Raw genomic sequence first — 69795 nt, 5'->3', positions numbered from 1 at the left:
CGGTCTGTTGATTAACTCGGGAACAAACAATTTTATAACAAATATATCAAAAGCTTGAAACTTATTTAACTATGTGTGTATTTGTTGGCGTGAATTACTTTTTGAAATAGATAAACGAAAAAAATAAGTAATACATTTATAATTATTAAATTAATTTGCATTGAATTTATATTTCTGTAAGAAACATAACAAGACATTTGTAATATAAACATGGCGTTGCACCTGCCTCTTGCCTCGGCCTCTGCTCTTACAACTAACTTGTAACAAGTTGCAACTTTTCATTCTTCGAGTCGGTTTCGGCGTCGAAATAAAACTTGCACAACTTGTAGAAAAGGTTTCCGAGGACTGGGCTTGGAAGTTTGATTGTTAACCAACTCATTTATTCCACATTTTGCTTCACGATAATAATACTTACTTGCTTGTAAATACGTACTATGTATATATATGTAGTGTATATATAGTACTATGTTTTATTTATGTATGTATCTGTACTTGAATAGAAACCATAACTGCACAATTACGTTTTTAAAGTGATGCCAAGTACCTCGAGAAATCTCCTTGCTTCTACTGATTATTGAAAAATTGTATATCGCTTAATTTTGTCATATCATAACATTTATGTAATATTGTTTTTAAATATAAGGGGAAAAACTTGAATGGGTTTCATTTGTTGAACTACAATTTATTAAAATTTTAAATCAAAAATTTTACTTCGTAGCTTGATGGATTTATTGTTTGTAGGCAGATATTCATAATCCTATCCATTATACACGTTGACAAATGTTTATTGTTAAAATAAAATGTTTTTGAGAACTGTAGAAGTATAAAGCTCCGCTTGATTTAAAGAAGGCAATGAATGCTGTCACTGTTTTCCCTCTGTATCGTCTTTGTGAGGTCGCGTCGGGCCGCGGCGACGTTCACTTCGTTAGAATTTAACGACTACCGCTTCCTGTAGTCGTAACTAGTCACTTTGTAGATTATAAACCGATAACGATCCAATAACAAGTCACTTATGTTTAATTGTAGAGTACGGCAATGCTGCAGAAATTCATTAGACAACAGTTTTGTCAAAAAGGAAGAGGTTCTCAGTTCGATTATTCATTTCTTAATATCAACAGTATATAAAAAAGTATGAATGTACTTGAACGTACGGTAGAATTGGGAGCTTTCACGTCAAATTGACTCGCGCTGCTCGTCGCGACACGCTGCGTCACGTCGTCGATGAAGGCGTGTCACGTCGAGCGAATATGTGACATTAAAATCTGCACGACTTTAACACTCGTACGTACGGCGGCCGCGCGTCATTTTGTGTTCAACACAAAGTATTACAAAGTATTGAAGCCTAATAAAGTTGTGGGCATTTTCTGTTCTTCGTTTTTTTTTACAATAAATGTCCGTGCACTAAAATGTTCGTGTGTTCAAGTCAAATTGCAACTAAAAATGAATTTGAATTAAGTAAGACGAGAAAGGGTTTTGGTGCACATTGCAACCCGCGCTCCTCGCACCCCTCGCACCCCGCATGAACCCCGCAGTGAACACACACGCTTTTAATTGGAATCCTATGCTCCGTTGCCTTGTTTTATTAACCGTTTACAAATTTACCTGCCTATCGTTTTGTTACCGCAGCCAATCCCATATTGCATGTCTACATACATACATCACTTAATGACAGCGTGACGTATAGCCCAATTGCGTCGTTCACCAGTTTTAGGAGTATTCTATGCAGTTTCTATTTCTTTACTCTGAACTGTTCTTAAGTGCTTTTATTTAAATGGGTATATCTATTACTTAATATAATCTATTAATTATACCTTCGTGTTATCCTACGGAATTTCCGTTCAGTTTCGGTACATGTTATAACGTGTAGATATAAGAGCACAAGTTGGCACACGGGGAGCACGGGGTTGCAAATACGTACAAACAACTTGCAAAGCCCATAATCGGCTTTGTACAACAAGTCATTTAGGTCGTACCCGTTTCGTCCCCGTCTCCCGCCCCTCGCACCCCGCCGCTCCCCGCCGCTCCCCGCCGCTCCTCGCAGCCGCTCCCACCGCGGCTGTACTAGAATTACATTAACAGCCTGATATGAGTTCTGATGTTAAATTAACAACTAGCCTAAGTACTTTCTAGTGTATTATACTATACTATGTTATTAGAGCTTCGAATTGGAAGAATAAATATTTTGGAAACTTATATACTTAGCCGAAATTTGACACAGAAAAACAGATGTAGGCATGGGCCTGGACCAGGGCATGAGACTGATTACAATTTCTTTTACGATTTGTTTGTCATTTGCAGATGAGTTTGTTTTACTTAATTATTTCACATAACTCTTTAAAGATCTCTTTAATAGTTTCAATTCAGTGACTACAAGTGACGTCGTTGTTGTATCGTCACGATGCGCTACTAATAATTGTGTCTCCTTCACCAGAAGGTGCTCTTTAATTATGTTTGTCTGTTTTTCAGCTTCCTCGTCTACTTCGCACGAAAAAAATATAATAGTCTTGTATTTATGACGCGACCGTGGTTTTAGCAAATCTTAAAATAAAATCTTCATAATAAACACAAACAATAGAACCAAATTACTAATATGAACAGCGTGTTAGCGGATATCTTGTAGCGCCGGATGAATATTCATTTTCAGAGATGGTTATTATTGCACAAAGTGTACGCTGCCGCAGACTCTGCCGCCGCCACTCTGATGCAAGACTTTAGCCGTATTTCATTTTGAAACTACTCATCGAACTAATATATTATAAACGTTAGTCTATAAAACGAAAACTACTACCAACATTAATGGTTCCATCTTGACGACGTGCTGTAAAGGCGAGCAGGTCTTTGCGTATCCATTACACTAAGAAAATAGCTCCGATGCTAACACCACAGCACCCACACCCTCCGCACCCCTCACAACAATCTCGCTCCACCTAAGCCGCATAAGCAAACGACTTAATGAGCTACACCTTTGCTATTTCCTCGCTACAAGCAACACGACACACAAAGCGAGTGGTTCTGTTGATAATGAATATATTCACTCGTTGCTTTCACTCCTACTGCTTCTGAGCTGAAGCGAAATTTACACAATTCTTATTTTGTTCGTTAGTACTTTCGGATCTCAGTCCTCCCCAAGTCTAAATTAAAAATTGGGCACTCGTCGCCTCGCAGCCTTTCTTTATCGCAACAATGTGCAAATTACAGAGCTCAAGCTTCGGTCTACACAAACAGGCTTTGTGCCTCGTCCTGTCCTATGTCCCTCACGGCCTTTATTAAACTCACCCCAGTCGGCGCCCGTCGGCAGCTCACTTCGCAACCGGCACAATGCCGGAGAGGTGCGGCGGCGGCTTTCGCTCCTGTTATTTACTGCATACGTGTATCATTTCCTTATTAATAAAGCATTTAAAAATAAAAGGCCCTTTTAAATGGAGTATTTATTACCGTACACTCTTTTTGTACTTAAACGAAAATGTATTTGTAAAATAATTTCAACTTTCATTTAGAACTCGGCGAAATGAGAAAAGAATTAAAATTTATTAGACTCGATGTAGAAGTGAAGTGAGTTCGCAAGATGAATGGTAATAGCGCTAATGGAGCGTTAAGTTGCCGGGTCAGTGGGCGCTGGGCGCTGGGCGCTGGGCCCCGTGCCAGACGAGCACAATGGCGAATGTAGGCTACGGAAAAGTTTGGACACACTATTTGTAGTGAAATGAAATATCGGCCATTGACGTCAACCTAAAACTTTATTGAGTTTACTCGCAAACATTTTGTTAATGGATAACGTTCTTGAAATTGCACACAAGATATTATTTTATTGGTGACTTTATTTGTTTTTTAATAAAACTTTATGCCAAAAATATATATCACCACACTTTTTTTAAGTATAAACACTTCTTTATTTATAAGTCAAGATCGCATATCGCAAGTCTACACATAATAATGTTTCAATAGCCATGATTTTGGAAAAATCCCCGTCGAGAGCTAGAGTCACGGTATAAAAGGTAGACACATGTTTAAACTAAAATGTCTTTGAAACATTGTTTAATTTTTTATGGTTAAGCCCCTAGTACTTAAATTATTGTGTATAATAATGATCATAAAATAGATTACGATGCATAGAAGTATCCTACGTTAGTATTTAAATGTAAACATGTACATTCATATCCATACATAAATGTGGGTCTCGTACAAAGAGTGAGGTTTTGTAATAATATATTCAAATCACTGGAACGTAAAAAAAAAATTCACGAGGTAAAATGAAACAACGTAAAAGCTTGATAGATTTGGACGCACACCACGAGGAGGGGCGAGGGCTCAGGGATTGCAGTATGTCTGGGTCCCGGCGAACGCTCCCCCCCGCCCTGCGCTATGCTGAGGAGCTCACGTGAAATTGTTGTGAAATTACGTCGGCTTCGTGTCTGCCCTGTTCTGTAGGATTAGTGCAATGGATACGCGGACTCAGCGGTGCAGGTCTAATGCAACATGAAGCTCGGAAATTGACGTCGATTACCGATTAAATTGTACGGAAAGAAATCTTCAATGATTACGGAACTAGAAGATTTTGTTGTTAGCATTTCATACTTATAATATACGGAACATAATATATATACTATTGGATACGATAAGATAATACTAATAAAAAGTTTAAAGTAATATGTGAGTAGCACAAGATGAATTGTTTTGAAGTTGTGCACAAATCTGAGTTCTTCTAGTGAGCTCAGTATGTCAGTTGCTATGACAACGACCCGCTTGACACCACTAATACAATTCATTTGTTACATTACCTACACGAGCAGATGTCGCGCTCTCCTCACTTCACAATATACTGACAAATACAAAAATATGTAACTCTTTTTTACATCTTACCCGGTTACATGTTACGACTTGACTAACATTTTATTTTGTCATAATACCTGCAGACAAATGAAAAGCAAGAAAATTTAAAGATACAGCTTTTACCACTTTCTGGTTTCTCGTAAGATGTCATGTATGTTGAGTGATTTTAGTAAATATGGTAAAACATTTTGTGCAGGTCCTCGTATCCTCTGTCCTCTGCAGGCGTGCTAATGATGACGTCTTGTTACCGGTTCACGTGAGGCGGGCGGCGGGCTCGGGGCGTCTCCGAGCGCCTTAGTGTCGGCTTTGCAAAACAAATTGCACGTGTACTGCCGCTGCCGACTAATGCCCACTAATGAAGCGGATACGACTTTTGTTTCAGTATACAACGCTCACCGCACTAAGGACATAGTAACAACTTTATTTTAACGGTAAAAACAGACCTAAGTTTTAAATGAACAGATATTTTCTCTCAAAATGTACAAGAGAGAGATGGCAAAGTATCTTCCGATTGATTATTATTCTTGCTATTATTTCTCTCTTTCATCTTGAATACTTCTCAGCACTTTGCGGCGGCGGACAATAATAAAAAATTGTCAGATTTGAACTCAATCCATCATCCACTTCTTGCAATGTAAAGTCTCCGCCAATGGAAGTTGCCGCATTTATCAAAGCCTCGCCTGCAATTTATCAAAGTTTCGTGAAAACTATTAATATTCTTTTGTGTCGGCGACGTCTTATAGCAACAACTGGCGCCTTCACTATTATACATTAATTCTCACAAAACAAATAAAAGTAACACAACACTAATTAATCTGACTCTCAAAAAAAAATTGATATATTCGGAGAGAAAAACAACAAAATGCGGAGGACGAAGTGTGGTCATCAGTCATTATTATCAATAAATATTAAAATGAAGGAACTAACGAACGAAACGAAAAATCGTCATCAGAAGTAACTTCAGTATTTACTTGACTTAGATTGTTTATTAATTGACAATTATAAAAAGGGAATGAAACCGCTCAAATTAACACTTGAAAGGTACATAGAATGATTATTATAGAGGTCTATGCAAATTATTATTGTTTCTTACATTACTTTCGCTTAATGTGACTGAGCTATATTTTGAGATTTAAAATTGTATATTTTTTATAAAATAAGAAGGCAAAGGAGCATGGGGATCGCCGAGGTATTCATCGATAATTCATACTTTATATTTTTTTTTATTAAACGTGTTTTCACCTTTATCACCTTTGTTCGCAAAATGTCCCTGCTTTTTATAAACGCCACGCATTCCACTACAAAGCTGTTACACTAAAGTTTTAAGCGCTTTGTCAATAAACGCACGGGGCGCGCGTGGTGAACTAAAGAATGTGTAATTAAACCTTATGGACGACAAAGTTTTTACACAGCGCTGCGGTCGCTTTGTGACTGAGCGTCATTTGACGTCACAGTAACAATGTGTTTTAGACAGGTTTCTCGGCAGTGGAAACCCAAAGCAACAGTTGTCATTCAGCTAATCGTAATGAAAGTCTCCAACAATGCCATAGAATAAGAAAACATTTACTAAAGCTATATAAAGCCTATAGAAATATAACGCAAAGAAAATTTTAAATGAAAATTGAAAATTTTGTCATTTTATCGAAAGTAGATATTAGAAAAGCTGAAGACAATGAATTCTAAGTGAAAACAAAAACACATCACAATAGAACATTCGAGAGTCTCCTCAGCTCGTAATCAGAATAATGAATTGATAGCAAGTGATTGTGTCAAACGAGCACCGACTCAACAGTTCTCGGGCAATTTTACAAATGGAAATGTTAATGATGAATTTGAATTAATGAAATCGTTTCTGTGTGTATCCGGAGCAAACAACGTTATTCACTGCCGCTATGCCTTATTAAAATCTTTTGTAGAAACAATGCTACGGTTCATAAATTTGATTTCTATATTACTTATTGTTTTTATGTTAAAGCCAGTAAGCGAAGATGATTTGAGATTGGTATGATGATGGCATACGTTACAGATGGCAACATCTTTAGTACCCAAGATATGGCGCACAGTAATAGATTATTTCTATCTCTGCCTACACCGAGGGGTTAAAGCAACGGAGATTGTTTACAAATAGAAAAAAATACTAAGAGAGATTTTTTTATTCAAAATGTAACACAGCGACACGACGGTGTGCAACGCGCACTTTTCATTAAAATGGCACGCGTCAGCGAGCGCGCGGAGCTGAGGGGCCGTGCGTCCTCAGTGCGCCCCCGCAAGCCGGTCAGCACAGCGCAGTCGCTTTTGACATCCCTTACAACCTTTAGTACTGGTTTTTTTATGTTTACACTAAGATAAAACATTACATGATCTCACTTTACATCCTCACACTCGTGTATGAAAACAGAAATGTTACATCATTAACACAACGGAATGATAATTACATTAAAAGTACTTAAAAATGCGGACCTGATATTTAATTCCTAAGCTTAATCATCTGCCTTGATATCGTCAGCTTTTAATATTATTAATTGTTTAATTTGTTTTCTACGTTTACATTATTAAATGAGAGTTTTGTTCAAATTTTTTTTTGTAATTTGGAAACGCACGTACCATTGTTTAAATTAGCACAAAGGTCGCGAACGCCGACTCGTACGAGTATGTACGAGTATGTATCGCTGTGTAATTAGAACAGGAACATCGGGAGCGATGCGGTACGTGATTCTATTTAAATATTAATTGCTCACATACAAAATCTCTACAATGTTTCATGTATCTACTGTGTTATCTATGTTATAATATATGTAGCGTACTCTGTGTAACAATTGAATCAATATATGTATACATAACATAACAGGTGCATCTCTGATGTTGCAATCCTATGTGTCCGGACCAAAATGTATGTGTGTATGTGTAATCCGATGTAGACAACATTCACAAAAGTTTAAAACAAAACACAAACGTGTTAAATTTGCGTTTTATCCGAGAAATAATTTCATACTTGTACTAGAGATAATAATTTAATGTGGCAGACAATCTGCAAGCGATTCCGCATTTAGTTAGCTGTCACGAGGCGTTCGCAGGCGGTGCGACGGTGACAGGCGACAGGAGACAGGCGACACAGGTAATGCTAGTGATATAGGGGGCATTATCTTGTCGCCGACAAATTAGTTAGATGAACGTAGAGACAATGAGAGTGGCCGCCGGCGCCGGCGTCCCAGACAACTGATTTGACCGGCTCTCGCTCTTGATCGTCCAGCTCTCGCTCTCGGATGAAACTGTGATCCGAGCAGTCAGTCACCGCCGCCATATTATTCTACTACTAAAGAATTTCTTCTTGTAAACAATTAATAAAGATACATTTTGTAGAAGATATCTTAAATTGTTTATCAGCAATATAGATGTTTCGGTTGTCGAGGTATTTATTACTCGGACATGGCATTGCTTTGACATGTGTGCAACATGTTTGACATTCCTTTCATTGTCCACAAGACATGTGAGACATGCAAGGGAGGTGAAAGGGAGGTGCAACTTACGCGAGGGAAGGAAAACTAACGCCGCTTTCCTTTAAAATAAAGCTTTCATTTGAAATCAAGCATCTCTTTTACTTTAAATAAATTTCATATTTATATTGAACAATATCTTTATATTGCTCTTTAGCAATGGTAACAAACGAGAAGAGGGCTGCACGTTTATTAAATTCTGTACCACAAGCACTGTCTGGCCGAGTGAGTGTTGTTGTGTCGTGTGCGGTAAATTGTACAAACGTACAAAAACGCCAGTCGTTTTGATTAACAACCGTCCTTTATGATATCTGTAGAGGACTTCCTGTTCACTGCGAGTGCCAGCCAGTAGGGGAATATTTTTGCCGCCACTAGCCAGTACAGCACTGAGCCTTGTGTTAAAGCCTTCCCATATAATACACAAATATTGACTTAGATTAATAAATAAATAAATAAAATAAAATAGCCTTTTATTCAGTTCTGCTTACAAGTTACAATAAAAATAACTAATATAATATGCTAGTGTAAAGGTTAACAGATTGAAAGTTAGAAGTTAAATAAAGTTAAAGTTACACGTTAGATGTTACTCTTCTAGTATATGCTTTTTGCTTATTTTCTGCAGATCTGTTTGCCAATCGGCAAAGGCCTCCTCCAACCTTTTCCACTCATACCTTTCTCGTGCTACTCTACTCCAAGTCACTCCTGCTACACTCCTAATGTCGTCGTCCCATCTTTTCAGCGGTCTGCCTCTTTTCCTTTTTCCGTCTCTGGGGTACCACTGAGTCAGAGTTTTGCTCCATTTGTCTGGTCCTCTTATTGTGTGTCCCGCCCATCGCCATTTGAGCCTTCTGATTTTGGATGCTATGTCTGTGACTTTTGTCTTGCTTCTGATGGTACGGTTGTTGACTCTGTCTGACTTTTTTATTAGCAACATACTTCTTTCCATTGCGTGCTGACATGTAGCTAATCTATTAGTTATGTTTTGAGTTAGAGCCCATGTTTGGCTGCCAAACATTGACTTAGATTAGTTAACAAAATAATAATTAGTTAGTTTGATTTTAGTGTAGTAATATAATTTTAGTAAAGTAAAAATCGAAAGTTATAAAAATAGCACCATAGTAATTCAATTTTCTTTCAAGAGCTTGCCTGTAATCGACGAAGTTACAACTAAATAAAGACAATGTTGTCAATATCAAACTTATAAGTGCAAAACACGCGCTAAATGTTCAGTTATCGGTGTAGTTATTCGAGGTGATTGAAACTACGACCGCGCGGAGAAACTGATCTGAAAGCATTAGGAGCGACCGCGCTGCCGGAATACTGACCAATAAGGATTTCGCGCGGAGTCGCGCCACCTCTACATTGTTTGTGGACAGTCACAAAATTTAATGAAATTAAATACTAGCAATGTTCGTATTAAGTTAAATTTAGTAATGGCATGATTTAATTCGACAAAAGAATTTAAATTGCAAAAACTAATCAAATGTAAAGTTTAAAAAGGTCTGAGGCGGGTCAGATATCGAAATTGTTCAAAGCGCCCGCTCGGCGAGATAATCTACGAGGCGAGAGGGAGCAGGGGGCGGGAGGGGGGAGGGGGCGCCCTCAACAAGACGGAATCGATCACAAGCGCACAACAAAAAGATATAAATCCCGCAGGATTTGGAGTCTTAAAATATCCGAAGGGTGAATTGCACGGGTCCTATTGTTTTGTTTGCGATTTCATTTTTTGAATTTCATCAGATAAAATTAATAAATAATATGACATACATATATTAATCTCGATTCACAAACAAGTTGTATATTTTTTTAATTTTATTTATGATTCCTGTTATTTAATATAAAAATGTCTGCTTATAATTTAGTAGTGATTGAACAAGTCAGAAACAAGTATTATTTATACCTAAGTATGAATCGAATATGTAGAGAGTTAACGTTATGTTTCCCACATTAACTTAACCGTCTCCGGGTGGAACTTTAAGTCTCACTCGAAGTTAACGTAACTCGGGACTTAGTTTATCTCTCGCACTTACTTTATCTTTGAGGGCTTGTTAAAGTTTGTGTGAGCTCGCGGATGTCATTTCGAATCCGATTGACACAATACGAGTACATCGTTGTTTACTTTGTTCTTATCACATGAACATTACGATTTCATTTCTTCATACATAATCAGAACTGACCGGATACAATGAAATACAATATAAAGTAACGCTTAATAAAGAATTGTGGAATATTCAGGACGACGTAAATGCATTTGGTCCACAAAGTTAAACTCATTAAAAGTAGGATTTTTGGGTAACAACAATACGCCACCAGCGCGGAGGGAACTGAAGGGGATTTTAATATGAGCTAGGTCCGCAGGCTGTGGACGAAGCAATATGCCGCTGTAACAAAGACACATTAGTCTCTGCATCGCTGCCGAGACACGACTCCACACAAATTACACAATTTGTAGTTATTTTTTTATCACAAGTGCAATTTGTCAATTACGAGAGCACGTTCGTTATGAAGTCTCAACACACGCCGAATTGTAAACACCGCACAAGATACGACCCATCATGATAACGACTATCCTGCTAATCTATATATATAAAAGAAAGTTGTGTTAGTTACACCATTTATAACTCAAGAACGGCTGAATCGTTTTGACTGAAAATTGGTGGGCAGGTAGCTTAGAACCAGGAAACGGACATAGGATAATTTTTACCCAGTTTTCTTTTTTCTTTTTTTTTATTCCGCGCGTACGGAGTCGCGGGTAAAAGCTAGTTACTAATAAATGCGAAAGTTTAGATGCATGGATGGATGTTTGTTGGAAAGTATATCCGTAACAGCTCAAAGGATCTTGATGAAATTTGACACAGATTTAGAACATAGTCTGGAAGAACGAATAGGCTATTCAATAAGTTTTTTAATTCCGCGCGCACGGAGTGGCGGGTGACAGTTAGTATGTAATAATGATATATATCATCATAGCGCGAGCTTTCTGTCTGAGCGTGCGGGTGCGATCACAACAACATCCTGCGACCCCTCCTCGTAATTTATTGAAACAAATTCGGAGAGCTCGTGAATTAAATTACGACTCGGTATGATACTTCAAAAGGAATATTTAAATGTAAGCATTCACAAGCTCAAGTTAAAAACATTACCTCACACTTTTTGCTCATCCTTTTTAAAAAGTTATAAAATAAATTTGAAGCAATGAGGATAGGGAGGGATAGGGGGAGTGCTCGCCGAGCGGGGAGCGCCTCCCGTTCTCAATACATACTAATGATGATGATAATTATAAAAAAAAGCAATCTTATTGATATGATAGCGTTCAAAATGTATATAAAAGAAGAAACCGACTGATTGAATGACTGCGACTCGGTTAATCATTCATTCAGTCATTCGTTTATTTAATATAACGTACGATATCTATTCGATACTAATCTATGAGTTCATTATACTGAACAACGGAACTAATTTCACTTGTATCGCTCTGAAATGTAAGAACAATGTTGTATTTTCTTAAAGACATATTGAAGCAAGTGGGAATTTGTATGCTGTTGTGTTACTGATACGTTACTTAATCATAACAACTAACTATACAGCACATTTAGTAATAAAACATTTCCCAAAGTAAATATTATTAAAAGCGAACCAAACGACAACCCAAATAAATAAAATGTAACATGTGACCCTCCGCGAACGTATCGCGATAATGTTTTATGTCCTCGCAGTGAGCGAGCTCTGATGTTCTTGTAAACATTTCTTATTTGTATTATTTTATTTTATACAATCTTGGCTACACATTCGAAGAAGTTAGAGTTAATGTTGACTAATGATTGATTAAATGGCGGTGGGCATTTATAATTTAATATATTTACAGGAAGCTGTTACAAGTCTTCACTATCTATACTTATACGTACTCGTAAATTTCGTTCTAAATTCAAAACTAGATGTTGTTTTTTTCGACATTCTTTTATGTCAACATGTGTTTGGTGATATTATCACGTCACGAATATTTTTAAGGAACTACTGCTGGCGAGGCGAGGCGCGGCGCGGAATGCAGGGCGGGGGTGAGGAGTCTAACCTTTGAGCTCTAATTAATTTAATTAGTTTGTTCGGAAACAGACTTAAGAGAATTTATAAAGGGATTTCACAACTCAGACTTGTCGCTATATGTTCTGCCTCGGCTCATACGATCGTCACTCCTCGGTCCGCACTAAGCCACCCATCTCGGGGATTTAGTCTTTGACCGCAAACTTGAAGTCGGCGCGAACTGATAAAAGACGGATTTATAAAGTTGACATATGAGGCAGTAAATGAAAGAAGATTAAGGGAAATGCTAGTGAAGTTTATTTTCTTTTGCTACGTAGCTCCGTCGTAACAGAAACTGCTACGATATGTTACGACTATATATAACATTAGCATCCGCATACAAAGAGATAAATTCCCTCAATTTGTTTTCTCAGCATTCGTTTGATATTTATTTAGGTCATAGATATTTTCTTTAATTTCATACAACCAATCAAGCATGATCGTGACAACACGTCGCCTCAATTCGTAAGACACGTTCAACCTTGCCTGACTTGTAACCTGACGTAACTGTGAGTACACTTTAATGTTCTTCTTAAAGTATAATCTCTCATTAAAGTATACGTCTAGTTAAATAACACTAGCCACTTAATATGAATTATAGCACTTCGTAGTACTTGTTCAAACTTGCCATTGCTCTATGTTCTACACAGCCCTAAAAAGGTCTACGAAGCTCTACGGAAAGGTCTACTTAAATTAATAATGTAAACGTTTGTACATATATACTATTATTGATTTATTTTTGCAATATATTTCATTCATTAATAATACTGCTAAGATTCATCTGAAAATGTCTGATACTAATAAATTTTACTTATACCTATATAGTACACATACATGTATGTATGTTTATTTTATCAGTACTTATAATTACAATATGTAGGTCATCAGCTGAGGAATCCAGGTCTGATAGGGAGGACAAATTATAACGTGTCTCTTGTCACCGTATTAACTAGGCCAGCGATAGACAGGCAGGCAGACAGACAGGCCTCGTGAGGATTAGTGTAAATAACGAGCTAGTCACCAGCGGAGCGGCACTTGCTTGATGCCTTTTACCAGTACTTTCCATTTGAAGTTAAGATAACTGTCACAGTATAAGTACTTCCTCGAAATCCGGTACATAACTATATCAAGTATAATAAAAATCAAGATGGTGATTTCATTAAAAATAATTATACATAATAATTTGGTAGAAATTGTTTGAACTCGTTATAGCTTAACTTAAATCAAACACTGTTAAGAGAAGTAGGTACTTAAAGTAAAGGTAATTAAAATTATCACTTAATTTAAAGTTTCAAAATATCAACATAAAAAATAAAAAGGATGCACAAATTCGTGTTAATTAAAATAAAGTGCAGACGCGAGACTCGTGCCAACAAATTGAGACTCAAATGTTCGCTGCATTTGAGGTAGTTTTTACTTATGTATCTATACATATGTATACAATTATTTACTTCCAAAATTATTATCTTATTATCTAGTACAGGTGTATTATGAGTAGAACAGGTGTGTGAGTGTGATCAGAAATATATGTGTATGTGCAATGTACACACATACATTGAAGTATGTACATTATTTTTATTGTAAATCCGTCCATGTACAGTGCGCAATGTACACACGCGCCGGAAGTTTGCCGGCCGCCGGGAAATCAGCTGTACTTATTGTACGAACATACGCTCAAATATACATAATGTTTGTGTAGCGCCGGCGCCGGTGCATTACAAATTGCACAGTGAAAATTAAAATGAAAACACCGCGGCTTCGCTTACACTCTCAAAAATCTAGAAATTTCATGATTTTACAACACTTGTAGTAAAAGCGTAATTCAGATTAATAATATTTTTATGTTAATACATTTATCCAAATTAATCTTAATAATACTGACCACGAATGTTGTTACTCTGTCCAATACTCCATTTGGCTACAAAAAGCTTTGGCGGATTTTTTTGAAGTGCTCTGGCCCAGTTTCCCCGCGCCACGTTGCACCCCCGGCGCCGCTCGACCCGGCCGACCGGCTGACCGGCCGACCCGACGACTTGACGCTCCATTAGCACTATTAACATTCATCATACGAAAATGTTTTAAATGAAATGTTAAACGTATTATATCTCGTTCATAATACATCTGATACATTATCACTTTAACAATAAGTAAATAAACAATTAAAAAAAGCACAAAGTAATTAAAAGTATGTCAATGGACTTTTCTTAATTACGTGCAGGGGGCGGGCACTGCGTACGGAGGCTTACTGGGATCCCTATAGATGACAAACAGTTTGTTTAGTTAACAGCACTCCTTTTTTGCGTAAAATACTGCAAAACTTATTTCTTTAAAGCTGCGTAGTTGTTGTAGTTGCGTAGAATGCAAATTATAAAATCACACCTACGTTTTTCTTTCATTCCTTCTAATTTGGTAATTTGAATATGAAATTCGGCTGTTGCGGATCCTTCTCATAGCATCTTGTATAAATTTGAAGTAAAATTTTGTAATACCATTTTGTATTTCCTACACCAATTACCCCTTAAATTAATAAATTTCTTGTATTCTCGATTTCATCAAATTTATGTAATGCTTACTGACGACTTGAATATTTTTTTTTCTTCATAGTAATGTTTCCTTTAACTATGCGTTTTACAACATTCAACCGTCCTTAGAATAAAAAAATATGTAAAGAACTGAAAAATTAAATTAATTACTACATACGTAAATTGACATTACGATGTGGTCATTTATTTATCTGATATTATTTTAATACAACAATTCATTTTACTTGTATCGTTTGGCCGCGCCTCCGCCGCCGCCGCGCCTCCGCCGCGCCTCCGCCGCGCCTCCGCCGCAGCCGCCGCCGACGCAAAAAAAATAATATTTTCATCGTCGCTGCAAAAATAATTCTGATGATTGATGAATTCAAAATTCGGACGAACGCAGAAATAAGTCCATGAAAGGAACAATTTGTTTTACATAAATTTAAAACTGGACACCGTTGTTAACACGCGACGTACAAAAGTATCGTTTAAAGCGCAAGAGGAGCGGCTATTATTCTACAAATTGATTTTAATATTGTTTTCTTAACAGATTTTCTAACCTGGCTTTATTAAAAAGAAGTCCATTTCTACATTGGATAAGAAATTGACTTTTCATACACCAACAAATTTGACACAAAATTCGGTCCGATATCTGTCCAATTTATTTAAAAATCAATTGTTCAAATCAATTGTTGATACTAAAAATAAACTCCAAGATAACTTAAACAAAGAGAAAGTAGTTAACTGTGATCGGCAATTTAAATCAATGCTTATATTCCGAACACTTATTTCCTGAAAATGCTTCCCGATTCCAGAAAAATGCTTTTTCATTTGCGAAACTCTTCGGCTTAGAGTAAAGACGATTATCTTAAATCATTGCGCACGCCCTCACTTCGCCCTCAGCCCTAAATCAAATAAAAGTTTTCTCTCCTCTCACTCACCGGTTACTGAATGCCGGAATGTTAGAGCTCGCCGCCACATAACTTTTTCACGGCGATACACTTGAGTTATAAACGTTGAACTTGAACGCGGTTAACTCTGAAAAGCTTTTTTGGAAAAACTCTACTTCCTTTTTTTATAAAGCTCAATATTATATACAATTGTCATTACAATCGAATAATAATATATGTTGTTGCACAAATACGTTTTGCACATTTACAAAATTAACGGTGGTGACGCCAGCGACAATAACATATGTTGCACTAATGGGCCGGCTTGACCAGTACTATACCACGACCACATAAAAGTGGAAGTAATTCCACGTTACGTCTGATGATTGTGCGCAATTGAGGCCTAATTTTAGTCCTTTTCCCCTTCCCATCCTTCTCTTACAAGGAATAGATGGAAGAAGGAAGTGGATTTGACGGAAAAAGAAACGCACTGTAAGTGAAAAACTTTGTGTGCGTCTCCTTCTTTTACTTATTGTTTTTTTGTAAGACACTTGTAGTTAGGTTGTGTAAACACTTGCATAAGACGTATTCCTCGGGCAAGTTATTAAAGTTTTTTTTTTTTGTAACCACGTTGAGAGCTACGATTGCTTATTAGACGTCCCTCGCAAATAATTATACTGCATCTTGAATTTTGGTATCCCTTCGTGGCGGATAATGATTCAATTGTGAGACAATCTGCAAGTTTGCGTTTTCATAATTTTGATTGCAAACAAGTTTGTTTCCACGCGGTGCGGAACAAGCGCGGAACAATCGCGCCAAATTACTTATTCAGATTGCGAAACAAAGACGTAAAATATTTTATACGTAAAATATTTCAGACGGGAAATTAAAAAGTTCGCGCTCTTTTTTTTTCTTTAGTTTGCCAGTTCGTTGGTGCTAATATTACCATAGTCGAGGAATATTCTTCATGTTTGACTGAATATAAAACATTTTCTCAGATAAATAAAAAAAAAATAACGGATGAATTGTTGTCGAAGACAAACAAACAAGTATGGAAGTTTTTTTTTTTTTTTGATCCCACAGTCAAATTATTTTATATAATTTTGTGGGACATAGTTCTATTTTAGGTTATTATTGTATTGTAAATAAATAAATGAATAAATAAATAAATAATAAATAATACAAAGATGGTAAGAGTCAATTCAATAATATACTTATCAAAGAGATTCAAATATCCTACTAGTTAGGTTAGAAATTTATGTTATTTATGCGACTACGCGACAGCAAGTATTTGATAAAGGTGTTTGCTTTAATACTTGTTTGTTTTTCATGACCATATCTTAGTCACTTAACTTGTTTTTTTATTTAACAAAATGAAACAAACTTTTTCCCACTTTTAATCAACAACGGTTTCTTTAATTTTCGCTTGTTTGTCGAAAGTTTCTCGCCGGCCAAGTTTCATCTCATTAAGTGTAGTCTCAGATAAAATAACTCCAACAAAGTTTGTTTAAACAAAATTCACGTTTAATGAAGTCGAAATTTGTTAATTACAAATAAGGCCTCAAGTACCCGCCCATGAAAATATTTGTACAAACTTCGTTGAAGGGAATTACTTTCAACTAAATCGCAAGAGCACTGTCAGACTGTCGCTGCCTGCCTGTCGACTTTATATGTGTAATGTGTTATTGTATTTTAAAATCAATTTTCTTTGTTGAAGTCCTAAGAATTGATTTTTTTTATAACATCTTTATTTATAAGACTCATGGTTAAATGTAACACAATCTAGCAATCTTACTAATATTATTTGATGGTGTTTTTTTTTTTTGTCGAAAGGATTGATATATCTTCAACTTCAACAGCTGTGATTAAATGCATCTTTATATTCCGTGCACATACACACAAACACGCGTCTGATTGCTTCTTGCATTTTATAAAACAATCCTTCCGATCATGTGTAACATCCCCTCCCTTGGTCGGCGGTCAGTTGGATATTCAGAGGAGAGTCGAGCTGAAATAACGAATAAGAAGACATCCATAAACTGATTAACGAGCGCTTGACGCCGGCGCCGGCGCCGCGCTAACCTACTTGCATAAGTAAACATTGTAATTTACGACGTCGTCAAAATAAATAATTCATCATTATAAGACAGAAACTTGTACATGAGCGGTGACCGGTCACATGACACCAGTCAGTCTCTGGCAGTGGTCGCCAGAGCCTCGGGCGCGACTAGACTGTGGCATAGCGAGTGTTGCCGCCTGTCGCAGCGACATAAACTGGCCTTACGACAACTACAGTAAATATTGTAGATGATCTTGTTGAAAAAAATTACGATTGAGGTAAAGGTTTTTCATAATAATCCCCTAATTCAATATGTTATTTTTAGAAAGCAAAGCCACCGCCGGCACTATAGAAACACATCATATGCGTAGTAGTACATCTCGTCTCATAACGAACCTCTATTCAAACTCTGATATCAATAATGTTGCAATCAGGCTAAAAAATAAAGCTGTAATTATAAACGTCCGCATGAAAAGGTTTAAAGGGCCCTCCCAGGATTCGTAACATTTAGAATGTAATTCATGAATAAATTCATAAATTTAAGTGAAGGAGGCTGACGTTTAGCCCGAGCCATTCATTCGTTTCATACAACATCAACTCAAGTTTCATACAGATGAGCAGCAAGCAGCACAAGTAAAAGGTACTCGAAGACGAATGGCGGGGGATCGTTAGTGCGGCCGGCGGGGGGCGGGGGAGGGGGGAAGACAACTCTTGTCCTGTGATAAATAAAAAATTCAGTAATAATATAAAGGAGTTAATTAAAATATAACTTTCTTTTGAAATGTAGTATAAAGCGGTCGATATTTTCAAACTGCTTATTGAATGTGAATTACTTCAATTTGGTGTTTTTTTCTCTCATATTTTAATTTACTGAGCCAGCAGTCAAGCGTCTACTCCAGTCCACTCTCACCGCATGTTCATAGATTTGGAAGAGTGATCAGACTTTAAATCTGACTCCTCCGCAGCGTTTCTTGGTAATTATTTTGTAATGAGCAGCTGACTTCACCGGCGGTGACCCCTCGACGGCGTCGCAGCGCCTACACGGTGACGGCACAAGTAGACGGGCTGAGGCACCTGGGCTCGATATCGCTGAGTAATGAAACAAAGGTGCCATTTGTTCAAGATTTTTATTCAGAAAATTCGAGCTCATTAACATTAGTTAAATAATCACATCGTCAATTGTATAGCGAAAATGACACAACCTGTCGCGCGCTGCCGCCGCTGAGGCCGGGCTGAGGCAGTGCTGTGCCGCGGGGCCCGGCGACGAGCTAGCGCGCCACTTATAGAATATATCAGATAAACTCCGAGTATCAAAATATCGTCGTTACAAAATACAGACGATATTATTTGAAGTACATACAATATTATACTGCTTTTGCTATCTTTGACGTAATTCATATTCCCTACTAAATATATTTACATAATAATATAACGCTTTATAGTTAATGTAAATAATAGAAATGACTAGACAACTAACAATATTCGGCGGCTTCTCGCGCTTACTGGTTACGTCGCGGTCAGTAAATTATTATTAGAATAACCTGTCTCTTAATTCGTTTTGTTTCTGTTTCAATTTTATTATCTTCGTCGTTGTAACATTTTTTCATCAATAAAACATAATCAATTAATATTTTAATGTGAACGGGCGACGAGAATAATTTACAAATTTTTAGTTCAGTCGTATATTTTTATAACAAGATTTAAACTATAAAAGTTTATGAACGTAGAAAGTCCGTCGGCAATTCGGCGGCGAAAGGCAGCGTCCGGCGAGTGTTGGGGGAAATGAAGACGTCGCGTCCGCTGCGAATCGGTAAAGTCATTGGAAGTGTGAATGGACGGATCGCACTGAGACCGACCGATGACGAGGCGGATTGACATCTCACTCAGTACAGACATACATATTATATAAAAAAACACATAAAATAGATCCCAAACATTATACAGGAATAGGAAAAATACAGTGTCCTATTAAAAAAATTAAAGACTAGCTTAATAATTCAAAAGTTTTTAAGAGATTTATAAGAAAACTAAGAAATGTCAAAATGTACATATTTTAGATTGTTATTGGTTATTGCTTAGTATAGTTTGTTAGCGGAAGTTCGTTGTGAGTCCGAGAGCGAGCCGGGCGCTGCACCGGCGCGATGGTGGCGAGGCAGCAGCGCGGCGGGCGCGAGGGGGCCCAGCGGGCGGTACTCGCGGCCGGCGCGGGGCCGCAGCGTGCTGGCGGCGCGCCGTGGGCTGCGACACAACACACTCAGATACACAGCGCAACATACTCGTATACTTATTCTCACGTAGTTCCGTGGAGGATCAATTTCGACTTCGCATGTGGGATTTTCATTAATCTGTGGTCGCGGCTCATGGACTCAAAAATGAATAGAGTAGCAGCTCACCAGGGCCCGGGTGGAGCCGGTGCGTCCCCGGAGGACTGCGAGGAGCACAGCGACAGCGTCTCCGCGTAGTCCGACATGTCCGACGTGCCGCTCGACGTGCTGTGCGAGTCCGTCACGCCTGCGCCACAAACGACACCGGTGTAATAACGCACGGAGGACAAACATTCAAACATTGATTTATGTTTGTATTGAAGACGGATGCATAGATACCTCGCGATTCCCCCGGCGCAAGCGGCGCGGCGCGGGCGGGCGGCGGGGCGGCGGGTGGCGGCGCGGCGGAGCGCAGCGACCAACTCGAGACGCCCGAGTCGTTGGAGCTGCACGAGTCCCGCGCGCCCGCCGCCGCCGCGCCACCCCGTGCGCCGCCCCGCGCTCCCGCCCCGCGCCCCGTGCACGCGCATGGCGCGCGCGCACGCGAACCCGACAGATCTCGTAACGTTTCCATCGATGTAGCTGATCCCCCGCTTCCGACGCTCCCCTCGAACTCCTCGACGTCCTCGAGAAACCGCGAAGAGTCGACGGAGCTGGAGCGGCGACCGCGCGCGCGTCGTCTACCGTCCTCCTCGTCACCGGTCGTGCGACCACCGGTGGCCTCCTCGGCGCCGACTTTGGATGTCCGATCCGGGCACAGGGCTGGATTGCTGGCCGATTTTTCCTCGAGCAGCCTACTGATCGAACTCTTCGCTGGATATTTTAAAGTATGAAACGCGAAACCGCCGATGGGCGACATCGGAGTGTATCCGGCGGCCAACGTGCGATCTCTCAACCTGTCGCTGTCCAAGCTGCTGGGCTCCATCATGAGGTACTCGTCGGTGCCCCCGCTCTGCACCCCGCCGCAGGAACCCGTGTCGCTCCGACGGTGTCCGCACTTTGAACATAAGCTATTTTTGCTGATTTTAGCTAAAGAAAAGGGTTTCAAATTAGCTCCGATCGCGTCTAGTTCGCTTTCAGTTATTCCTACTTTTCTAAGCAAATCTTTCGCGTTTTCGTAATGTTCTAGAGATAAAGCGAAGCTTAAGTTTTCGTAATTAGCTAACGGCCCTTCGTCTATTTCTACATCGCACGACTGATGCCCTTCAGTTGGTGGACATCCTTGGAGCTGACATTTTCTTCTCGTCTTTCGTGATAAGTCAACTTTAGCGTACAGTGCGTTAGGGCCGTCACTTGGCGCTGAATTTTCTTTATTTGGCGCAGGTTTTTCAGTTGCATCTCTGTCCCTCCTGCAGTACGGTAACCTAATCCAAGCGTGAGCCCAGTCCGTCACCCTCCTGCAGGGACAATTTTCGGCCTCAAAGTTTTCTTCGCAGTCTACTATCGTAGGTTCTTTAGACTTTTTCCCGAGTTTGAGTAAACATCCGCAAGGTTTCTTAAATACGAGAGTGTCAGTAGTGGAGCTTCTGGTAATTTTAAACAATTCCCGATTCAAACATTCTTTGAGTCTTTTAGGTGTATCGTAGTACTCTCCATCGATCTGATAACAAAAAAAGTGTAAGGTGACGCTACAGCCCAACGAGAAACTTGTGGCTTTGGCCTTTATTGAGAACAACTCTTTGGATCGCACGTAAGTATTGTGGGTAAAAATTTAATCTAGATCGGTTTAGTAATAATACAATACATTGTGATACAAGAATTTACCACACAGACCCTACAAAGATCTTACCTCTGCTGATGGGACTTTCGGAACATCGTAATTTTCGTATGGCCCAATTTTAGTCGATCCATACTCTGTAAATGCGCTGAGTTGTGAGTGACTGCGCGAGCGGGCACAGCGCGGGGCGGGGTGCGGTGCGTGTGCACTGCTCACAGCGAGCTCCAGCTCGGTTGGCTTGGCCGGTCTCCTGGGCGGAGTATCGGAACAACGGCAAACTTCTTCAGACATACTTACAACAGGCAACGCTTCACAATTCTCTATACTATAACCGGTACCAGTATCATTTTGTACGTTAAAATTTTGAATATTTTCATTCAGCGCGTCCATAGTCCACGCGGGGCTGAAGTGTTTAGCGCCCGGCGTGAGCGCGGCCGTGGAAGAACGCGACAGCGCGCCCAGCTTGCACATGCAGCTCCGGCAGCGCTGCAGCTGCGCGCCGCCCCACGCGCCCCCCGCGTCCCCACCGCACCTCGTGCCCTCCGCCTCGCACACCGACGCCGTGTCCCCGAGCCCCATGTCCTGAAAGTGAGTGCGCTCCGCAGAGGACCAATACGGCGACACGGCACCGGCCTCCTCCGCACAAGGGTCCTCGTACAAGCGCAAATCCGCAGGAGGCCGCGCGCGCTGCGCCGTGCTCAGCGCCGATACGCGCGCATCCGACCCATGCGCCGACTGCGTTCCCGAACTCTCCGCGCCTGATCGAGATTATTTAGTCATCAATACCTAATGAAACAACTATTTAATGTAAAGTCAATATATTTTTCTTACACATGCATGTAAGTAAATAAACCTTGAAGGAGAAAAAACCTTCTCCCTCTCGTTAGGCAAAGTAATAAGTTCGCAATAAGCACCTTCATTTTTCTTAAAGACAGCAAACCATCTCGAGGGAGAGACGTTTCCACGAGAGGCACAGTCAAACTCGCGCGCTATCTCCGCCGCTTGGTCCGTCACCAGCACGTGAAGGCCGACGCCACGACCGCACAGCGCCCCACCCTCCAAGCAGAAGCGACCTTGTGCCGCGCCGTACCGCCTGCCGGGTACAACCACAGACATTTAGGTATGATCCAGTTAATCATAATAATTAGTGGGATCTATTCGGTGCCTGCAGTACCTGAGATGCGAGAGTTCCCAAACGGCGAGCAAACGCGGTGGCACGCCAGCCACGAGCGCGGCGTGCGGAGCCCGCAGCAGCAGACGCGCTGGGCCCGCCGCCAGTCGGCCGCCGCGCGCCACCACCACGAGCCACTGCCGCGCGCCGGCCACGTGCGCCTGCAATTTCACCTGCGCATCCCCAACGCAACATACAAACTCGTCACAAAACTCTATGGTTTGCCCTAGCTTGCTGCCTATATATGGAACTATTAGTGTTAAGAAAAAAAGATACATACAATAGATAATTAGAAAAAACTATACTGTTTTACATTACACTTCTTCTTTTTTTTAACTTACAAAGAAAGGCGCGCACGAACCTGCCATTGCATGAGGCGCTCCCGCGTCTCGAAGGCGAGCACGGCGGTGTGGTCGCGGCACACGAGCGCCAGCGTGTGTGAGTGTTTGTCGAGAGTGAAGCCGGTCTCGCAGCCCAGGTAGCCGTCCAGGGAGAGCGCGGCCTTGCTGGCGGCGCCGGCCCAGCGCGCGCGCGCATCCCCGTACAGCTGCAGCTGCACGCAGTCTGCACACATTGTGCACATTGCACGTAACACGAACCGGTAACGTCAACGTCAATCATCAACAATGCAAACTATCACTGCTAGCGACCTACGGCACTTTATTGTAAACTTTGTAATTTCTTAAATTTTGGCTGTATTTGTGACTACACAGGACTACGGCTGGCAGCAAGAGGCCGGGCTCGCCCGGCTGACGACGTCACGATCACTGACGCCGTTCACGTGACCGACTAACACGATGTACGATTACTTTCGTTTGCGGTTCTTTTAAAAAAATAATTTGAATTCAACTAAACGCAAACTGTTTTTTCTTTTTCATTAATTTCACAAACTTACGAAATGATACAACAGAGAAATAAAAATGGAAAACATTTATAATTTAATTTTCGCTATACATTATTAATTTCCAATTGTCGTTTTAGAGGAACGCAATATAGGTAGGCGCCCGTCGGAATTAGGTACTTATAAAAGACTTTGGATAGATTCATTAGAAGGGGGGTCGGCTCAGTCGTGGCCGTAAGCGATCATTTTCAATTCAAATTAGTGAGAACGGTTTAAAATTGTACGCAGCAGCGCCGCCCCCGAGTCGTGCAATTAACGCATGGTGCAGAGCGGCGAACGCGGCGCTCGTTATACACCGCACGCCGCCACTGCAATTTGCGTTTCGATGAACGCTTTAATTAACAAAGTACGACTACGGCCCGCCGCGCCGCCCGCCGCGCCGCCAGCCGCGCCGCCCGCCGCGCCAACAGACGGCCAAAACATTGCACGCGGATGCTTGTCTTACGCGACCGACGACAGAGCCATCAACGACGTTTGCTCAACTACTGAAATATTTAGTAAACTGTTTAGAATAAAATGTTTTTGTGTTAAATCATTACCGCTCGATGCTCGCTCATCTTAACATTCGCATTTATAATATTAGTAAGAAGTAAGAATGTCGCGTCTGTTGTAGCCACACTAATTACAAAGCTTGCCTTCATACTGCCAAATATTTTCGAATCACTTCTTTAAAACAAGGAAACTAAATTAGCAACTGCACCTTTGTCAAAAATGAAATTCCATAGCGACAGTCACGTAGCACAGGGACTACAGTACCGTCCCCCCCCCCCCCCCCCGCCACCCCCAGCCGAATACTAACAATCCTCACTGCTTAGTATTCGACGCAATCGCGCCAGGCGCTGATACACTCAGCTCTTGTCGCTCGTCGCCTACATCGCTACTACGCGACACTACTAAAACACCCAAGCGCTGCGTGACTACGGCATTACGCCAGGCCGTTATTCAGAGCGAGTTGTCGCCGACTACCGTTTTGTTCGAGCCGCGCCATCACAAATTCCTATTTCACTTTGTATAGGTGCCTTTCTATTTAATTTCTTCAGAGCGACGATTTCGAAATTTAATTCAGCCGCACGCATTGTATTGCGGAACATCTGAATACATCACATCACATCGACTTTAATCATTTTTACTGTGGAATATCAGAGTCTCATCGTCGGTAAAACAGCTGCTTTGCAAAATGTATCTCTTACAAAATTTATTTTTAAAAAACGTAACACTGGTTTGTTCTCATTTTAGAAAACACGAATTAATCAATTCAATTATTTGATTGGCAGTCAGCTAGAGTATGCGAGTTCAGTTTGGAATCATTTCTAAAGAGATTCCTAAATAGTGAACAAAGAGATGTTTTACAAAATATGTAGCATTTATGAGTCAATGCAGGGGCGGAGATGCGACAGGGGCGGAGACAAATATCAGCGGTAACGGTGGACGCAGAAAGGGGAGTCCTCGTGGAGCAATTATGTGAGGTGAGCGGCCGCGACGGCACAGAGGCGCGCCCAAGAATGCCGTGACGAATTGCGTATTTACAGGTCAGATAACTTATCAGATCTTCCATTCTACAATTTGATTTTACCTTTTAAATAAACAATATATGTCAATAAAGAGAATTGCTATGACGTTATTGATTTGAATGAAAATGCTTAAGCTTAAGTAGTACTACTAGTTTACTTTTAAGTATTCCAAAGTCTGAAAATATACTCAAAAGGGATTTGTATTCCCTTGCTCATGTTTCTTAAAGTATCCAGTGACAGCGCGGCAGGGGGCGGTGAGGGCGCGTGCTGACTAAGCGATACAAACGCCGCTGTAATAGTGTTTAGTGCCCGTTAAAGCTGTTCTTATTCCCCCTGCCCCGCCGCCCTGTATTTCAGTTCTTTTTGCTGCAACGCATCAAATCCAACAAGCTGAATTCGCTTCTTTTCACATGGAACGAAGTCAAGCTGTTGTGCTCCGACTAATAGATCATTCATGTTACGTCAGCGCCGATACTAGAATTGTACATGTGTCATAGGTGGCGAGCCTGCCCGATCACCGCTGCACTATTGGAGGAAATTTTGTCAGCGCGGCCCCATTGATGTTAACAACACACACCTCACGCCTCACGACACATATGTTTATATTGAGGTGGTTACGTTTATTGAGACGCAACGTCGAACACCGTCAGGCTCACATTAAAGCGAGGGAGTATTGTTATGGATTTTTCCCAATTAGCAGAAAACTTTTAAGTTCCCCTCGTCATTTTGTACATCACAATCAATTCTTTCACTAATAAATATATACTTCAACAAGAACGGACCCATCCCGCTCACTCGATCCAATATTTGGTAACCCACCTACTTGTGTTTTTTTTACTTTATTTTATTTGTCTTCATCTAATACTTTCCGCCACAACTTGTGTCGGCGCTTACGAGTTAATTATTTCGGTGAACTAAAACACTTTGTATGTAGCAGGAAACAAGCCATTTCCCCGCAAATCACCACAAATGTATAGCGCGGGTCTTTACCGCCCCTCTGCCCTAATGCCGCGTTCTATACACACGCACATACATAATTCACATTATCAGGGAGACGAAAAAAGTAGCAAGAATAGATTCATAGTTAAATGAATCCGTAACGTCCGCCCACACCCTATAGCGTGCTCGTGCTGGTATAATACAGTGTAAACACACACTTTTTTATATCGCAGTATCGTAGCATATTTTTGAATAATACTTTTGTAATAAAAAGCCCTGTACTTACAACACGCTTTAACTTAGAGTATGATAAAATTGAAAAAAAATTGTTATTTGAGAAAGGGCCAAAAATTGCAAGATACAACAAAGATGTTAACGGTAACGCCACGTTACTGTGCTTCTTTTAATTAAAACGATGGGTGGCCGCGGTGTGAGGTAGCGGGGCAGCGGGGGCAGCGGGGGAGCGGGGTGTAGATGTTGGTATACGTCACACGTTCATTAATTAACATGGTAATTATTAACGTCACCGAGGAAAATGCTTTCCAGCTGACATGTATAGGTACACTTTATATATATAATGAACAGGAGAAGACGAGCAGAGACAAAATGAAATATTTACGGAATTAAAACAGTTTATCTGAAAATAAACAATAACAGAGCGAGACTGGGCGAAGCGCGCACACTAGTGTAAAGCAGTCGTAGCGAGTAGCGTAGCGCAGCACAGCACAGCACAACACTCACCCGCTACTGGTGACAGTTTCCGCATCACGCACCACCGCGACTTCCACTGCAACACAACGCATACAGATAAAGTACACCAACAAATAACATACAAATTTTGCGACGGTAACGACGGCTGACCTTCTTGCCGTCGCGGAACTTGACGGTGCCCTCGATAATGGTGCTGTCGTCCGCCATCGTACATGTCGCACTACAACTGCGCCGCAGTCGCGTTGCAGTCGTGACGCAGTCTTGCCGTTGTCGTAGCGAAGTCACGTCAGTATAGCTCTGAGGCAACTACTCGCCGCGCAGGCGCACAGCTCACACGCACTGAAACAAATTAAATATGTACATATTTGTTTTAAAATCAAATGTATACATACTCGTAGATAATTAAATGGTCTGACGTTGGTCAGAAAACATTGTGTATCTGTCACTGCTAATATAATATTTAGACTCAAGCAATTGTACAAGTTACACAACAATACAATCTCTTAATCTCTTACATAAATTACATGTATGTTTTCAAAAAGTTTTCTTTGCTCTTTACTTTTTATTTTTTGATAGTATTAATACTTTTATCTTAATATTAATTTTTAATTCTTAGTATTCCGATTATAAACGCGAATGTTTTAATCGTTGGCTGGATTTATAGCTACACTGATCAGCGTAACATTTTTATACAAGGATATATACACTTATATGGCCAATTTGCTCTTCATAGGCCATATTCCCGTGGGATAGTCTTATTTTTGATTTTCATAGCAAGTCATCCTTTTAACTCCACGCAACAAAGCGACTACAAAGTTATTATAAACTTGCTGTTGCCCGCAACTATTTTGTGCTACTCAATGGTACCTACTTTTAACCGACTTCCAAAGTCAAAACCAAAATGTGTGAGGTCTCGCTTTGTCTGTAAATATGATTACCCCGTTACCCGACTGACAAAGAGGGTAATGTTTTTGCGCGTATTTAAATTTGTATTTGAGTTTGTGGGTGTATATGTATGAAATTGCATTGTGACGGCCTACAGCCTGAACGACTAAACCGACTTTGACAAGTAAGGAGTCATTCGTTACGTCTCCTTCCCCGGAGTGTCATAATTGAAGAGAATGCTGAAGGTTACAATAAATAATAATTTCTAACGTGTAACATTACAGTTTATTTATTTAAAAAAAAATTAAAACATTTGTTTTAAAACGCAGACAATAGATGGTGCTATTGCTATTATTAGTCAGTCAGCCTTAGTTTTTTTTTTGTTTTTATTAGATTATTATATTTATCGAAATCAATGATTGCTTCAGACTTCTGACTGATAGATTTAGATTTTCCCTTAATACTGCGCTTATATTGGCAACAGTTTCATTGAACGGATGCAACAAGATTTTTGAAAAAAAACATGTATTTGTATAAACCGACTTAAACAAAAATAGATATAAATAAGTAAAAATAATAAATCCTAAATTAAGTAATCAAGTGCAGGTCAAATTCCATACAGAAAGAGTATTATCAGAAATAGTTAATAACAGTTTGTCTATGGCTTATCACGGTGTTGATCAGAATCCTTAAACAATTTACTGTATACATATTGTCAGTTTGGGCTTCGATGTCGGTGTCGGTGTCGGTGTCGGCTAAGGCAGGTTTGTAGTTTACTTGTCTATTGTAACAAATTATTGAATTAAAATAATTTGATTTTTGATAAAACCGATTGACAAGAGATACTCAATGAATTTAATACTTTAATTACTTTAATAGTTATGTTTTGAAGTCTGTTTTAAGTATTGTTATGTTATTAGATACGAGTATACAAAGAATATACAAGGTCAGTTGTGCGCTCGAGGGCGATATCGATGACAACATGTAACAGATCGCATATAATCCGTCAGATAACGAGATAACGTGCGCCGAGACGCGGATGGATGTCGCCAGGTTCGCGGCCGTTTGAAGGTCGAGCATCAAGGCACACAGCACGCGGTGCGCCGCACATTGTCAATGCCAACTGCCTGCTATACCTAATCCTTAAATCTTACTTATTTATCGCTAATATTTGATATGACATTCTAATTGATTTCTTTTTTCGTTCAATTACAGTGCTTCTCTGACAATTTATCTGCGCAATACATTATTTCAGGAGAAATACAGTGTGTCAAGGTGTCATATGACATGAAGCTGATGCACAGAGCTGAGTTCGAGACATCAATCTGCCGTCAGAGTTCTGAACGTAGGTGTTGGGGGTATCTATGCTCTTTATGCAACTCCTTGACTGTTTAGACAGTTACAAGTAAATTCAAGAGCAGTAAAGTTGTGTTCAGCAAGTGGCACACGGTACGCAGAACGCGAGGACTTCCCTCGACAGGGTCCTGTCTCGTCGTGGCGGAAAGCCAGGGCCGGCCCGTGGCGCAGGACTGATCAAGGTGGGAGCTGCAAGTGAAATCTGAGTGCGCTTTAGACGAGAGCTGACAACTGCGGGAACTTGATGTTCCGGCGCTGTTCCGATAAATTTACATATGTAAATCGAAAATCGGAAAACAAATCTATACATGGCAAGTCAATTGTTTAACCCCTGAGCCACCGACGCTCTCGACTATCGTTATCGTAAGCAAATAATTTTATTATTGTCACATTGGCACCCCGCACCCCGCACCCCGCACCCCGCGCCCCGCACCCCGCGCCCCGCACCCCGCACCCCGCACCCTGCGCCCCGCACCCCACGACCTCTCTTTTGCCTGAGACCGCTCCAACAAAAGGGGAGCAAATAGATTGGTTCTTCTGAGAGCAGCTTATTGTTTATTTATTAGGAGTCAGTCGGAACGCCCTGCGCCCTGTGCCCTGCGCCCCTCGACAGATTTCTGCCTAATTTGCTATAAATGTGAAAACGAAAGTGATAGTAATAAATTGTCGTAATGGCGCTGACGCTGTAGCGTTTGATGTCATTAGACCAAAACAATTAGAGCTTCTTTATATGAATATAGTTTATCATTCTCCCTTTTTCATAAAAAAAGTTAAGAAAAGTAACATTTGTTTATATCTATCTATATCTATATCTATCTATATATATAAAAGAAAGTTGTGTTAGTTACACCATTTATAACTCAAGAACGGCTGAATCGATTTGACTGAAAATTGGAGGGCAGGTAGCTTAGAACCAGGAATAGGACATAGGATAATTTTTACCCCGTTTTCTATTTTTTTTTTATCCCGCGCGGACGGAGTCGCGGGTAAAAGCTAGTTAAATATATAGGTATATGTAAGCTTTATGTTTTCTATTCATGAGATTATCTTTGAATACTATCAGGTTCATCTCTTATTTAACTAAAGAAAGCCTTGCATAGGTCGTTTATCATTTAAAAGTTTGACACCATCATTCAGTACCTAAATCACACCTCACATGAATTAGAAAGTATCCATTCACCCTGATGCCCTGCGTAGACCACTGTTGCCCAGTCTGCAAGGTCTTCAAATGGGGGGGGGGGAGACAGCTACTTCCATAGAGAATCGAAAAATTGAAAATAGGTATATAAACTACTTCAAAATACTAAGATGCTTACAATTCCTATAAATCCACACGGTTTATTAAAAAACTTCTTGTCACCTTTTCATTAAAAATTGGACCACAAGTTGATAAGCATTCCCCTTGGAATACAAAAAGAATTTTTACTATTAGCCTCTCTAGAAGTCTAGTTTATCGGCTGGCCTTGTCCAGGCTTTCAACCATGCCTAGCCTGATTAGCGTTTATTAATGACGTTTATTGAGATCTGATGGAATTTACGAAAGTCCTAAATATTTTGAGAGTAGATACCTTTAAGAACAACAGTCCACTGCGGGGTGCAGGGTTCGCAGAACTGGGCGCAAGTTTTTAATTTATAAGTTTATTCGCTAATATTTTCGAAAATAACTAATACAATATCATGTTTAAAAAAACAGCAATTGCAAGTGATTTTTTCATTGACTAAATAACTTATTTTGATTTGAATTATGAACGCTTACCGTTTTGGTACATTTTAAATTTTTGTCACACTATCGCTTTGCAAAGCACACCTCGTGACGTGCGTCATTCTCGTTGTCAGTCATCACAAAAAGGATTGCGTTTCGCATCTCTTGTCACTCTGTTTTCACTCGCCAGCTACGGATAATAACTCACTTTACGAAAACTTCGCGCTCGAAAGTGTGCCACGAGGGGAGAGACGCGTGATGGCGGCGACGAGTGCGGCATGCGGACGCAGGACTACTGGCGGCCGGGATCGGGAGCGGGAGCGCCGGGACGCCGGGACGTCGAGAGTGCAGCGCAGGGCGCGGTGCGCGGGCAGAGGAATGCCGGGATTTCGTCGTAGTTCTTCGGGGAGTTCCTTAATATCTCTAGAGATCTGATTGATCCTTGATTTTTGTTACGTCAGCAAGGGATACCTCACTTCCCGAATTATGCATTGAACATAATTTATCAACACAAGCCTACAAAGTAAACTGTGTAGTAAGTAGATATATTCACATATTCTCGTTGGCGGGAAATCCACTGAGCAGCCAAACTTTATAGTAGTCTAATATGTAAAGTGTAATTAATTCCATTGATATACTTCACTTCATAGTGACGTAGTCGTGAGTCGTGACCGAGTGGAATCAGGTTACTCGTAAATCTTAAACAGTAATGTCTTAAATTGTAAACATGCATTTTGAAAACCATCTTGGAAGAACATTTATGACTTGCAGTCTTAAAAAAATAGTATTTTTTTCAATTCTTACGTTATGAATCATATAAAAAAAATTCCCGTCAGATGTTATTAAATCCGTTCAGTTAAAAATTCAATTTCCTAAAGCTATCCCGGCATTCATAAAAGCTCAGTGCAAAGTTTACGATCTCAATATGGAGCACAGGAATTATGTCCTCCGTTCGCCGTCGACTTGTCGCGCTCGCATCGTATCGCGTCGCATCACATCGCATTGCATCGCATTGCATCGCATTGCATCGCATTGCATCGCATTGCATCGCATTGCATCGCATTGCATCGCATTGCATCGCACGCCGTGAATGCAATGCTACATATATGTACATATATCTACATAATATACCAAATACGTAACTGATCAGTATCAGTACAAGGATAATATATACCAAAAATGATTCCAGCGGGTCTCTAACGAACCCTGTAGACAGCAACAAAATATCGATTTTTGTCAATTTTAGGATGTCTGTGACTTTGGTGACGCGAAGTCATCGTAAGTCGTACTTATAAGAGCTCTGGATGAGGAATCGTCGCTATCACTCTACACTGACGTGTCCTATCTTTCTTTATTCTCGACATCAGATAACTTGCATTATAACTTACAAATATTTATAGTTACATAACTTGAAGTTTTTAACGTCAGTTATAAATACAGTAATGTGAGTGTTGCGCGGGATTACGTCCCTCGCCTCGCCAGCCGCTAATCCGACGTTTATGTTATATCTGTATGCCGACTTAAGTCCATTATAATATATCTATTAATATTTAATAGATAATTTTGTTTAAAAAACGTAAGTGATAACAATCTCTGCTTCAAGAATTCAAAATATCATAATAGGTGCCTATCTACAGACTGTACACCGACGACGCGAGCATGTGTTGTGTCAAAGAATAGTACAAGAAAAAAGTTTTACCGAAATTGAAAAAATAGACATCTATATATATTTAATTATTTTACATTTTATATGTTTTATTTTTAGTGAATAATTTTTTTTGATTTTTTAAAATTCAACAACATACGAACCTTCACAATGATATTATTTATTGTGGCGTGCTATCAGCTGTCGGCTGCCAGTTCGGCCGCTGACGGAACCCTATCGCACGATCTATCAGGGGATTACAAAGTTAATCCCTCATTTACGACGTAATTTAATGATGATTACATTGATCCTTTTATTTGTTTTGTTTTGATAGAATGTTTAAGAAAGTCGTAAAAATATTTAATATTAAGTGCACGTACTCGCATTATATTAAAACTCTAAATAGAATCCAACCTACCGAATATTATAAGTATTTTTAGCAGGCGCCTACCGCCTTTGAGACTACAAAGTTTCGCTTCAGGCACACTTAAGCTTATAACTCTATGGGTTGTGTCGGCGCTAAGAGCGCGGTCGAGGCCGGACGGCGAGTTTTGCGCGGGACCCTGGCAGAAGCAGGCGGTGCCGGACGCGAGTGAGGCGAGCTCGGCTACACGAGCGCAAGCTCTCACGTGCCGCACACATCCGGCTACGGCAGCACGACTTACAATTTTAAATCCTTTCAATAATGCCACCGTCGATTATAGTTTTATCTCTGTATTAATAGGTAATTAATATCATGCTAACAACTATTGAGTCGATATAAGATCGTATCGGGGTAAGTATTAGTGACACCGGTCAGATAAGCAATAATCAATGTCCGAGCGCGGGATCACATTGATAAGCATAAGCACCGTGACGTCGCATATCGGCTCGAATTATTTTATTTGCCTACAGCGTTGTAGATCTCGTATATAGGCTGAGCGTGTGCACCGCCCCGGCCCGCTCGTCGCGCTACTGACCACAATCATATCAACTTACGAAGTGATGTTTCATTCTTCGAAGATAAAGGTTATAAGAGATCGTTTCCTATGAATAAAGTTTTTTGAGTTACAATTAAAACATCAAAAGGCTTACAACACTTCGGTAGTTTTCAGTGGCTCGGGCAATTTCAGTTTTTAGGGAGCAAAAGCCTTTTGTTAAATATGTTTCCAGGTTGGTGGGAGTAGTCCTAGCCTCATTCCAACTTATGCGGCTCGATTCACATCTGATCTCGAGATTCTCGTACAGCGGAAACCTACCTTAATAAATAATACATTTGAAAATAAATAAATCTCATGAATTGAACTTTAACTCAAGGTTTATTAAATAAATGCTTCGGATGGCGCCCCAGGATCGCGGTGTGGTTCAGTCGCAGGCGTGCAGGCCGGGGCCGATGCAGGCGGCGTAAGCCATCAGGTGCGGCAGCTGGCTCTGCTCGTACAGTCCCGCGAACATCGCGTGCTGCGGTCCGCGCGCGAACACCGCCACGTCCTCGCCGCCGTGCGTCTCCGACTCGAGTGGCACTCCGGCCGGCGCCTTGAACTCCGCCTTGTCTGCTCCACACACCACTTGGTTTATTTAAAATTTCGATAACGATAGCTAGTATACGCACGCACTCTTTTTTACAAAGAGTCTAGCGTAGACAAATGTATGTCCCATTGTGTATCATTTAATCATTTAACAGGGGTAATATCCGTAGCGGTATTAACTGACTCGCGCGAGTCCCGCTCGACCGGTACTATATCACGGTCATACAGAAGACAGGCGTCAAGTTGAAGTAATTCCGCGTTTCATCTGACGAGTAGGCTTGTCATGAGCTCATATGCATCTGCATCAAGTTACTTTTTTATTCGCTTGCACGTTTGCCACCTTCTTCTATGAAAAATTTCCTTGAATACCCACACACTTTAAGTTTTAGTACTACTCACGATAGTCATCCTGCGTAACGTCCTCGCGGCCAACGCCGTCAGCCGGCGCGCGGTAGCCGGGGCCGTTAGCGTACGACAGCGTCATGTAAGGCACGCCGTCATCGCCCAGGTCGTCCGAGGGCCCGAGCACATCGCCGCCGCGATGCGTATACCCGTTATAGGTCATGACGTGCGCGTGGTCCGCCGTTACTACGATTAGCGAGTCCTCCTCGGGCAGCAGTTCAGCGGCGCGCGCCACGGCAGCGCTCAGCTGCAGCGTCTCGTCCAGCGCCAGCTGCACCAAATTTTCGTGATGCGCGTGGTCGATGCGCCCGCCCTCCACGAACAGGAAGAATCCTTTCTCGTTTCTGCTGAGAGATTTGATGGCGACCTCCGTGAGCTCTGCGAGCGTGGGTTCCGTGGTCTCGTTAGCGAGCATGTTGTACTGCATATGGCTGCTTTCGAACAGGCCTAGCAGGTAGTCGGGTGGCGCGGCGGCGGCCTCCATCAGCTGCGCGCGATGCCACACGTAGCGGTGGCTAACGTTGCGGGACACCTTGTCCTGTCGCCACTGCTCTATCAGGTCCTCGCCGTCGAGCCGTCGCCCAGGGGCGCCCTCCTCGTCGATCGCCGTGGCGGGCAGAAACTCCCGCCGCCCTCCGCCTAGTATCACCTTTAACAAATAACTTTTTTCATTTTAAAGCCAATCATTTCGTAACATTCAGTACAGGAATAAATTTAGAATATATTGAATTGCTCTTAGATTTTCTCGTCCATGTAGTTTTAAAATTAAATGGATAAAAAACAAATTTATCTTTAAACAAAACTAAGCAACAAATGTGATAAAAACTGGTTTATTCAATAATTATTCGGTTCGATGACTGTGATGTTGTTATAATATTAATAATGGTGTGACGTAGCTCCTTCAAGAATAGGCCGATTGACAGAGGAAGTGCAACGTCACCGACACCGACTGTCAGCCGATCGATGTCGGCTGGACTCGACAACCTCCGAGGCACCAAATGTCCTACTCCTCTCTGTCCTGTCTTTTCCTTTTAACCTCTATTTATATTTTCCAGCTGGACTCGCCTCCATATGTCATGTGCCAATGTGTATTTCTGTAGGTATCGGTTCGCACCTTCCTACTCTAATAAAAATGTATAATTTGCCTTGAAACGGTTGCCGGGGTACGAGTGCACGAGCTGGTGTGCGATGTCGCGCTGCACGTCGCCGGCGCCGCCTCGCGCGTCCTCCGCCCGCTCGCAGTCGGCGCGCACGTCGGCGTCGCTCTCCCAGTCGCGGTCGGCGCTGTGGGCGTACGCGCCCGCCGGCGACGCGTGCGTCACCCTCGTCGTCGTTACTATGCCTGCATTCAGTTCATCACGAAGTTAAAGAAATATAAATACGATGGATTGTTTATATGTACTCAAAGAACTCGAAATTTTTATGTTTTTCGATTAAAATGAATCGTAAAAACAAAACCAAGAAGGGATCGTCATTTAAACCGCCTTTTGATATTGACCTCGATCTCGATCAAACGTATTTAAGATATTTATAGTATATAAGAAACACAAGTAAATTGAAACAGAAAAATTGTAAAAATCTTTGTGTTGAGTTCTAAAATATGACCATGACATAGATGTTGTTCATAAAGAACCCCTGGAATACTTATTCTTATGTATTTTGTATGTAGTACTGCGACCTGTTACAGTTCCATTACACGTATAAAATAAGATAATGTAAGCTGGAAATAAAATAACGGACCGGCGTCCCTGCCGTCGCTCAACGCCCAGGCGGCAATGGAGTGCAGGCGGTGCGCTGGCGGGGCGGCGGCGCAGGCCCCGCGCGGCGCAGCGCCCGTCAGCCCCAGCGTGCCCAGGTTGGCCTTGACGCCACACAGGTACGCCGTCGCCGAACACGCGGAGTCCGCTACTTGCGCGTCCACGCAGTACGTCTGCACAATACCGACACAACTCCTTCTACTATAATACTTATTATTGATTTCCCATTTTTAATTAAAATAAATAATTTATTTATTTAATTTATTTTTATTTCGTGGCGATCTTTGGGGAAGGTCTATTCCTAGCTGTGGGCGTTACGTAGCTGAGAAGAAGAAGAAGAATTAAAATATTCAAAAAAATATTCCAGATATTGGTTATTAAAATTAGTAAAATACTCTATCATTAATTCCTAATTTAACATTAATTGTAACAACGTACTTAATATGCCACCTTTTTATATAATTAAAAATTAAATTTTCAATAATCATTTCTCAGTTCAACGTTTTCAATCATAACGGTAATGACTTATTAAAAGATAGATAGATACTTATTGAACTTTTTATTAATTTAATTCCTATTGAAATGATTTCGACTGGTAACGTTATTCGAAAATTCCTAAATTCGGGAATTACCTTCTGGTAAAATGAAGATCAACATTACTAACCTTAGCAAGACCAACGGTGGGAAATTGTTCGAAAGAGAGCTGTGACTCTTCTCCGGGGCGGCCTTCGCGCTGGCCGAGGAGAGCGCGCGCCGCCGCCAGCGTCGGCAGCGACATGCCGTCGCCGAGGAACATGACGACGTTGCGCGCCCGCCGATACCCCGCGTCCGCCGCGCCGCCCGCGCCGCCCGCGCCCTCCAGCCGCGCCCGGCGTGCCCGCAGCGCCTGCTGCGCCTCCGCCGTCCAGTACTGCGCCGTGCGCTCCCGCCCCTCGGCCTCAGCTCGCACACCCCTCTCCTTTAGTCGCATGATCTTTCCAACATTATGATATTCGTCGTACCCTGCAACGGAAAATCAAACTAAATCTTACGTCTTAAAGTAATATTATAAAGACGAATGTTTGTTATCGGATGATGAATGTTTCATTATTAGGTATCTCCTCGCTAAAATTTGGCATAGATATAAAACATAGTCTAGAAGAAGACATAGGCTACTTATCAAGTTTTCTTTAATTCCGAGCGGACGGAGTCGCTGGCTAATGCTAGTGATATAATACATGTTCGCTTTTGTTAGATTTATGAATTTAAATAAAATGTAAAATGGACAGCTTCGATTTACCTGAACTAGGACATACAGTAATCACCGACAAAATGAAACAAAAAGTATAAAACTTTAACTGCAACATGATCCGAGCTACAGATCTAATGCCTGCCTGAGTGTGGTCGCGACGTCTCTGCGCGCGGAACTGCGCAGCATCCCGCCCTCGCCGCATGCCTGTCACCTATCTCCTGTCACCTGTCACTCTGATAACATCTCGATGAAATGATAAATAGATAAAGGGAAATTGTTATAATCGGAAAACTATCGATTTCCAATCATGATCACTTCTGCGCATCTAATTTTTCACATTATTTTTTGTGTCTTTTCAAGGTAAGCAACGCATTTGGAAGTTATAACAAAAGAAAAATAATATATAATCTCCCGGAATATAAAATTATGTCGTTGTATTTTAATGCATTTTGTAACTTTAAATGATCTATACTTTTGGAATAAAGCAACGACGCTCATTGACTGCTGCTGCCAAATTACAGATATAAAAACCACACAATTATATTTCATCAATCTTAGGACACGTGATGCCATCATATCAAGAACTTGAGATTTTTATAGAACACGGACCTATCATGCGTGAACATCACGATTGTAATAAAAAGTTTTTTTTTGATAAAATTCATCGCAATTTTCATACGATTAGATATCATTTATATGTAATAATAAATTGACTTCAAAAAGAATCGACATTTTATTCAACGTGGTCTACCATGTGGCACTCGACTACAGTACTGGGGTACATCGTCTGCGTGATAGCTATAGGCGGTGGCGACAGATATCATCCCGAGAGACCTACATGGCGACCCGCAGCGGCGCGGCAGGTGGCGGCGCCCGACGCGGCCGAGTACACCGCGCAGCACTGGACGGAGGAAGCACAGGCGGGCATCCGCGCTCGCCAGCGGGGCGCGCGCGCCGCCGCGGCTGAACACACGGCGCGCAACGTCGTCATGTTCCTCGGCGACGGCATGTCCGTCACCACGCTGGCGGCGGCGCGCACGCTGCTCGGACAGCGTCAGGGCCGCCCCGGGGAGGAGTCTCAACTCGCATTTGAAACTTTTCCAACAGTGGGATTAACGAAGGTTTTAGCTGTCGACGTTATTGAAATAGTTTTATGCTTTATTGGTGTGTGTTTACCTATTGTGTCAATTTGGTTCTAGACGTACTGTATAAATGGACAAATAGCGGATTCGTCTTGCACGGCCACCGCGTACTTATGCGGCGTGAAAGCTAACCGCGGCACCATAGGCTTGTCCGGGGCTGTGCCGCGCTACGATTGCGCCGCCTCGTTGCAGGAAGCAGCGCGCCTCAACTCTATAGCGGCATGGGCTCTCGACGACGGACGCGATGCTGGTATTTGAAAAGAGATTTTCATTAAAGAATTCCTCAAGCTGTGAACATTAATCTGTTAGTATAAAATATTATTTATCTTCATTGATACTATTTGAATACTTACAGGTATAGTGACGACGACGCGCGTAACTCACGCCTCCCCGGCCGGGGCATTCGCCAGAGTTGCAAACCGTCATTGGGAAAATGATGCCGAAATTCTTAAGGATAACCAGGATCCGACCTTGTGTCCTGATATCGCACAACAGTTAGTGAAGTCATATCCTGGAAATCGTTTTAAAGTAAGATATGTGCTATCGCGAACATGTTAACTTTTGTCCTGAAAAACTGTCTTTATTATTTAGAAAAATTATGCATAGTGTCACTAAAACTTTACAGGTAATTTTGGGCGGAGGCAGACGAGAATTTTTACCCACTTCTAGTGTTGACGAGGAAGGTAATGTAGGCAGACGAACGGACGGCCGCAATTTGATTGAAGAATGGCAAGCGGATAAGAGAGCTCAAAACGTAACCTACGGCTATGTGTGGAACCGAAGTCAACTAATGAATGTTGCAGAATCTTTGCCGGAGTACCTCTTAGGATTGTTCGAAAGTGATCACCTGCCGTACCATCTAGAGGCCGATTCTGCAACAGAGCCGACACTCGCTGAGCTGACAGAAGTTGCGATTCGCTCGTTGAGTCGGAATGAAAAAGGCTTTTTCCTGTTCGTGGAAGGCGGGCGAATCGACCACGCCCACCATGACAACTTGGCGGAGCTGGCGCTGGACGAGACGTTGGAGATGAGCGTGGCCGTGGCGCGCGCCGCCGAGCTGCTCTCCGAGGACGACTCGCTGATCGTCGTGACGGCGGATCACGCCCACGTCATGACGCTTAACGGCTACTCGCCGCGCGGCAACGATATACTCGGGCCTTCCAATGACCGCGACGAGGCGGGCGTGCCCTACATGACGCTCTCGTACAGCAACGGACCCGGCTTCAGGCCCCACGTCAACGGCACGCGTGTTGACGTCACCACAGAGCCTAATTACAGTAAGTAGCTGCACGGACAAGAAAAACTCTCATACATACCTATACACATTTAAGTTTGTCGCGATTCGCAAAAATGCTAATTTGCAGGGCGAATCGAGTGGAAGAGTCACGTAGATGTGCCACTCGAGTCGGAGACGCACGGCGGCGAGGACGTGGCGGTGTTCGCGCGCGGACCGCAGCACGCGATGTTCGCGGGACTGTACGAGCAGAGCCAGCTGCCGCACCTGATGGCTTACGCCGCCTGCATCGGCCCCGGCCTGCACGCCTGCAGCGCCGCCGCAACACATCTCTTGGCTCCGGCGCTTCTTACAACGATCGCTTTTTTGTTTTTTCGATATTTATAAACACAATAGAATTAGAAAAAAAAACTATCGAAATTTCTATAACAATAATTTCACAGACACTCTGTATATCACTTGTGTAAGATATTTATTTTTTAATTATATTAACAGTTATTAGTAGGATTAAAATAACTACTTTTTGTTTCCTTATTTATTATTGACATTAATGTGGAAAGAATGGGGTCATAAAAGTTTCACAAAGGAAAGCCTTAACGGCATTTACTTAACCAAATTCATGCATAAATATCTTTAACAATAGAAAATATGCCATGAAAAGCTGTCATTGTCGTTAGCTTTGCATATTTTAACTCAAACAAAACCAGTTAAACCGTTTAAACTACAGGTGGTTACGATAGAATGTACATACATAGTATAAATACTTCGAGAAACATTACAGACAGGACTCACACTCACCTACTGACTGTAGTTAAAGTTCCAAAAAGAAGTCTGCATTCTAAAATAAATATGCAATTATTTAAAGTAATTGTTTATAATTATTTATAGTAATGTTATAAAGAGGAAAGATTTTTATTTTTATCCGACTGACAAAGAGGGTAATGTTTTTCCCGCGTATGTAAGTGTGTTTTTAATTGTGACGTCAAATTTCATTGCGACGTCATACAGCCTTAACGATTCAACCGATTTTGACGAGTGAGTTGTAATGCGATTGGTCTACCTCCCCGGCGCGGCGTCTCAAAGGGTATATTACATTGGCACAAAACATATCTAGTGGACGTGACAGATGAAAATCTTTAAAAAAAAATTGTGAAATTTAACGAGTTCATTTCTCGCTCGCCATAACTTTTTTCATGCTCGAGATGATGTCGAGTAAATTCACAAGTAAGAAAGTGTATAACACTACAGTTCCTTTCGTTTAAATTAAAAAAAAATAGTATCTTTCTTTTAAAACGCAGACAATAGACGGTGCTATTTTATCTATCAGCCTCTGTCAGTCTAGATTTTATTTTATTAATTTTAGGTTACAAATAAATTTAAAAACTACTGGAGGAATTTCAAAAATTATTTTACCTTTGAAAAGCTACATTATCAAGGAGTACATGAATAAATAGCGAACTTTTGAAGCCCTTAAATGTTTATCTTTTTTGGCTTACGTAGCCGAAGCCGTTGTATTTATATAAAAATGATGTTTGACAGAAATATAGATTTCTAAAAGTGTTACAAAAAAAGGTATATGATTCCGGACATACATCACGTGAGGTGCACAAGCAATAATCAACGGTGCATCCACAATGCATCCAATAGTCATGCTATTGAAATAATATAGCACATCGTCCCTTTAAAGTGATCACTGACTGCACCAGACATGCGCTACTGCTCCCGGCGCAACGTATCACGGTCCGGTATCACGCCCATCGCGACAAAACCACGTGTTGATACCGCGTCACAAGTCATATCGCTGTGAGCACACGACGTCCACTTCCTGATTATAAACCTACTTTTATATACATTTTAAATTTAACATTTGACATGTAATAAAATGAAAACTATAATTTTTATTACAAGGATCGTTGAAAAGATTAGATTAGATAATAATTATGGTAATAAGAGTAACTAAAGTAACACATCGATAGTCAGTGGGGTAGGAAAGCCTTTACAATGCGGTCGCACCTCTACTTTCGGTTCGTGTTAGTCTTAACGGCGTTGGCGGCGGCCGCGGCGGACGACCGCTACCACCGCGAGCGCACGGCGCCGGCGCCCTCCACGCGGCCCCTGCCCGACCGCGCCGAGCTGACGGCGCAGCACTGGGTGCAGGAGGCGCAGGCGGGCATCCGCGCCCGGCAGCGTGGTGCGCGCCCTTCCGCCTCCGAACACACAGCGCGCAACGTCGTCATGTTCCTCGGCGACGGCATGTCCGTCACCACGCTGGCGGCGGCGCGCACGCTGCTCGGACAGCGTCAGGGCCGCCCCGGGGAGGAGTCTCAACTCGCATTTGAGTCTTTTCCTACCGTGGGATTATCTAAGGTTAATTTTATAGATATAATAAAAATTGTTGCTTGAACATGCAATGCAATGATGGTAGGCTTTGCGCGTGTTGGTCTTTTATTTTTTCGCTATTTTTTAAGTGTTTTGACAATATAGACGACAAAAACAAAATGTTATTATATAACATAATACAATTAACTTTATAAAAACCAACAATAATATAAATTCCTCAGCTTCAGTGTATTTGTTATCCTGAGTAAATAAAAAATAAGAAGGACCGATGTAATACAAAAAGTTGAAAATGTCACTCCGATATTCATCTACAGATGATTTCACGCTGATTGCTCATACTTAGAACTGTAACTAATAAAATCTCAGTAGTTTTCACGTGAAAGATTAAAATAATTTACTTTGATATACTTTTTATGTATAACGACGACTTTGTTAATTCCGACAGTGATAGCTATATACAGAGTGATATGTAAGTTTATAGTAATTATCTATAGACATACTGCGTGAACTCCCAAATCGCGGACTCAGCATGCACTGCGACGGCGTACCTGTGCGGCGTGAAGAACAACAACGGCATGCTGGGCCTGACGGCGGCCGTGCCGCGCCGGGACTGCGCCGCCGCCGCTGAGCCCGCAACGCACCTCGAATCCATCGCCGCCTGGGCACTCGCCGCCGGCCGCGACGCCGGTACCTCACCGCTGACATTATTTTTACTGTCGTTAGCTAGCAGCGCCCTACTGTGGCCGTTCCTAAAGAGTCGTGTTGTTAAACAAACCATATTATTGGAATTCGAAAGGATGTCAGCTCAGTTTTCGACAATAATAAAAGATGTTTTTGGCAAAGTTTCACACTGCTTTTGATGTCTAATTTGACAGTAGTAGAACCCTTTTTTTTTTTTTTTTTTTTTTTTTTTTATAGTCAGGAAATGCGTTTACGCACGCCTACGCCGGGCTGTGCAATGGCGTAGGGAGTGTGGGACTCGCCGGCCACAGAAGGTGACCAGAATACCCACTAAAACCTGACTGCCCTCTAACGCATTATGGCGGGCGCCACGGGAACGCTTTAGCTTTCTTCCGTGACCCCGCCTGAGTAGTAGAACCCACCACAACAACATCTGTTGCACGTTTGGGTTGACTTGACCGGTGAAATATCATGACCATACAGAAGACAGGTATGAAGTGGAATTAATGGAAAAGGATTCGGCAAGGACGGGACCTATATACTTTTTATGTCCGTCTTACTCGGGGCGACTCTTTTTTCATTCCATCCTCGGTCCATTATAGGTAGGCAGGGCATCGAAAGTTTCTTGCGAAAGTATCTCTGTCTTTCTGTCTGTCTCGCTGTCATGCCAAACTACTGAACCGATTTACAGATAAACTAGAGCCTAAGGAAGGACATTGGCTACTTTTTAACGCGAAAAAAGGCTTTTAGGAGTTGAAAGTGGGGGTGGAAAATTGTATGGAAGTATTGTCATTTTTACAATAAGAAGATTAATACTAATTTTTTAGTCTGTTAATTTGATATACTTGAATAAATATCATTGATTTAGTTGTAAAATTACAAAAGTTAATAGGGCTGAAAGTTTGTATGGGAATGTGCAAGGTTTATGTGAATATTTTGTAAGTTGTTGTTGTTTTGTTGTAATATTTTACAATTTTAATCGAAATAATTAGCTAAAATGCTACCCGAAGACAGTACTTAGTAGCAGGCACAGCCAGTATTAAAATAAATTCGGCAGGTATTGTGACGACAACGCGCGTAACTCACGCCTCGCCAGCCGGAGTGTACGCGCGTGCGGCCAACCGCAACTGGGAGAGCGACGCCAACGTGCGTCAGGACGGCCAGGACCCCGCGCTCTGTCGGGACATCGCCTATCAACTCGTACATTCATTTCCTGGTAATCAGCTAAAGGTAAAATACTTTATCTTTCACATGTGCGCTGACCACCTATTACTTCCTACTCTTACAATCACAAAACTTTTTGGTATAATTAGGTTTATCAATTATTTTTGTCTAATGGTAGCTAAAACAGCAAGACCAATTTTTAAACGTAATAAGTCATTCTTACCCGGAGTATCATAGGTATAGTCAATGGGGGTGGTTTTAATAAATAGTAGCCGATTGTCAGACTAACTAAATATGCATATAAAATTTCATAATAACATATTAAATCTTAAAAGTATAACATAACGTACAGGTAATTTTGGGTGGTGGACGAAGAGAATTTTTACCTACGTCGATTGTCGACGAGGAGGGCACACGGGGCCGCCGTACTGACAACAGAAATTTGATAGAAGAGTGGCAGCGAGAAAAAATGGAACGCAACGTCACTTACCAGTACGTGTGGAACCGCGAGCAGTTGTTGAGCGCGGCTGACGACCTGCCCGCTTACCTTCTGGGGCTATTCGAAGGAAGCCATATGCAGTATAACTTGGAGGCAGACAACCGCACCGAACCCACTATCGCTGAATTAACTGAAGTTGCGATTCGCTCATTGAGTCGTAATGAAAAAGGTTTTTTCCTGTTCGTTGAAGGCGGTCGAATCGATCACGCCCACCATGACAACTTAGCGGAGCTGGCGCTGGACGAGACGTTGGAGATGAGCGTGGCCGTGGCGCGCGCCGCCGAGCTGCTCTCCGAGGACGACTCGCTGATCGTCGTGACGGCGGATCACGCCCACGTCATGACGCTTAACGGCTACTCGCCGCGCGGCAACGATATACTCGGGCCTTCCAATGACCGCGACGAGGCGGGCGTGCCCTACATGACGCTCTCGTACAGCAACGGACCCGGCTTCAGGCCCCACGTCAACGGCACGCGTGTTGACGTCACCACAGAGCCTAATTACAGTAAGTAGCTGCACGGACAAGAAAAACTCTCATACATACCTATACACATTTAAGTTTGTCGCGATTCGCAAAAATGCTAATTTGCAGGGCGAATCGAGTGGAAGAGTCACGTAGATGTGCCACTCGAGTCGGAGACGCACGGCGGCGAGGACGTGGCGGTGTTCGCGCGCGGACCGCAGCACGCGATGTTCGCGGGACTGTACGAGCAGAGCCAGCTGCCGCACCTGATGGCTTACGCCGCCTGCATCGGCCCCGGCCTGCACGCCTGCAGCGCCGCCGCAACACATCTCTTGGCTCCGGCGCTTCTTACAACGATCGCTTTTTTGTTTTTTCGATATTTATAAACACAATAGAATTAGAAAAAAAAACTATCGAAATTTCTATAACAATAATTTCACAGACACTCTGTATATCACTTGTGTAAGATATTTATTTTTTAATTATATTAACAGTTATTAGTAGGATTAAAATAACTACTTTTTGTTTCCTTATTTATTATTGACATTAATGTGGAAAGAATGGGGTCATAAAAGTTTCACAAAGGAAAGCCTTAACGGCATTTACTTAACCAAATTCATGCATAAATATCTTTAACAATAGAAAATATGCCATGAAAAGCTGTCATTGTCGTTAGCTTTGCATATTTTAACTCAAACAAAACCAGTTAAACCGTTTAAACTACAGGTGGTTACGATAGAATGTACATACATAGTATAAATACTTCGAGAAACATTACAGACAGGACTCACACTCACCTACTGACTGTAGTTAAAGTTCCAAAAAGAAGTCTGCATTCTAAAATAAATATGCAATTATTTAAAGTAATTGTTTATAATTATTTATAGTAATGTTATAAAGAGGAAAGATTTTTATTTTTATCCGACTGACAAAGAGGGTAATGTTTTTCCCGCGTATGTAAGTGTGTTTTTAATTGTGACGTCAAATTTCATTGCGACGTCATACAGCCTTAACGATTCAACCGATTTTGACGAGTGAGTTGTAATGCGATTGGTCTACCTCCCCGGCGCGGCGTCTCAAAGGGTATATTACATTGGCACAAAACATATCTAGTGGACGTGACAGATGAAAATCTTTAAAAAAAAATTGTGAAATTTAACGAGTTCATTTCTCGCTCGCCATAACTTTTTTCATGCTCGAGATGATGTCGAGTAAATTCACAAGTAAGAAAGTGTATAACACTACAGTTCCTTTCGTTTAAATTAAAAAAAAATAGTATCTTTCTTTTAAAACGCAGACAATAGACGGTGCTATTTTATCTATCAGCCTCTGTCAGTCTAGATTTTATTTTATTAATTTTAGGTTACAAATAAATTTAAAAACTACTGGAGGAATTTCAAAAATTATTTTACCTTTGAAAAGCTACATTATCAAGGAGTACATGAATAAATAGCGAACTTTTGAAGCCCTTAAATGTTTATCTTTTTTGGCTTACGTAGCCGAAGCCGTTGTATTTATATAAAAATGATGTTTGACAGAAATATAGATTTCTAAAAGTGTTACAAAAAAAGGTATATGATTCCGGACATACATCACGTGAGGTGCACAAGCAATAATCAACGGTGCATCCACAATGCATCCAATAGTCATGCTATTGAAATAATATAGCACATCGTCCCTTTAAAGTGATCACTGACTGCACCAGACATGCGCTACTGCTCCCGGCGCAACGTATCACGGTCCGGTATCACGCCCATCGCGACAAAACCACGTGTTGATACCGCGTCACAAGTCATATCGCTGTGAGCACACGACGTCCACTTCCTGATTATAAACCTACTTTTATATACATTTTAAATTTAACATTTGACATGTAATAAAATGAAAACTATAATTTTTATTACAAGGATCGTTGAAAAGATTAGATTAGATAATAATTATGGTAATAAGAGTAACTAAAGTAACACATCGATAGTCAGTGGGGTAGGAAAGCCTTTACAATGCGGTCGCACCTCTACTTTCGGTTCGTGTTAGTCTTAACGGCGTTGGCGGCGGCCGCGGCGGACGACCGCTACCACCGCGAGCGCACGGCGCCGGCGCCCTCCACGCGGCCCCTGCCCGACCGCGCCGAGCTGACGGCGCAGCACTGGGTGCAGGAGGCGCAGGCGGGCATCCGCGCCCGGCAGCGTGGTGCGCGCCCTTCCGCCTCCGAACACACAGCGCGCAACGTCGTCATGTTCCTCGGCGACGGCATGTCCGTCACCACGCTGGCGGCGGCGCGCACGCTGCTCGGACAGCGTCAGGGCCGCCCCGGGGAGGAGTCTCAACTCGCATTTGAGTCTTTTCCTACCGTGGGATTATCTAAGGTTAATTTTATAGATATAATAAAAATTGTTGCTTGAACATGCAATGCAATGATGGTAGGCTTTGCGCGTGTTGGTCTTTTATTTTTTCGCTATTTTTTAAGTGTTTTGACAATATAGACGACAAGAACAAAATGTTATTATATAACATAATACAATTAACTTTATAAAAACCAACAATAATATAAATTCCTCAGCTTCAGTGTATTTGTTATCCTGAGTAAATAAAAAATAAGAAGGACCGATGTAATACAAAAAGTTGAAAATGTCACTCCGATATTCATCTACAGATGATTTCACGCTGATTGCTCATACTTAGAACTGTAACTAATAAAATCTCAGTAGTTTTCACGTGAAAGATTAAAATAATTTACTTTGATATACTTTTTATGTATAACGACGACTTTGTTAATTCCGACAGTGATAGCTATATACAGAGTGATATGTAAGTTTATAGTAATTATCTATAGACATACTGCGTGAACTCCCAAATCGCGGACTCAGCATGCACTGCGACGGCGTACCTGTGCGGCGTGAAGAACAACAACGGCATGCTGGGCCTGACGGCGGCCGTGCCGCGCCGGGACTGCGCCGCCGCCGCTGAGCCCGCAACGCACCTCGAATCCATCGCCGCCTGGGCACTCGCCGCCGGCCGCGACGCCGGTACCTCACCGCTGACATTATTTTTACTGTCGTTAGCTAGCAGCGCCCTACTGTGGCCGTTCCTAAAGAGTCGTGTTGTTAAACAAACCATATTATTGGAATTCGAAAGGATGTCAGCTCAGTTTTCGACAATAATAAAAGATGTTTTTGGCAAAGTTTCACACTGCTTTTGATGTCTAATTTGACAGTAGTAGAACCCTTTTTTTTTTTTTTTTTTTTTTTTTTTTATAGTCAGGAAATGCGTTTACGCACGCCTACGCCGGGCTGTGCAATGGCGTAGGGAGTGTGGGACTCGCCGGCCACAGAAGGTGACCAGAATACCCACTAAAACCTGACTGCCCTCTAACGCATTATGGCGGGCGCCACGGGAACGCTTTAGCTTTCTTCCGTGACCCCGCCTGAGTAGTAGAACCCACCACAACAACATCTGTTGCACGTTTGGGTTGACTTGACCGGTGAAATATCATGACCATACAGAAGACAGGTATGAAGTGGAATTAATGGAAAAGGATTCGGCAAGGACGGGACCTATATACTTTTTATGTCCGTCTTACTCGGGGCGACTCTTTTTTCATTCCATCCTCGGTCCATTATAGGTAGGCAGGGCATCGAAAGTTTCTTGCGAAAGTATCTCTGTCTTTCTGTCTGTCTCGCTGTCATGCCAAACTACTGAACCGATTTACAGATAAACTAGAGCCTAAGGAAGGACATTGGCTACTTTTTAACGCGAAAAAAGGCTTTTAGGAGTTGAAAGTGGGGGTGGAAAATTGTATGGAAGTATTGTCATTTTTACAATAAGAAGATTAATACTAATTTTTTAGTCTGTTAATTTGATATACTTGAATAAATATCATTGATTTAGTTGTAAAATTACAAAAGTTAATAGGGCTGAAAGTTTGTATGGGAATGTGCAAGGTTTATGTGAATATTTTGTAAGTTGTTGTTGTTTTGTTGTAATATTTTACAATTTTAATCGAAATAATTAGCTAAAATGCTACCCGAAGACAGTACTTAGTAGCAGGCACAGCCAGTATTAAAATAAATTCGGCAGGTATTGTGACGACAACGCGCGTAACTCACGCCTCGCCAGCCGGAGTGTACGCGCGTGCGGCCAACCGCAACTGGGAGAGCGACGCCAACGTGCGTCAGGACGGCCAGGACCCCGCGCTCTGTCGGGACATCGCCTATCAACTCGTACATTCATTTCCTGGTAATCAGCTAAAGGTAAAATACTTTATCTTTCACATGTGCGCTGACCACCTATTACTTCCTACTCTTACAATCACAAAACTTTTTGGTATAATTAGGTTTATCAATTATTTTTGTCTAATGGTAGCTAAAACAGCAAGACCAATTTTTAAACGTAATAAGTCATTCTTACCCGGAGTATCATAGGTATAGTCAATGGGGGTGGTTTTAATAAATAGTAGCCGATTGTCAGACTAACTAAATATGCATATAAAATTTCATAATAACATATTAAATCTTAAAAGTATAACATAACGTACAGGTAATTTTGGGTGGTGGACGAAGAGAATTTTTACCTACGTCGATTGTCGACGAGGAGGGCACACGGGGCCGCCGTACTGACAACAGAAATTTGATAGAAGAGTGGCAGCGAGAAAAAATGGAACGCAACGTCACTTACCAGTACGTGTGGAACCGCGAGCAGTTGTTGAGCGCGGCTGACGACCTGCCCGCTTACCTTCTGGGGCTATTCGAAGGAAGCCATATGCAGTATAACTTGGAGGCAGACAACCGCACCGAACCCACTATCGCTGAATTAACTGAAGTTGCGATTCGCTCATTGAGTCGTAATGAAAAAGGTTTTTTCCTGTTCGTTGAAGGCGGTCGAATCGATCACGCCCACCATGACAACTTAGCGGAGCTGGCGCTGGACGAGACGTTGGAGATGAGCGTGGCCGTGGCGCGCGCCGCCGAGCTGCTCTCCGAGGACGACTCGCTGATCGTCGTGACGGCGGATCACGCCCACGTCATGACGCTTAACGGCTACTCGCCGCGCGGCAACGATATACTCGGCCCCTCCAACGACCGCGACGAGGCGGGCGTGCCCTACATGACGCTCTCCTACAGCAACGGACCTGGCTTCAGGCCCCACGTCAACGGCACGCGTGTCGACGTCACTACAGAGCCTAATTACAGTAAGTAGATGCACGGGACAGAAAACCTCTCATACGTAACCGTTACACGTCTAAGTTTGTTGAGATTGGCAAAAATGCTAATTTGCAGGGCGAATCGAGTGGAAGAGTCACGTAGATGTGCCACTCGAGTCGGAGACGCACGGCGGCGAGGACGTGGCGGTGTTCGCGCGCGGACCGCAGCACGCGATGTTCGCGGGACTGTACGAGCAGAGCCAGCTGCCGCACCTGATGGCTTACGCCGCCTGCATCGGCCCCGGCCTGCACGCCTGCAGCGCCGCCGCAACACATCTCTTGGCTCCGGCGCTTCTTACAACGATCGCTTTGCTCAACATGTTAAAACGATGAGGACAGATTCTCAGTTAATTACGTTTTTACAATAAATTACGTAATATACACATAAATTGTTATTACGTTTCATTAAATTTTTAACCATTGGGAAATGGAAAAAGTATATTTTTATTTATTTATTTATTGTAATAGGTACACAATACAGTTTAAAACCATTACATAGAACATAACATTACATAAAAAAATAACATAAAGTAAGTTCAAGAAACTAGGTTATAAACCAAGGTGAGTTTACGCAACATGATTATACAATGTGAAACAAAAATTAAAGGAGTGATAAAGTGCATATTAAGTACTTAAAAATTAATTATGTTTTTAACAGTCATATTTTTGGGTTAACAAAAGTCATCAAATAAAGGGATGAGAACAACTAGTTATTGTCACTGCAATATTTTTGAGACAGTCTTTCTGAAGACTATATTCTTAGGTTTGAAGATGTCTAGATCGTTTGGAAGTGCTATTATAAAGACGCCTCATTCTTACTATAGGATTGTAATAGGAAGTATTGTTTTTATAGGTACAAAGTGGAAATGGTTTTTGTGACCGCGTTACATGCCTCACGTTTATGTAGATTTCGGCTAGGAGAGTAGGTGTATCAGCAGAAGAGTGAATAATTTTATGAAGCCATATTAAGTCTTGACGTTTACGATGTTTATTATTTTGTGAAAATGAAAACCTTTATTATTGCACACTAAGTTTACAATATTCAATGAAACTTAACTAGTGAAAACTGTATTTAAGGAACAAAGGACTTCCCTTATGTGAAATTTTTCATCTAGCGTGACACCAAGATACTTGAATGTGCTTGTGCGTTCAATTTTTGAGCATACACAATCCCGACTTGGAGATGGCTGTCTGTTACAAGGGGCTTCGTGTATTGTGATAGAAAAGTGGTTTGGTGGTTTTGATCGCGATGTTTTATAAAATGGTACATATTTAGTTTTCGAGGTGTTGAGAGTAAGTTTTTTATAGCTAGACTGTAACAGCCAGACCCTTTTCTGCAGCATACTTAACAGTTTTTCCATGAACTATCATAAAACAGACTGACGATGTCATCTGCAAAAATCAGTAAGTCCGCTTTTTGGAGGCTCATTCTACATAAATCATTTATACGATTATAAATAAGGAACAAGGTAGGCCCGAGTGTACTGCCTTACGGGATACCGTTATATACGAATTATTTTCTGCCCATCCTCTCACCCGCTATATCCACCAATCCTTCCCTTATAAGAAATGGATGAGAAAAAGAAGAGAAAAAGAATTTAGACTCGTGCACGACATTCAACAATACAACGCGGAAATACTTACACTTGGCGCCTGTTTATTGTGCGATCGTGGTATTGCACCGTTTGTTTGGCCATTTCGAAAACAGGTAATGCTGCTGCGGACCCTACTACCGTATGCTGAAAGTTTTCCTTGTGATCGTCCAACTCGCATTCTTTAATGACTTGTTTTCTTTTTTGAAATGCCCCTTTTTTCTTATCAAAAACGAAAAGCATCACTGCAGTTGCACTCCTTTGTACTATTTATGAATATTCATCAAAAATAAGATTTGAGGGATTTAATTAGTTAAAACAATTGTGTAGAAAAATGTCTTCCATGGTACATTATGGATTAATTAAAATATTTTATTATAAAAGTATATTTACGTTAATTACGATTTGCTGAACTCATTTCAATAATTTATAAAGAAAAAATATTATTGTTAACAAAGGCATTGCACTGAAGTGACGGGGCGCAGCGCTGCAGGCATGTAGGCCGGGGCCGATGCAGGCTGCGTAGGCCATCAGGTGTGGAAGCTGACTCTGCTCATACAGTCCCGTAAACATGGCGTGCTGTGGCCCGCGTGCGAAAACCACCACGTCCTCCCCGCCATGCGTCTCCGACGAGAGTGGCACGTCCACGTGAGATCTCCAAGTTAACGACGCTTAAAATCGAAACACGCCAATTATTTAGTTCCTATTCACTTTATCAGTTAAAATAACTCTAGTCTTAAAAATTTGGTTTCACTTACGAAAATTGGTCTCAGTCGTCACATCAGGTCTGGTGCCATTATGATGCGAGCGGAATCCGGGTCCATTGGAATACGAGAGCGTCATGTAGGGCACGCCCGCCTCGTCGCGGTCGTTGGAAGGCCCGAGTATATCGTTGCCGCGCGGCGAGTAGCCGTTGAGCGTCATGACATGGGCGTGGTCAGCCGTCACGACGATCAAGGAGTCGTCCTCGGAGAGCAGTTCGGCGGCGCGCGCCACGGCCGCGCTCATCTCCAGCGTCTCGTCCAGCGCCAGCTGCGGCCGGTTTGCGTGGTGTGCGTGGTCGATGCGCCCACCCTCCACGAACAGGAAGAACCCTTTTTCGTTGCGACTGAGTGACCGAATTGCCACCTCGGTGAGTTCACTGAGCGTCGGCTCCGTGGCTGCGTCGGCTTGCAGATTGTACTGCAAATGGCTCCCCTCGAAGAGACCTAAAAGATACTCAGGAGTATTCTGGGCCGCGTTCGCCAGCTGGCTACGATTCCACACATATTGATACGTTGCATTGCGTGATATTTTATCTATTTTCCATTCTTCAATTAGATTACGTCCATCAGTTCTGCGACCGGCGGTACCTTCTTCGTCAATACTTGTGGTAGGTATAAATTCACGCCTTCCGCCGCCTAAAATGACCTAGAAAATAATGTTATTTATTAAAAACCCGCCCCTCCTCGCCCGGATAGAAAATAATTTTTTCTCTGTTTTCTTTTCTGCCACACACGAGATGACATATCACGAACCAGTCTACAATTATTCAATAATAGTTTACCGTGTTTAGTCTTTACAAAAACGGTCGCGCGTGGCTGCGTGTTGCTGCTCCCGATTGCATTTGTATACTATTTTTAGAGAATTATTAGTCAAGATCATCTCGAGCGAATTGCGCGCTAAAGTTACCAAAAACCAAGTGTCAGATAGCTGTAGTGAGGCGACGTAAGCGTTGATATTTGACATGTCTAGTGCTGCGCCGATACACCGGCACAGTGTTGATTTTTGTCTCTAACACTATATAGTTATAAACCCGGGCAGGAAGATGATGGCGAGTAAAGGAGAATATACCTTGAATTGATTTCCAGGATAGGAATGAACGAGTTGGTGGGCGATGTCTCGACAGATATTCGGATCCTGATTGTTACTGCGTACGCTTCCATCGTTTTCCCAATTGCGGTTCGCGGCCCGGGCGTACGCCGCTGCTGGTGATGCGTGCGTTACTCGTGTCGTCGTCACGATTCCTGCCGATGCCCACAGTCAGTGTCACGTTATCGTCGCGCTAGCGTTGTATTTACCGTAGCACCTGGCGTTTGCAGCACAACTACACACTCTACTGGCTTTGTCATAACTGGACGTTTCCTTTTAATTTCTCATACAATTTGTAATTATGTTTGAAACAAACGCTTGGAAAACAATCCAAATAGACATAAATTTGCAGAAAAGCCACTGTCTAATATCTAGTAATTTGCCCTGGCAAATATAAATATATATAACAAGACATTTTTTTAGAAATGAATTAATTCGATTTGCAAACACGATCATGATCTTAGAGTATATAAGTAATTTCTCTAAGATTACGATCAATCGAAAACACATGTACCTATAAAGTCCACAACAGTAAATCTCCTATTGTATTGTATGATATGTGAAAATGTATGTTGAGTAAATAATACTAGTTGTAATAGAAAACAACCTGCGTCTCTTCCATCGGCGAGTGCCCAGGCGGCGATGGAATCGAGATGCGCCGAGGGCTCGGTGGCTGCGGCGCAGTCCCGCCGCGGCACGGCCGCCGTCAGCCCCAGCGTGCCGCGGTTGGCCTTGGCACCGCACAAGTACGCCGTCGCCGAGCACGCGGAGTCTGCAATTTGTGTGTCCACGCAATAAGTCTTGAAACAAAAATTATATTATAAATTGCCTTCGTCCGATATATAGAATATTTTATTTATTTAATATACTTACTTTAGTCAAGCCCACGGTAGGAAAAGCTTCAAATGCGAGTTGAGACTCCTCCCCGGGGCGGCCCTGACGCTGTCCGAGCAGCGTGCGCGCCGCCGCCAGCGTGGTGACGGACATGCCGTCGCCGAGGAACATGACGACGTTGCGCGCTGTGTGTTCGGCTGCGGTACCCCGTAGGCGCGCTCTCCGTGCCCGTATCGCCGCCTGCGCCTCCTCCGTCCAGTACTCCGCGGTCATCTCCGCCGGATTTGAATTAAATGTTACTCCGGCGCGACGATCTTCGCTGTCGGGGTGGTAGCGGTCGGCGCACGCCAGCCGCGCCGCGACAAGTGTTACCAGCATGCCGAGAGATAACATCTTCGGCAACGACATGACGATGAACTGACGGATGCACTGTCGGTGCAGCTTCTGTCGTAACGTTAAACGTCTCTATACTGAAAAATTACTATCTAATCAAAATGTATTGTCTTGCGATAAATTAAAAATTTAATTAATAACACTTAATCCTATCATAAAACTAAACATTCCAATTGTATTCACGCTAACGCCGTCCAGTTCTGTGACTAGACATGCACATATCACGATCGCGTCCTTGCCCTCTCTGCCTTATCAATTAAAATATAGGTAGGTACTTACTCGTGATATAGTGGCCTTGATTAAAGTTTTAAGACCCAGGTTGAGTTATTCATTGGATGTCATTTCTATGCAATAGCATGAGGTAATCTTTAACGAGATTCATTCGTACGTGTGTGTGTGTGTTCTACAAATACCTAATTAAAGTCATAATTTTTTTTTCTTTAACATGTTAATCTTGTCAAAACATATCTAATGAACAACTCAAGCTTTTGGCAAATAAAACATAAATATTAGTAAACATTTATCAATATGAACAAAATATTTTATATTAATTAAAAAGTAGAATCAATTTTTTCAGGTGGACTGTAAACGTCGGTTCACGTCAATTCGGAGCAGGTCGGGACAGATCTGATCCGCTTGCGTCGGGCGCGGTAGATTTGCACAGAAAGTCGCGCAGTTGCTGACGCAGCACGAGGTTGGGCGACAGGTGTGCGCTGCGCAGTCGCCGCCCCGTCAACGGAGACACGGCCGCTTCTGTCACACCCTGCCCTCTTGTAATAACATCAAATTATATCTACACACTACCGGTTGCTCGCGAGTTCGCCAGCGTAAAAAGAAGTAGCCTATAACCCGCACAAATTAGCTACCTTCCAGTGAAAGATCCGTCAATATCGGTTCAGCCGTGACAAAGATTTATGTACCATATGTGCTTAGTTTCTGGTGATCTAGTTAATCCGAGGCCTTAAAGCAAGGCAGAGTAACGATAACAATCGGTAATCAATGAGGGCGTTTTCGAGCGGCTTGGATTCGAAAAGTAAAACTTTTAGCTAAATTAGTATGTTTTTGCAGATGACCTTGGTAAGTGTCGACTTTATGTCAATGCCTTTTTACATTCAATTTTTTTTGTGTATAAATTATAATTAGATGAACCAATAACCTAACCTTAGTAAAAAAAGACAGCCCGACTGACTCAACCTCCAATACATGAAATAGTGCCAACGACAAACTAAATGAACTGTAATGTTAAATGAAGCACTTTCTTATTTGTGAATATGCTCGAAAACATCGAAAAATATATTTAGAAATAAAATAAAAGGTTTTGGGAAAAATACCAACAAACTGATATAAGCGCGAAAAACATTACTCTCTTTTTTAGATGTATAATAAATACAATGCACTAACCATTAACGAAAAAATAATCCAGTATGTTTGCACGTTCGTAGGTAAAGCCGTCAGCGGCGCGCACGGGCTCGCGGAACAGCGCGTGCGTCAGCGGGCAGCGCAGAGTGTGCGGAGCGCACGCTTCCTGCCACCACACAAACACTCAAGTTAACAATAGACAAAAAATAGCAGCAAGTAACCATAAGAGCAAACAAATGAATAGGACAGCATAAAACAGTTAAGTTCTGGCTTCTTGTTGCTCGTATTAACGACCCTGGAGCTAAGCAGAGCTCGTGCGTGATCATACAAAATTGCACGATGTGTGGAATTTGTAGAACTTGTATAGCTATGTATAATTAATACGGTTAGCAGAAAGTCCATGAAATCTATAGTTTAACGGAGGAACCACTGCCAACACGCCGGAGGAAAGTAACAAGTTGAGACCCACGACCAACCCAACTTTTTATATCCTTTTTTTATTCTACAATTAATCTATTTCTTTATAATAGTTGCCGTTAATTATTCCATTAAATCTAAATTACGTGACTCACTATACTAGTATAAAATGATAGAGTCGGGGGTGTGACGTGAGGTGTGCGGTGTGAGGTTCGCGGCGTGATGTGCGCGCGCGTGGACAGTTAGTTTTGTACTCACAAGTTCGGGAGCGGGAGCCTCGCGCCGCAGCCACTCGATTTCCTCTTCGAGTCGTTTCAACAGACGCTCATTATCCAAATTAGCTTCTTCTTTAAGTTTTGTTCTTAAATTATTATTTTTACGAATATGACATTGCTCATCTGAAAGAACGTTTCTTTAGATGTACTCGAATAACATACCTCTACATAAAAAATGTAAACTTTTCGTCTATACAATAGGAGATTCCTAAGAATGTTTGCATGAAATAAAAAAAGATTGCTTTTGCTACACAATTTTAGCGCCTTTTTACATTGCACACAGAAATCTATCAGATAAGATTATTTTTATTCAGGTGTTACGGTGAGGAAAAGCGTGGCAACCGGCTCGGTAGACTCCCGATGATCTGCAGCTCGAGATCGGAGTTAAAACTTCCCGCTTTAACCCACCTGTATTAGGTGCGTAGCTCGCTAATAAACATGAGCCGCTGCGCCGCCATAAATATTGAATCTTATTATACCCGAGGGCAGCCGCCGTAGCAGCCTCAAAAGTTCGGGCATCAGGTCCGGCAGTGGCTCCTGGAGCAGTCGAGCCCCGCTCAGTCTCGCCTCCCCGCTCGTCGCCCCACTGCCTTGCTCGCTCACGGAATCTTCTGACAACATACTTTTACATCAAACCTACTGCCAGCAGTGTACATCTGACTATCAATGTGAGCCGGCGCACCACAGCTGCCCTGAGTTGATATCTCGATTCGAATGCCACTTGCGGCCATATCAGCTAGTCACCTGGCACACGAGTGACGTAATCGCGCAACCAACGCGCGACGCCCGTCGGCCCCCACATGCGCGGCTCCGGCTCATCGTCCTCGTCGACGTCGGCGAGCGGCGCCGGCACTCGCCACACAGCCAGTTCGCCCGTCAGCGAGCCCACGGCTAGCAGTGTCGGGCCCAGCATGGCCGCTGCCGTCGCCCCGACCGCGGCACCTGCTCCGCCCGTTGGCACGGCTGCCACCAGCCGTACGTCGCCACCCGGAGCTAAGCGCCACACGCGCGCCCAGCCGTCGGCGCCGCAGGTGGCCAGCTGCGCGCCGCCCGCAGCCGCCCACCGCGCGCACTCCACCGACCCGCCGTGCGCCTCCACGCGGTGCACGAGCCGCACGTTGACATGCGCCGCCCCGTAACGCATCTCAAATCTGATCTCCCAGATTTTTACCAGTGTATCACGACCGGCGGACGCCATTATATATTTCGACTCATCTTTGTTTTGCAACGGTGCGAAATCTAAGCTCAGTACACCTGTTAATTTTGAGACAGTATGATAAATGTAACCGTGGAATTAGACTGCCGTCTCACTTATATTAAAACATATAGCCGTGTCAACTTTTTCAAAGAGAATGTCAGGGGGTGACAATTTAATTGAATACAAATTTGTCGGCGGCGGAATTCCACCTAAACTAAAATTGTGACACTTCTATTAATACATGTTGTAGTTTTTGTTCGGGCAGAGACAAGGGATGACTATTATATATCAATAGAAATATGATTGCAGTGGACTTCTGGGGATCAAGAAGTTTAACCCCAGCAGTACCAAGGTCATGCGCGTCGCGCTGAGCGTGCAGCGTGGCGGCGGCGGGCGGCGGGCCCAACACGCGCAGCTCACCCCCCGCGCCACCCGCCGCACATATGCGCCCCTCGCCCGACCACGCGCAACAAGTCGCCGCCTCGGCGAACGGCTCGTATACGCTGTATTACACAATTTAAATTGTTAAGAACTTATTAAGAGCTTTATTTAAAGGCCTAAAACTTGAAGTCATTTACTGAATAGGTTCAGTGTTAGATTGCTGTACGGTCCACACGGCGAGTGCGCCGTCGTCCATTCCTAGCAGCAGGAGCGGCGGCCGGTGTGGGGAAAGCCGCGCGCCGCGCACGCCTCCTCCGGCACCCGCCGCGCCCGTCGCGCCCCCCGCGCCCCCCGCAGACACCGACAACAGCTCGGAGCCAGACTACATTCATGTTATACGTGTACATCACACATCAGGGTGAAGGTTGCAGGTTTTACAGAATGATTGAATTTGATTGGTCTTTACTGAAGAGGTCAATTTGCTATTCTGCTAGTTTACAATATGTTTTATCAGCTCCTCCGTTCTAAGTATTTCACCTCATAGACTTGCGAAGCTGTCGGGCTTTAAGCGACGAGAAAAATCGCAGTCGCACATCGTGTACATTCATATGATGTGGCGTTACGTATACCTGGAGGTCCCAGAGCACCGCGCGGCCGTCGAGGCCCGCGCTGAGCACCAACGTACCGGCGGCGCCCAGGTCCGCCAGGTCAACAGCCGCGGCGGGAAATCTGTGAGCGAGTAAGGTGCGCTCGCACACCAGCTCGCCGCGTCGTGCACTCCAGCGGTACACCCGCACTCCGCCGTCGCTGCACAAACCTTCAAATTTGCCTTTTTTGACATACGTAAGTTAAACCGTTAGAGTCATAAAAATGATGTATGGGAGAGTTGTAGATCTCAAAAATACTACCAAATAGTCAAGTTTAACATTTTCTCACAGTAACCATTTTTAGGTTTAAATAAAAGCAATTAAAAATCGCCTTTTAGACTTTATCATTCTGACAAATAGTTTAGATATCACATCATTTATAATAAGCACAACCGAAAACTACTACGTTTCTGGTGGTAATAAGTAAGTACTGCTGCTGTACTACTCCATCGTATGGAAATAAATCACACTACTATGCTTTGCCTCTCAGGAAAAACCAAGGCGGGGCACTACCTAGCCCTGATAGTAATATTTAGTAATAAACATAGTAAACGATAATCTATCACGTTATTTTTTTTTTGTTTAAATTCCTTTACAACAAACCTGCACGCGGTGACGAGTACGTCTTTGATGATAACAATGGAATTTATTGCACCAACGTGTGTCTCCTCCGAAACCCACAGCCTCTCCGGTGGAGCGCCCTCCGCCCCGCACCCCGCACCTTCCCCCGCACCTTCCCCCGCACCGCTGCCTTCTACCAGCTCATCTTCAAACATCGGTTCGATACCCTACGCATCTTCTATTTTTAATACTAGCTGTGCCCGCGACTTCGTCCGCGTGAAATACTGTCTTCGGGTAGCATTTAAATAAAACATTCACCAAAACTTCACATATTCCCAAAAAAAATTTCATCCCCAATTTTTTTGCACCCTTGAAGGTAAAATTTTTACAAAAATTGAATTTCATAATTATTTATATGAAATTGGCAGCCTTAAAAATAAGTTTCGTGCTTCTAACTGAAAAAATTACGATAATTCCATACAAACTTTCACCCCCACTTTCAACAATATAAAGTTGCCGTGAAAGCAAGACAGACAGACAGACAGAAAGACAGAGTTACTTTCGCATTTATAACATTAGTAAGGATAATATAAAAATAATATTTAAAAATATTATTATGATTATCTATATATCTATATATATAAAAGAAAGTCGTGTTAGTTACACTATTTATAACTCAAGAACGGCTGAATCGATTTGACTGAAAATTGGTGGGCAGGTAACTTAGAACCAGGAAACGGACATAGGATAATTTTTACCCCATTATCTATTTTTTATTGCGCGCGGACGGAGTCGCGGGTAAAAGCTAGTATATTTTATTATATTAAGGATTACAAAGCTCCAACCTTCAGATCACCGAGGCCAAAATGTGAGAGCAGCGAGCAGGACGGGGTCACGTCATCATCTAGGCCGAAAGCGCCCGTCGACCATGTGCGCACCGTGCGGTCGTTGGACCCTGCGCATACACCACTACATTCCCTCTGCCGGAGAGCCCTCTTTATTTTCTCTTCTCTTATCATTTGACTAGGTACTAGCTGAACCGAATATGACGCAATGATATGTATTAGCTATAAATACAAAGTTATTATTATAGTTCTTTACTTATTTAAAAGTTACTCGAGTTATTCGGAGTTACCTGTAAGAAGGTACCGAAAGTCAGGAGACACTGCGATGCATGTGAGATATCGCGTATGCGCGTGCAGTACGCGTAGGCAGGTGAGAGTCGTGCACGCCCATAGGCGCGCCGTACTGTCCAGCGAGGCGCTGACGAGAAGCCGCGTACCGCACACCCACGCCAGTGCCGTCACCGCGGCCGCGTGCCCGCTCAGCACGCCGCCGGCGCGTACCCTCCGCTCGCCTACCGCTGCGCCCGCGCGCCACAGACGCACGCGCGCATCATGCCCGCCCGAGGCCGCCGCACGTCCGCACGTGCTGCTCGCTGCACACAGCGCGCCGAGGTCGTGCGCGCCGTCTTCCCAGAGCAGCGCCGGCGGATCGTGTCCCACCTCATCGCGTGCGTACACATCTGAAGAGCGAACGCTGAATTCTTTATTTGACAAACACTACATATTATGCGTTTTCGGATTCAAAAGAGTCTTTAAGATATAACTTTTTTTTTTTTTTTTCTTTCTTTTTACAAACTGATAGACCGTTTCTTTACATGCTATTTAATAGGTATTCTTAATGTGCCGGAGCTTATTCCAAAAATACCTGTAAAGAATATTCAGAATGTGAAATTACCGCCGAGATCGAAAAACTTGAGGGTGCCAGTGGTGCAGGCGACGAGCAGCAGACCGGCCGGGGGCAGCGCGGCGAGCGCATGCAATGCCCCCTCGCACGGTTTCAGACGCACGAGCAGGGTGCCCCGCCGCGATGCCCACACGCAAAGCGCGCCATCGTCGTGTCCCACGAGCAGCCGCGTGCCCGCCCAGCATAGCGCCCGTGCCGCGGTCGCTCCCGGCGCGGCCAGCACGCGCCGCCGCTTCAGCTCCCTGGTCCATATCCCAGCGGCGCCGTCGACGCCCGCGGAGGCGAAGAGCGCGCCGCTGCAGGCCCAGCGCGCCGCAGTAACACCGAAGCGATGCGCGCGTGGGGCTCCGGCCGCCTCCAGCCAGCCCGCGCCGCGCCGCCAACGCCACAGTTGCAGCGCGCCCTCGCCGCCGCCCGTCGCCAGCAGAGCGCCGCTTACGTCGGCGCACGCCACTTCGCCACGGTGCGCGCGAAGCGAGTGCACCACATGAGGATCGACACTTTCTTCATGCATCGTTCTCTGGGTAAATGAATTAGAATCCTCAGGCGCAATTTCTTTATATACATTTTTTTTTTGACATAGTCTGAAATTAATCTACCAATACACACTCCAATATTTTTTTTTCTTTGTTACTTTAGTCGCATGCGATTAGGACTAGATCAATTCGCATCGTTTACGTTACCGCGCTGTGTGGACCGAACTAAAATGGTTGAGGAAGCTGGTGTACACTGAAGTGTTGGTGACTTATAACATCTTGTAATAGACGCATTTAATATTGTAAAATGTCAATCCGGTGTTAACTATACCGTTACCGCCATGTTGGGTGTATGTCTTAAATGGATTTTATTGGATTTTCGAAACTTTCACAATCAAAATGCTAGTACACAAATAAAGTCGTCTACAGATTGTATTCCACTTAAACAACAAGCCATATTATTATCGAGAAGGGAAAAAAAAACTCACTCGGTATATCTTGTAAATTGAATTTCTAAATTATTTCCCATTTATTTGTTGAATAGAGTTTATCAATATTGAAGCCGTGATTATGGTTTGTTAAAACACAAATTAAGATAAATACGTGAAATACATACGGAAGTTGAACTGAACTAGGCTGGTTGCGACTGAGGGCGGCTTGCGTCGATTGTCAAGGCTCGGGGCCGGTACGGCGTGGCGCTGACGTGGCCGTCCCCCGATATCACACGTCGTAAATATCCCGTCACGTGAGCGGCTTCGCACTTGCGCTGTCATAATCAATGACTGAATTAAATGAGAATGACATTAAATAATAAAATATATGAAATGCCGAAGCCGAGCACACCATCAGATATTAAAAAACATAAATAGTAGAATAGATAAATGCAGTCTAGCTGTGTGAAACAGTGTTTATGAACCTTTATGTATAAACATGCTTTTTTTTTTTTTTTGTTTACGCGGGAATGCATTTACGCACTTCGCCGTCCGTGCTGAGACGCAGCAGGGACGGCTTCGTGTGGGTCTCCTGGACTAGGGAATTGGGATTTTGAAAAAAAAATTTTTTTTTATATATATATTGTTAGGACTGTTGAGGGTAGCCACACAAAAGGTTTTATAAGGACGCATGCGCTGCTGCTCAAAGCAGTCTCTTTCCATCCGTCATTGCGGAACGTCTGACATTTTGTTTATTTACGTTCGGTTTGAGTTTATACTACAGCGAGGATTATTACGAAGTAGAGTTAAATTCATTATTTCGCTGTTAGTTTAATTCTTTTAAAATACTTTTGCATCAAATATCAAATAGGCTGGTCAATCGCTCCACGCCACAGCTGCTTCACGACAACGCTAGACCACACACTGCGCAACAGACGGCTACTAAATTAGAAGAGCTTCAATTGGAAAGTCTAAGACATCCTCCGTACTCCCCGGACCTTGCTCCAAATGATTACCATTTTTTTTTTCGAAATTTGGATAACTTCTTGCAAGGGAAAAAATTCAACTCCGATGGGGCAGTCCAAATCGCCTTCAAAGATTTTATTGATTCCCGTCCGACTGGTTTTTTTAGTAAAGGGATCAATGAACTACCTATGAGATGGCAAAAGTGCATAGAAAATAATGGTTCATACTTTGATTAATTAAATATATTATATTAAGGTAGGTAGGTAGGTAGGTAGGTAGGTAGGTAGGTAGGTAGGTAGGCAGGCAGGCAGGCAGGCAGGCAGGCAGGCAGGCAGGCAGGCAGGCAGGCAGGCAGGCAGGCAGGCAGGCAGGCAGGCAGGCAGGCAGGCAGGCAGGTCGGCAGGCAGGCAGGCAGGCAGGCAGGCAGGCAGGCAGGCAGGCAGGCAGGCAGGCAGGCAGGCAGGCAGGCAGGCAGGCAGGCAGGCAGGCAGGCAGGCAGGCAGGCAGGCAGGCAGGCAGGCAGGCAGGCAGGCAGGCAGGCAGGCAGGCAGGCAGGCAGGCAGGCAGGCAGGCAGGCAGGCAGGCAGGCAGGCAGGCAGGCAGGCAGGCAGGCAGGCAGGCAGGCAGGCAGGCAGGCAGGCAGGCAGGCAGGCAGGCAGGCAGGCAGGCAGGCAGGCAGGCAGGCAGGCAGGCAGGCAGGCAGGCAGGCAGGCAGGCAGGCAGGCAGGCAGGCAGGCAGGCAGGCAGGCAGGCAGGCAGGCAGGCAGGCAGGCAGTCCTTAGCTTTTCTTATTCTTTCTATTTCGACACCTCCCTCTTTAGCCTGAAGGGCCTTTCTAATTTTATCTAGAACCTCCTCTCCTGTATCCATTGGATTTTTAGATGTGATCTTTATAGAGTGTAATGTTTGTTCTATTGTTTTTATTGGTGTGTTAGATGTTACTACTGATGCGTATGTTTTGCTTCTGTTGTTTTCGGTGTTTTGGTTTTTTATTATATTTTCGTTTAATTCTTCTATTCTTTTGCTGTTTTCTTGAATGATTTTGTTTCCCCTCTCCGTAATGCTTGCATATGTTTCCATTTGTTTGCTTATTCCATCCATTCTGTTCAAGTTCTCAAGTTTATCCAATTTGTTCAAGTTATCCAGGGTGTCCAGTTTGTCCAACTTGTCCAATTTTACCGAATTTATTATGTTAGTCCTTCCCATCCCTTGCAACTCTTTGCATATAATTTCCATCCTTTTGTTGTTCTCTGCAAGGAGTTTTGAGTGTTCCTCTATTTTCTGTGAAAAATTTCTATATTCATTAGTACTTGGGGGTGGGGGTGGAGAGGAGGGGAGATGGGTGGAGTTTGTGTTCTTTCTTAGGTTGCTTGATTCGAGTTCTTTGATGGTTTCCTTGATGACTTTGAAGAGGCGCTTTACGGCGTTTTCTATTCCTTCTTTTATTTCCCTTTTAAGGTTTCTGGAGTTGTTTAGATTTACAATGGCTTGTTTGTGGGCTGATTTCGCCTCTTCTATGTAGCTGTGGAGGGTGTTTGTTTCCCTAGTTGGTGTTTTATTTTCTTTTCTTTCTGGTAGTGATGTGTGTGTGAGGTAGGTGTGGTATTCTGATTCAGAATCGGTTTCCATTTCACTATCCTGTGGTATATATATATTACTGCTTGCTGGTGTGGTTATTTCTGCAATTTCCTGTGTGGACGATGGTCTTTGTTTGGTTGGTGTTCGTTGCATGTTGTTTAGTGATATTTGTTTTATAATAGTTACTATCTGAGTCTAAATTCAATATATTCTGTAAATATTTGCCGTTAGAATGGGTTGCGGCCCTAATATTTATGGAGTTTGATAAGAATGATTGGGTACGGGCTGTGATTCACTAGAGTGATAATTTAACTGATTAATATTTATGTTTTCAAATAAGTATCTATTCGCTTGTTGGTGTAATTAATGTTGATTGTAGTTGCAAATAATTATAATGATGATATCAATACAGTGATAATACTTATTAAACTAATCTTATACTATATGTGCACAAATATTATTACGAACAATTAAGCGAGTGACACACAACAGTACTTAAATAATTTTAATATTTTAAAGAGTGTTTAATAATTTTCTATATAGATGTTAATTCTAATTCTAATTTAGTTATATACAATAATTATTTTATAAAAATGGTAAGTTTAATAATCTAAATTTAACTTATTAATGGTATATTAGTTCGTTACTCTTATATTTAATGGTTTAATTTTAGTTTTACTTAGTATTAACTTCTAATCTAATAACTAGTAATTATTTGTAATTTATGAGATAATAAAATTAAATGTATTAAATGTATCAATTATTTTTCTATTTCTTCCACCCTGTTGTGTGTCAGTCTTTATTTCTTAATTTGTTATCTTTAGTTAAACTTTTCGTCACTAGGTGGCTCTAATTTAAAAATACGGTTGTAATACAAGTGTTTAAACTTAAGCTGGTGACACACGGCAGTTTTTGAATTAATGTAATATATTGAAGTTCTAAATATGTTTATGTGGGGTTTATAATCTATTTCCGCTATGTGTATTATTTAATTTATTTAATATTATACTACTTTGATGAATTTCTTATGAAGTGTAATACGTTAAACTTAAAATATGTTAATTATTTTAATTAAATTCTATTTCTTTTTACTATGGTGTGTGACTGTCTTTATATTTTATTACTGTTATCTACAGTTCAGCTTTTCGCCGCTAGATGTCACCAACTTTAATTCACAGTCAAAGTACAATGGATTTTTCCAGAACAACTTAAGTGGATTACACACAACAAGAATATTTATTTGATATAATATTTTGAAATTTCTATTTCTATTTTAATTTGATTGATAAGTGAAAGTATTTAGTTTTGATTTCTTAATTTGTTCTAGATATATTTAATTAACAATTATTTTATAAGTTTTGAAATTTTATTTAGTTATGAATTTAAAATTTTCTTTACACAATTTATTTTCCTAGTTTAATATTAATCTAATTAATAATGTTTACTGCTTTAATTAAATGTTTAAACTAAATCAGACTGAGAATGTTAAAGAGTTAAATTATTCGTTATACTTATACTAATAAACTTAATATTCTTTTAAATCTTCCCTTCGGTGTGTGTGCAATCCTCCTTATGTCCTGGCCTTGGGTGAGAGGTTTCCGCTTCTTACCACTAGATGTCGCCGGCTGCACGTGTGTTTAAAATTTTGTTTTTTGCTGTATTTTAGTATTAAACCTTTGTAAACTTCAGTTTTTTTCACTGTATTCATTTACACTACACTTAGATGAAATCCTGTATGTATTTCACTTCCCACTTTACTCACAGTATTTTAAACAGCACGTGTTTGAAATTAAAAGTATTTGTAAAATTTTATTTAATAATGAGAAAAATCAAATTTATATACTGCAAGAAAGGTCTATTTATACTGATTCCAATGATATAATACAATATATAGGTCCTCGATTTACTTTCGGAGTTATTCCTCTGCGAAATTTTTGACTCTAACGGTTTTTGGTTTTTGCTTCGTAACTTTCCACTAGATTGTCCAAAATTCACGATTCTTTCACTATTAGACGCACAACACCGAGACGCATCCAACGGTATACGACACTTTATAATTCTGCAACTTTTTTTTTCTACAACTTGAGATTTTCTTGCTCTAGAGCCGCGCGGAGCGATCCGTTCGCCTTGGCAGTTGGCACGCGACTGGGTTAGGTTAGGTTAGGTTAGGTTCCCCACCAACGGTTCCCGCCTTGTCGTGGCGGTGGGGCTCTAGTAACCGTGGCTGCCTCCCACGGTGAAGCTAAGAGGAACCAGGGTCGGCCTAGCGTGCAGGACCGGCTGTCTTGGGCCGGACTGGGCTGGTCTAGCGTGCAGGGCCGACCCACCCGGAGGAGGCTGCCAGAGGCGGACTGTGGGGTCCGCTTCGGAGCATGCCAGGAGGTGGGGCCGCGGGGGGTGCGGGTGGGTACTGGTTTATCCTGCCCCCTGCAGCCCTCGTGGCCGGATGTGTATGGTGGGGCCGCGGAGGGGTACTGGCATACCCAGCCCCTCCGCGGCCCGTAGGGTCAACGGCGGGGCCCGACATCGGACCCGCCGATGGTGGCTGGGGAGGCGGGGGTAAAACCTCGTCTCTCCGGCTTCCATAGCCCCGTGGTGGCAGGTTCGGGGGGACCTGTCACCCGCTTCGAAGGGCAAGGAGGATGGCGCGTATCGTTCCGGCGCGCCTCCCCTAAAGGATGGATGGTGGGTTCACCCACCCCAGTGGTGGAGCTGCTTCGGCGGCTAGCGCAGACGGGGCCGCGGAGGAGTGCGAAAGCGTGCCCGTAGCCCCGTCACCAATGCGCAGGAGGAACAGAGGTGGTTTAGCGGGTATGCTCCCACTAGGGGAGAGAATCTCGCATAACTTCGTGTCCCCCCCGGGGCATGTCGTATGCATAAAGCATTCCCCTCTTTAAAAAAAAAAAAAAAAAAAAAAAAAAGGTTAGGTTAGGTTAGGTTAGGTTCCCCACCAACGGTTCCCGCCTTGTCGTGGCGGTGGGGCTCTAGTAACCGTGGCTGCCTCCCACGGTGAAGCTAAGAGGAACCAGGGTCGGCCTAGCGTGCAGGACCGGCTGTCTTGGGCCGGACTGGGCTGGTCTAGCGTGCAGGGCCGACCCACCCGGAGGAGGCTGCCAGAGGCGGACTGTGGGGTCCGCTTCGGAGCATGCCAGGAGGTGGGGCCGCGGGGGGTGCGGGTGGGTACTGGTTTATCCTGCCCCCTGCAGCCCTCGTGGCCGGATGTGTATGGTGGGGCCGCGGAGGGGTACTGGCATACCCAGCCCCTCCGCGGCCCGTAGGGTCAACGGCGGGGCCCGACATCGGACCCGCCGATGGTGGCTGGGGAGGCGGGGGTAAAACCTCGTCTCTCCGGCTTCCATAGCCCCGTGGTGGCAGGTTCGGGGGGACCTGTCACCCGCTTCGAAGGGCAAGGAGGATGGCGCGTATCGTTCCGGCGCGCCTCCCCTAAAGGATGGATGGTGGGTTCACCCAGTGGTGGAGCTGCTTCGGCGGCTAGCGCAGACGGGGCCGCGGAGGAGTGCGAAAGCGTGCCCGTAGCCCCGTCACCAATGCGCAGGAGGAACAGAGGTGGTTTAGCGGGTATGCTCCCACTAGGGGAGAGAATCTCGCATAACTTCGTGTCCCCCCCGGGGCATGTCGTATGCATAAAGCATTCCCCTCTTTAAAAAAAAAAAAAAAAGGTTAGGTTAGGTTAGGTTAGGTTCCCCACCAACGGTTCCCGCCTTGTCGTGGCGGTGGGGCTCTAGTAACCGTGGCTGCCTCCCACGGTGAAGCTAAGAGGAACCAGGGTCGGCCTAGCGTGCAGGACCGGCTGTCTTGGGCCGGACTGGGCTGGTCTAGCGTGCAGGGCCGACCCACCCGGAGGAGGCTGCCAGAGGCGGACTGTGGGGTCCGCTTCGGAGCATGCCAGGAGGTGGGGCCGCGGGGGGTGCGGGTGGGTACTGGTTTATCCTGCCCCCTGCAGCCCTCGTGGCCGGATGTGTATGGTGGGGCCGCGGAGGGGTACTGGCATACCCAGCCCCTCCGCGGCCCGTAGGGTCAACGGCGGGGCCCGACATCGGACCCGCCGATGGTGGCTGGGGAGGCGGGGGTAAAACCTCGTCTCTCCGGCTTCCATAGCCCCGTGGTGGCAGGTTCGGGGGGACCTGTCACCCGCTTCGAAGGGCAAGGAGGATGGCGCGTATCGTTCCGGCGCGCCTCCCCTAAAGGATGGATGGTGGGTTCACCCACCCCAGTGGTGGAGCTGCTTCGGCGGCTAGCGCAGACGGGGCCGCGGAGGAGTGCGAAAGCGTGCCCGTAGCCCCGTCACCAATGCGCAGGAGGAACAGAGGTGGTTTAGCGGGTATGCTCCCACTAGGGGAGAGAATCTCGCATAACTTCGTGTCCCCCCCGGGGCATGTCGTATGCATAAAGCATTCCCCTCTTTAAAAAAAAAAAAAAAAAAAGGTTAGGTTAGGTTAGGTTAGGTTAGGTTAGGTTAGGTTAGGTTAGGTTAGGTTAGGTTAGGTTAGGTTAGGTTAGGTTAGGTTAGGTTAGGTTAGGTTAGGTTAGGTTAGGTTAGGTTAGGTTAGGTTAGGTTAGGTTAGGTTAGGTTAGGTTAGGTTAGGTTAGGTTAGGTTAGGTTAGGTTAGGTTAGGTTAGGTTAGGTTAGGTTAGGTTAGGTTAGGTTAGGTTAGGTTAGGTTAGGTTAGGTTAGGTTAGGTTAGGTTAGGTTAGGTTAGGTTAGGTTAGGTTAGGTTAGGTTAGGTTAGGTTAGGTTAGGTTAGGTTAGGTTAGGTTAGGTTAGGTTAGG

The 69795-nt window shown here is 42.9% G+C and overlaps 7 protein-coding genes across 7 annotated transcripts; 3 read left to right on the top strand and 4 right to left on the bottom strand.

Moving 5' to 3' along the window:
* Positions 1-20234: 20234 nt before the first annotated feature.
* On the bottom strand, positions 20235-31375 carry LOC106714362. The gene is made up of 9 exons (XM_045681343.1): positions 31238-31375; positions 27237-27425; positions 27117-27162; positions 23386-23588; positions 23028-23197; positions 22768-22946; positions 21926-22611; positions 20476-21736; positions 20235-20410 (listed from the first exon to the last, which is right to left on the bottom strand). The coding sequence occupies exons 2-9, from the start codon at positions 27291-27293 to the stop codon at positions 20262-20264; spliced, it is 2751 nt and encodes a 916-aa protein (XP_045537299.1). The 5' UTR covers positions 27294-27425; positions 31238-31375; the 3' UTR covers positions 20235-20261.
* Positions 31376-33934: 2559 nt separating this feature from the next.
* On the bottom strand, positions 33935-37842 carry LOC106714429 (membrane-bound alkaline phosphatase). The gene is made up of 6 exons (XM_014507477.2): positions 37621-37842; positions 37006-37343; positions 36325-36514; positions 35730-35926; positions 34582-35233; positions 33935-34206 (listed from the first exon to the last, which is right to left on the bottom strand). The coding sequence occupies exons 1-6, from the start codon at positions 37772-37774 to the stop codon at positions 34019-34021; spliced, it is 1719 nt and encodes a 572-aa protein (XP_014362963.2). The 5' UTR covers positions 37775-37842; the 3' UTR covers positions 33935-34018.
* Positions 37843-38287: 445 nt separating this feature from the next.
* On the top strand, positions 38288-39999 carry LOC106714428 (membrane-bound alkaline phosphatase). Its single transcript, XM_045681227.1, has 4 exons — positions 38288-38693; positions 38772-38964; positions 39070-39242; positions 39340-39999. Exons 1-4 carry the CDS (start codon positions 38325-38327, stop codon positions 39997-39999), a joined length of 1395 nt encoding a protein of 464 aa, XP_045537183.1. The 5' UTR covers positions 38288-38324.
* Positions 40000-42088: 2089 nt separating this feature from the next.
* Positions 42089-45145, top strand: LOC123721725 (membrane-bound alkaline phosphatase-like). Its single transcript, XM_045681334.1, has 4 exons — positions 42089-42315; positions 42783-42975; positions 44027-44199; positions 44486-45145. Exons 1-4 carry the CDS (start codon positions 42184-42186, stop codon positions 45143-45145), a joined length of 1158 nt encoding a protein of 385 aa, XP_045537290.1. The 5' UTR covers positions 42089-42183.
* Positions 45146-47235: 2090 nt separating this feature from the next.
* LOC106714430 (membrane-bound alkaline phosphatase) lies at positions 47236-50660 on the top strand. Its single transcript, XM_014507478.2, has 5 exons — positions 47236-47461; positions 47929-48121; positions 49173-49345; positions 49632-50283; positions 50372-50660. Exons 1-5 carry the CDS (start codon positions 47330-47332, stop codon positions 50626-50628), a joined length of 1407 nt encoding a protein of 468 aa, XP_014362964.2. The 5' UTR covers positions 47236-47329; the 3' UTR covers positions 50629-50660.
* Positions 50661-52297: 1637 nt separating this feature from the next.
* Positions 52298-55027, bottom strand: LOC106714377 (membrane-bound alkaline phosphatase). Its single transcript, XM_014507411.2, has 5 exons — positions 54612-55027; positions 54346-54538; positions 53721-53893; positions 52646-53297; positions 52298-52558 (listed from the first exon to the last, which is right to left on the bottom strand). The coding sequence occupies exons 1-5, from the start codon at positions 54978-54980 to the stop codon at positions 52302-52304; spliced, it is 1644 nt and encodes a 547-aa protein (XP_014362897.2). The 5' UTR covers positions 54981-55027; the 3' UTR covers positions 52298-52301.
* A 521-nt stretch (positions 55028-55548) lies between these two features.
* On the bottom strand, positions 55549-62066 carry LOC106714363 (uncharacterized WD repeat-containing protein alr2800-like). Its single transcript, XM_014507396.2, has 13 exons — positions 61544-62066; positions 60939-61328; positions 60638-60758; positions 60289-60299; positions 59846-60008; positions 59225-59402; positions 58793-58977; positions 58563-58717; positions 57761-58270; positions 57496-57627; positions 57000-57139; positions 56367-56490; positions 55549-55718 (listed from the first exon to the last, which is right to left on the bottom strand). The coding sequence occupies exons 1-13, from the start codon at positions 62064-62066 to the stop codon at positions 55567-55569; spliced, it is 2784 nt and encodes a 927-aa protein (XP_014362882.2). The 3' UTR covers positions 55549-55566.
* Positions 62067-69795: the final 7729 nt, after the last annotated feature.

The sequence above is a fragment of the Papilio machaon genome, chromosome 15 (genome assembly GCF_912999745.1).
Source record: "Papilio machaon chromosome 15, ilPapMach1.1, whole genome shotgun sequence".
NCBI classification, from domain to species: Eukaryota; Metazoa; Arthropoda; class Insecta; order Lepidoptera; family Papilionidae; genus Papilio; species Papilio machaon.
Note: the sequence above shows the minus strand (reverse complement) of the source record. Positions and strands in the feature narration are given on the sequence as shown.

What these genes read in the sequence shown, in the direction of transcription:
- LOC106714362 (XM_045681343.1), bottom strand. Translation starts at nt 27,293, where the DNA reads ATGGCGGACGACAGCACCATTATCGAGGGCACCGTCAAGTTCCGCGAC. An exon ending in AGTTCCGCGACGGCAAGAAG is followed by an intron (nt 27,163 to 27,236) that starts GTCAGCCGTCGT and finishes GTTGTGTTGCAG; the next exon opens with TGGAAGTCGCGGTGGTGCGT. An exon ending in TGTCTTTAAGAAAAATGAAG is followed by an intron (nt 22,612 to 22,767) that starts GTGCTTATTGCG and finishes AATCTCGATCAG; the next exon opens with GCGCGGAGAGTTCGGGAACG.
- LOC106714429 (XM_014507477.2), bottom strand. Translation starts at nt 37,774, where the DNA reads ATGCGGCGAGGGCGGGATGCTGCGCAGTTCCGCGCGCAGAGACGTCGC. An exon ending in ACCCCGGCAACCGTTTCAAG is followed by an intron (nt 35,234 to 35,729) that starts GCAAATTATACA and finishes TATTTGTTAAAG; the next exon opens with GTGATACTAGGCGGAGGGCG. An exon ending in CGTTACGCAGGATGACTATC is followed by an intron (nt 34,207 to 34,581) that starts GTGAGTAGTACT and finishes TGTGTGGAGCAG; the next exon opens with ACAAGGCGGAGTTCAAGGCG.
- LOC106714428 (XM_045681227.1), top strand. Translation starts at nt 38,325, where the DNA reads ATGTGGCACTCGACTACAGTACTGGGGTACATCGTCTGCGTGATAGCT. An exon ending in CGACGACGGACGCGATGCTG is followed by an intron (nt 38,965 to 39,069) that starts GTATTTGAAAAG and finishes GAATACTTACAG; the next exon opens with GTATAGTGACGACGACGCGC. An exon ending in ATCCTGGAAATCGTTTTAAA is followed by an intron (nt 39,243 to 39,339) that starts GTAAGATATGTG and finishes AAAACTTTACAG; the next exon opens with GTAATTTTGGGCGGAGGCAG.
- LOC123721725 (XM_045681334.1), top strand. Translation starts at nt 42,184, where the DNA reads ATGTTCCTCGGCGACGGCATGTCCGTCACCACGCTGGCGGCGGCGCGC. An exon ending in CTACCGTGGGATTATCTAAG is followed by an intron (nt 42,316 to 42,782) that starts GTTAATTTTATA and finishes AATTATCTATAG; the next exon opens with ACATACTGCGTGAACTCCCA. An exon ending in TTCCTGGTAATCAGCTAAAG is followed by an intron (nt 44,200 to 44,485) that starts GTAAAATACTTT and finishes CATAACGTACAG; the next exon opens with GTAATTTTGGGTGGTGGACG.
- LOC106714430 (XM_014507478.2), top strand. Translation starts at nt 47,330, where the DNA reads ATGTTCCTCGGCGACGGCATGTCCGTCACCACGCTGGCGGCGGCGCGC. An exon ending in CTACCGTGGGATTATCTAAG is followed by an intron (nt 47,462 to 47,928) that starts GTTAATTTTATA and finishes AATTATCTATAG; the next exon opens with ACATACTGCGTGAACTCCCA. An exon ending in CGCCGCCGGCCGCGACGCCG is followed by an intron (nt 48,122 to 49,172) that starts GTACCTCACCGC and finishes TAAATTCGGCAG; the next exon opens with GTATTGTGACGACAACGCGC.
- LOC106714377 (XM_014507411.2), bottom strand. Translation starts at nt 54,980, where the DNA reads ATGTCGTTGCCGAAGATGTTATCTCTCGGCATGCTGGTAACACTTGTC. An exon ending in CTACCGTGGGCTTGACTAAA is followed by an intron (nt 54,539 to 54,611) that starts GTAAGTATATTA and finishes TTTTGTTTCAAG; the next exon opens with ACTTATTGCGTGGACACACA. An exon ending in ATCCTGGAAATCAATTCAAG is followed by an intron (nt 53,298 to 53,720) that starts GTATATTCTCCT and finishes ATTATTTTCTAG; the next exon opens with GTCATTTTAGGCGGCGGAAG.
- LOC106714363 (XM_014507396.2), bottom strand. Translation starts at nt 62,066, where the DNA reads ATGCATGAAGAAAGTGTCGATCCTCATGTGGTGCACTCGCTTCGCGCG. An exon ending in GCGCGACGCGCATGACCTTG is followed by an intron (nt 58,271 to 58,562) that starts GTACTGCTGGGG and finishes CAAAATTAACAG; the next exon opens with GTGTACTGAGCTTAGATTTC. An exon ending in GGATTATTTTTTCGTTAATG is followed by an intron (nt 55,719 to 56,366) that starts GTTAGTGCATTG and finishes AGGGTGTGACAG; the next exon opens with AAGCGGCCGTGTCTCCGTTG.